This window comes from Tachyglossus aculeatus, chromosome 5 (assembly GCF_015852505.1).
Source record: "Tachyglossus aculeatus isolate mTacAcu1 chromosome 5, mTacAcu1.pri, whole genome shotgun sequence".
NCBI classification, from domain to species: domain Eukaryota; kingdom Metazoa; phylum Chordata; class Mammalia; order Monotremata; family Tachyglossidae; genus Tachyglossus; species Tachyglossus aculeatus.
This window is the reverse complement of record NC_052070.1, coordinates 14,592,007-14,664,095: the sequence shown is the minus strand read 5'-3', so window position 1 is coordinate 14,664,095 and position 72,089 is coordinate 14,592,007. Positions and strand designations below refer to the sequence as shown.

General features: G+C 44.9%; 1 protein-coding gene and 1 non-coding gene across 2 annotated transcripts; one reads left to right on the top strand and one right to left on the bottom strand.

Annotated features, from left to right (window-relative positions):
• The first annotated feature begins 20,733 nt into the window (after positions 1-20,733).
• AKAIN1 (A-kinase anchor inhibitor 1) lies at positions 20,734-56,994 on the top strand. The gene is made up of 2 exons (XM_038747201.1): positions 20,734-21,086; positions 56,222-56,994. The coding sequence occupies exons 1-2, from the start codon at positions 20,999-21,001 to the stop codon at positions 56,413-56,415; spliced, it is 282 nt and encodes a 93-aa protein (XP_038603129.1). The 5' UTR covers positions 20,734-20,998; the 3' UTR covers positions 56,416-56,994.
• On the bottom strand, positions 52,402-52,539 carry LOC119929178. Its single transcript, XR_005451315.1, has one exon. It is a non-coding gene; the product is annotated as a small nucleolar RNA SNORA7 (small nucleolar RNA).
• Positions 56,995-72,089: the final 15,095 nt, after the last annotated feature.

The following is a 72,089-nucleotide window of genomic DNA, read 5'->3' as shown; positions in this document are numbered from 1 at the left end:
TTCAGTTCTGTGGCCTTTCGCAGTCGGGAAGCATTTGGTTGGCTTAAGTCTTCAGCCAGGAACCTTTACTCAGGTTTAGATAAGACAAAAGACACTGAAGAGAGGAAATCCTAGGGCCACAGGATGGATAAGAGTTATTAGAGGCATTGTTTATTTTATTTATCCCTCTAAACTGAAAGTGGCTCTCTGGAGCCCGGGTAGCCGCTGCTTTAAGCTAGGTAATGGATTTATACGTGAAGTGGAGTAGCGAATACGGGGCCGAGTCCCTGGTGAATACTCAGTGAATGTTTGAGCGCGATAGATGTGGACAAGGTGGGTTGGGAGACATGGAGTTTCTTAAGCATGTGGAGTTGGGATCAGGAGGACTTTGTTCTCCGATCTCTTTCTGGCCCGAGTGGTGGAAATGAGCTGTATTCAAGATGTTTCTACTTCCGTGAGTTTTTCACACAGTACTGTGCAGGACAAATCTGAATTTGCAACAAGGGGATGGATACCACCCACCCTCCACTGCCACCTTCTAGCAGCATGGCGCAGTGGATAGAGCACGGACTTGGGGGTCAGAAGGTCGTGGGTTCTAATCCTGGCTCCACCACTCATCTGTTGTGTGCCCTTGGCAAGTCTCTTCACTTCTCTGGTCCTCATTTACCTCATCTGTAGAAAGGGGATTGCGACCGTGAGCCTCACGTGGGACAGGGACTGTGCCCAACCCGATTGACCGATTGACCTTGGGCAAGTCACTTCACTTCTCTGGGCCTCAGTTACCTCATCTGTAAAATGGGGATTAAGACTGTGAGCCCCCCCGTGGGACAACCTGATTACCCTGTATCCCTCCCAGCGCTTAGAACAGTGCTTTGCACATAGTAAGCGCTTAATAAATGCCATTATTATTATTATTTGCTTGTATAATAATAATAATAATAATAATAATGGCATTTATTAAGCACTTACTATGTGCAAAGCACTGTTCTAAGCGTGGGGGTGGTTACAAGGTGAGGATCAGGTTATCCCACTGGGGGCTCACAGTCTGATCAGGTTATCCCACCGGGGGCTCACAGTCTTAATCCCCATTTTACAGATGAGGTGACTGAGGCCCAGGGAAGTTAAGTGACTTGCCCAAAGTCACACAGTTGACAATTGGCAGAGCTGGGATTTGAACCCATGACCTCTGACTCCAAAGCCCGTGCTCTTTCCACTGAGCCATGCTGCCTCCCCTGTGCTGAGAACAGTGTCTGACACATAGAAAGTGCTTAGCAAATGTTATTATTATTATTACTATTATTACCGTCTTGCTTCATCTGCCATTGAAAAAAAGCTAGAGGATGGAATGAGTTGGGAGAGACTATTTTGTTTTAGGCAAGACTCAGAAAGACCACAAGAAAAAGAAAGTTGGCATTTTGTAAACAGGGAGTAGTCTTGGAAGCTTTGTGTCTCTCGTTTAGATAGGGTGGTTCTGCTATTAGGGCATTGCCCAAACTGGGGCAGAAAACAAAGGTGGTAATAAATGAGCCTTTATCTGATCTCTGGGTGCCATCCACAGCATAACTTAGTCTATCAATGTTATTTATTCATTAATAGTATTTATTGAGCACTTACTGTGTGCAAAGCACTGTAATAATAATAATGATGATGGTATTTGTTAAGCACTTACTAAGTGCTATGCACTGTTCTTAGCGCTGGGGTAGATACAAGGTAATCAGGGTGTCCCACATGGGGCTCAAAGTTCTTAATCCCCATTTTACAGATGAGGTGACTGAGGCCCAGAGAAGTGAAGTGACTTGCCCAAGGTCACACAGCAGACAAGTGGCGGAGCTAGGATTAGAATAATAATAATGATGGCATTTACTAAGTGCAAAGCACTGTTCCAAGTGCTGGGGAGGTTACAAGGTGATCAGGTTGCCCTACATGCAGCTCACAGCCTTAATCCCCATTTTACAGATGAGGTAACTGAGGTCCAGAGAAGTTAAGTCACTTGCCCAAAGTCACACAGCTGACAATCGGCGGAGCCGGGATTTGAATACGTGTACTCTGACTCCAAAGCCCGGGCTCTTTTCCACTGAGCCACGCTGCTTCTCTAAGAAGCCCTCGGCCTCCCAAATCTGGGCCCTTGCCACTAGTCCAGTTGCTTCTGAATTAAGCACTCGGGAGAGTACAATATAACAATAGACACATTCCCTGCTCACAACACGCTTTCAGTCTAGAGGGGGAGACAGACATTAATATGAATAAATGACAGATATGTACATAATGCAATTGATGCCTCTCTAATTGTTTTGTTTTGTTGTCTGTCTTCCCCCTTCTAGACTGTGAGCTCGTTGTTGGGTAGCGATTGTCTCTGTTGCCAAATTGTACTTTTCAAGCGCCTAATACAGTGCTCTGCACACAGTAAGCACTCAATAAATATGATTGAATGAATAATGGTATTTACTGAGCACTTACTGTGTGCAGAGCACTGCACTAAATGCTTGGGGAAGTAGAATGGAGTTGGTAGACATTTTTGCTGCCCACAACAAGCTTAAAGTTTAGAGGGGGAAGACAGACATTAATAAAAATAAATAAATAAATTAGAGATATGTACATAAATGGTATTTATTAAGCACTTACTGCGCTCAGAGCACTGTACTAAATACTTGGAAAAGTAGAATACGATGGAGTTGGTAGACAATTTTCCTGCCCACAGTGAGTTTACAGTCTTGAGGGGGAGACAGACATTACTAGAAATAAATAGTGGAGAGATCTGTGTATAAGTGCTTTGGGGCTGAGGGTGGGGTGAATACCAAATGCCCAGGGAGGATGAATGACATAGTTCTGTCACGATACAGACAGAGTCTGCAAGACCAGCTACTTCAGTCTCAGCGGTGAAGACCTCTCCCTGGAGGGACCACCAAGCCAGCTACTTTCCCCGGGATTTGTCAGGGAATTCTCTCCTCAAAACAGAAGACTTGATGGAATTTTCAGTGAGTTCCCAATTCTGATAAGTTGTTTTCTGCCAAGAAGCATAAGGCCTGGCACAAACAACTGTTCACTAAGCTCTCTTAGAAACAGGGCAGGGGTACATGTTGCTTCCCCTTTGTAGATGGAGAGACTTGAGTGGGAGATGAGTTAAATGATTAATCAGTAGTGAGCTGGGGAGAGATGTGGACTAGGGGAGCTGGAAGACACAGAGTTTCTTCAGCAAGTGGAGTTTGGATCAGGAGAACTTCAGTCAAAGATTTCTTTCTGAAGAGAGAGAGAGAGAGACATCTCCACTGTTAAAAAATTAATTTTTATGGTATTTATTAAGCACTCTGTGTCAAGCGCTGTTCTAAACACTGGGTAGATACAAGTTAATCACGTTGGAGGCAGCCCCTGTCCCAAATAGAACTCCCAGTCTAAGAAGGAGGGAGGACAGGTATAGTAATCATAATAATAATAATGATCAATCAATCAATCAATCGTATTTATTGAGCGCTTACTATGTGCAGAGCACTGTACTAAGCGCTTGGGAAGTACAAATTGGCAACATAATGATAATAATGACAAGAGTGACTGTGGTAGATGCTAAGCACTTCGTGCCACACACTATTCTAAGCACTGGGGTAGATAAAAGGTAATCAGATTAGTCACAGTCACTATTCCACATGGGGCTCAAAGTCTTAATCCCAGTTTTAAAGATGAATCCCCATTCTGCAGTTGAGGAAACTGAGGCACAGAGGAATTAATTGACTTGCCCAAGGTCACCCAGGCAAGTGGCAGAGCTGGGATTAGAATCTAGGACATCTGGTTCCCAGGCCCGCACTGTAACCACTAGGCCACTCTGCTTCTCTTTCAATCTGCTACATAATTTTGAGGGTACCTATGGTAAGGCTGCTATTTGGGTCTTGTCTTATGCCGTCGAGTCGTTTCCGACCCATAGCGACCCACAGACGCATCTCTCCCAGAACGCCCCGCTCTCCATCTGCAATCGTTCTGGTAGTGGATCCAGAGAGTTTTCTTGGTAAAAATATGGGAGTGGTTTAACATTGCCTCCTTCCACACAGTAAAGTTAAAACTCCACCCTTGACTCTCTCCCATGCTGCTGTTGCCCAGCATGGGTGAGTTTTGACTTGGAACCGATTGCCTGCCATTCACTAGCCACTGCCCAAGCCAGGAGTGGAATGGGTAGGTCTCTGTTTGACTCTCCCTCCCATAGCCGAGACTGGTAGAGTATTGGAAACTCTCCAGATGTGACCCTGAGACGGGGCTATTTGGGTACCAAATGCTTTTTTGAAACTTCTCTTTTCCTCATGTGCCCAATATTTACCAGGAGAGTATGAAACTCTCCCTCACCCTTTTTCCTTCTTATCGTCGACCGCCTGAGAAGGATTTCATTTTTCAAGTGGCTGATCTTCCAGAAAGTCGTTTAACATAATAAACATCTATATGTCTTACTGTTTTCATATAGTAATAATAATAATAATAAAAATAATAATAATAATAATAATGGCATATATTCAGCACTTACTATGTGCAAAGCACTGTTCTAAGCGCTGGGGAGGTTACAAGGCAATAAGGTTGTCCCATGGGGGGCTCACAGTCTTAATCCCCATTTTACAGATGGGGTAACTGAGGCCCAGAGAAGTTAAGTGACTTGCTCAAAGTCACACAACTGACAACTGGCGGAGCTGGGATTTGAACCCATGACCTCTGACTCCAAAGCCCGGGCTCTTTCCACTGAGCCTCGCTGCTTCCCCGTTATGCTTATGGACTACAGAACCGTTACCTGACCACAGAATGAAAGATACTATTCATTCCTGTTCAGGGCAAATCCCCTCCTCCTTGAAAATTTAAATGGGGTTTATTCTCCTGAACAGCTAAACAATGTTTTGTGACTTTTCGTGTGGCTATGGAATATGTGGAATATGTGGAATATGAATCACACAGAAGTCTCACTGAAGTCCCAGTGATTAGTGCTTAGTAATAATAATAATAATGATGGTATTTGTTAAGCTCTTACTATGTGCAAAGCACTGTTCTAAACACTGGGGAGGTTACAAGGTGATCAGTTGGTCCCACAGGGGGCTCACAGTTTTAATCCCCATTTTACAGATGAGGTAACTGAGGCACAGAGAAGTTAAGTGCCTTGCCCAAAGTCACACAGCTGACAATTGGCAGAGCCTGGATTTGAACCCATGCCCTCTGACTCCAAAGCCCGGGCTCTTTCCACTGAGCCACACTGCTTCTCTACAGTGCTCTGCACAAAGCAGGTGTTCAGTAAATGTCACTGATTGATGGACTGATTGCTGGGAGGTGTCCTCTATGTCTGCTGATCTGAACAAGGGGAAGAGGGGGAATTTTCTCTCCAGGCAGATTTTAATCAAGTGGCCCAAGAGATAGGCTGAACGGATACCAGCTCTCGACGGTCTGTGTCCAAGGGAGGTTGATGGAACTGTAAACTGTAAGATCCTTTGTAGACTGTATGCTCCTTGTGGACAGGAATCAAGTCTATCAGTTAATAATAATAAAAAAAAATGTGTATTAAGTGTTTACTATGTGTCAAGCACTATACTAAGTATTGGGGTAGATATAAGATAATCGGGTTCTATGTGGGGCTCACAGGCTAAGTAGGAGGGAGAACAGGCATGGAATCCCCATTTTGCTGGTGAGGGAAGGATCGTGAGTGGAAAAAGCATGGGCCTGGAGTCAAAAGGACCTGGGTTCTAATCTCGTCCCTGCCACTTCTCTGCTGTGTGACCTTGGGTAAATTGCTTTACTTCTCTGGCCTCAGTTACCTCATCTATAAATGAGGAGTTAAGATTGTGAGCTCCATGTGGACCATGGACTGTGGCCAACCAGATTAGCTTTTACTTAACCCAGCACTTAGCACAGTGCCTGGCACATAGTATGTGCTTAACAAACACCATAAAAAAAGGGAACTGAGACAAAGAGAAGTTAAGTGACTTGCAGAAGGTCAATTCTGTTGTACTGCACTTTCCAAAATGCTTGGTACAATGCTCTACACATAGTAAGTGCTCAATTATTATGACTGATTAATTGATCGATTGGAACAAAAGTCAACGAGAGGAGAGGTGTGTTTTAGGGAGAATCAGCTGCTCTCTTGCCATGCCGAGTCAATGGTTGGGCAGAAGGGATAGGTAGATAAGTGCTATCGAGGCAGTAGCAGGATGACGGAGGTTGGGTAGGGCAGTCTATCGCTTATCAAATTTACATTTTGAGTGTAAAATTGGGTGGGGCAAATGGGGTGAGGGTTGGGAGCGATGGGCAGGTTTGGAAGGATGGGGTCAGAAAGACCCCAACTGGGGTTGTGACCACCCAGTTTATGTCTAGTTGTCAACCGGTGGTAGATCAGGTGCGAGTCTAGCCCAAAGAGCCATGGGAGTGTAAACAACAGCTTTATTCCCTCTCCCCATGTCTGAAAATCCATGGGGACTAGAGTCCCAATTGCTCCCTGGTGCTGGCATAAATGATTGAGGAGGAAGATGGCCCCATGGAGGCCTTCCCTGACTAAGCCCTCTTTTCTTTTCCTTCAGCTCCCTTTTGAGTCACTCTGACTTGCTCCCTTTATTCATCCCCCCAATCCCCACCCCACAGCACTTATCCATAATTTATTTATACCCATTCATGACTGTCTCCCCAACTAGGAAATATGCTGTGGGCAGGGAATATGTCTGTTCTATTGTTATATTGTACTGTCCCAAGTGCTGAGTACAGTGCTCTGCACAGTGTAAGCACTCAATAAATACAATTGATTGAGTAGAGGAGGGGCTGAAATCAGAGAGCCCAATCATCTGCCTTTGAGTGCTGAGGCACTTTCCCACATTTCTGTCACTTTGTTCTGAGGTTGCTACTTTTGGCCATGATGGTGTGCGGAGACTCGTAACTTTTTCTGCTCCCGGTTTGCTGCTGGAGTTTGGGTCAGTTGGATCCCTGCTTTCCTGGAGATTCTTTTTTTTTTTTTTATGGTACTTGTTAAGCGCTTACTATATGCCAAGCACTGTTCTAAGCATTGAGGTAAGATACAAGACAGTCAAGTTGGATACAGTCCCTGTCCCACATGGGGCACACAGTTTAAGTAGGAGGGAGTAGGATTTAATCCCCATTTTATAGATGAGGCAATCGAGGCAGGGAGAAGTTAATCAATCATATTTATTGAGTGTTTATGGTGTGCAGATTAATGTGCTAGGCGCTCTGGGGTGGATCTGGAGTCTGGGGTCAGAGTCAGGGCCTGGACAGGGAGCGGGTTGGGTTGGGGCAGGGAGAGCAGGATCCGGGCCGGGGTCTGGGTCTGAGATGTGGGGTCTTGGGGTCTGGAGTCGGGAGCCTGGATTCTGAGGTCTGGGGTCCAAGCTCACAGACTTAATCCCTTAATCCCCATTTTACAGATGAGGGAACTGAGGAATGGAGACTTCATTCATTCATTCATTCAATTGTATTTATTGAGCGCTTACTGTGTGCAGAGCACTGTACTAAGCACTTGGGAAGTACAAGTTGGCAACAGATAGAGATGGTCCCTACCCAACAACGGGCTCACAGTCTAGAACGGGGAGACAGACAACAAAACAAATCATGTGGACAGGTGTCAAGTCATCAGAATAAATGGAAGTAAAGCCAGATGCACATCATTACCAAAATAAATAGAATGGTAAATATGTACAAGTAAACTAAATAGAGTAATAAATCTGTACAAACGTACATACAGATGCTGTGGGGAGGGGAAGGAGGTAGGGCGGGGGGGGACGGGGAGGGGAGAGGAAAGAGGGGGTCAGTCTGGGAAGGCCTCCTGGAGGAGGTGAGCTCTCAGTAGGGCTTTGAAGGGAGGAAGAGAGCTAGCTTGGCGGATGTTGGGAGGGAAGGCATTCCAGGCCAGGGGGAGGATGTGGGCCTGGGGTCGATGGAGGGACAGGCGAGAACGAGGCACGGTGAGGAGATTAGTAGCAGAAGAGTGGAGGGTGCAGGCTGGGCTGTAGAAGGAGAGAAGGGGGCTGAGGTAGGAGGGGGCGAAGGGATGGACAGCCTTGAAGCCGAGAGTGAGGCGAGTGAGACTTACCCAAGGTCACACAGCAGACCGGAATTAGAACCCAGGTCCTTCCAGTTTCTGGGGAGGAGGGAAAGGGCAGAGGAACATCAGTTGTGCAGCGAGAGGCTAGGGAGGAAAATCCAAAGCTAAGCAGTGTATTCCCCTTGGGCTGGATTGTATTTTTACTTTCTGCTTCCAAGAGCCTCTTGTGTTTTGGCCTTGCCCAACACCTTGAATGTGGGAAAGTGGAATAAGCAGTAGTGTGGTCTGGGATTCTGGGAATTTTCAAGTTGAAAATTCCTCTTGTGTGTGAAGCCCAAAAGGGCCAGATCTGGTCTTTGACCAGCCAGGGAGAGAAGGCTGTGCAGAGGGGTCACTTTGGTAGGTGGAAGGAACCTGCCTAGGGAATCCTAACTCTGCCCGTTCTATTTATTTTATATCTATTCTATTTATTTTATTTTGTTAGTATGTTTGTTTCTGTTCTCTGTCTCCCCCTTTTAGACTGTGAGCCCACTGTTGGGTAGGGACTGTCTCTATATGTTGCCAACTTGTACTTCCCAAGCGCTTAGTACAGTGCTCTGCACACAGTAAGCGCTCAATAAATACGATTGATGATGATGATGATGATGCCTGTGGTGTACTGTAGTCATCAGGCAGCATGGCCTTAGCACGCTTGGCAGTCAGAGGGTGTGGGTTCTAATCCCCGCTCTGCCACTTGTCTGCTGTGTGACCTTGGGTGAGTCACTTCATTTCCCTGTGCCTCAGTTATCTCATCTGTAAAATGGGGATTAAGATTGTGAGCCACCTGATTACCTTGTATCTGCCCCAGCACTTACAACGGTGCTTGGCATATAATAAGCACTTAACAAATACCATCATTATTATTATCAAAGCTTTTCCCACCCCTGACCTCTGGGCTCCATTCCCTTGCCATACCAGGGTGGAGAGGAGGGTGGGTGGAGGGTGAAGAGAGGGTGAGGAGGGAGGTTCTCGGGCAGTACGGAGTCCTGGTTGATGAGTAAAGAAGCAGCGTGACTCAGTGGCAAAAGCCCGGGCTTGGGAGTCCGAGGTCATGGGTTCTAATTCTGGCTCTGCCACCTGTCAGCTGTGTGACTTTGGGCAAGTCACTTAACTTCTCTGTGCCTCAGTTCCCTCATCTGTAAAGTAGGGATTAAGACTGTGAGCCCCACGGGGGACAACTTTGATTATCTTGTATTCACCCCCAGCGCTTAGAACAGTGCTTGGCACATAGTAAGCGCTTAGCAAATATCAACATCATTATTATTATTATGATCTGGTTGGGGATGGGGGGCAAGGGGAGCAGGACAGCAAGCCGACCTACCTGGAGGTTGCCACTGGCCTGCTGTGTGACCTTGGGCAAGTCAATGAACTTCTCTGTGCCTCAGTTCCCCCAGCTGTAAAATGGGGATTCAATACCTGTTCTCCCGCCTACCTAGACTGCGAGCCCCATGTGGGAACTTAGCATAGTGCTTGGCATATAGTAAGTGTCAACGAATCCCATAATTATTGTTATGTGTCTCTGAGTGGCTTGTTTAGTACTGCATCCCTAGACGTGAGTGTCTGTCCCTGCATCGGAGCTAAGAACACGCCTTCCTTGATCTGGATTGGAGAAAGTACTTCTTGTCTCATCCCTCCTCTTAGGTTTAGGCTCATCACAGAAAAAAGAAACTACAGGCTTTGGAGTCAGAGGTCATGGGTTCAAATCCTGGCTCTGCCAATTGTCAGCTGTGTGACTTTGGGCAAGTCACTTCACTTCTCTCTGTCTCAGTTACCTCATCTGTAAAATGGGGATTAAGACTGTGAGCCCCCCGTGGGACAACTTGATCACCTTGTAACCTCCCCAGCGCTTAGAACAGTGCTTTGCACATAGTAAGTGCTTAATAAATACCATTATTCTTATTCTTATTATTATTATCATACCAGTTCCCTAGACAGAACCGAAGTGCTGCCACTGTTTGAAAAATGACCAAAGAAATCCTGAGAGGGAATGGCTGACTGCAGGATAATCAATTCAATTCCATTCAATTGTATTTATTCAGCATTTATTGTGTGCAGAGCACTGTACAAAGCGCTTGGGAGAGTACAGTATAACAATCAACAGACACATTCAATCCATCAGTTTTATTTATCGAGCACTTAAGATGTGCTGAACACTGTACTGATTGCTTGGGAGGGTACAATATAACAGAGTTGGTAGACACATTCCTGTGCTCAGCAAGCTGAGCAACTCAGTCTTGGAGGCTCCTGAAACAATCAATCAGTCAAGCAATCAGTCACGTTCATTATAAACTTATTGCGTGCAGAGCACTCTATTAAGTGCTTGACTCTGCTCTGCCCCTAACTGTACCTCTTCTGGGGATTTATGCCAGTGGCAATGGGAGGTAGAAAAACGCTTCCTAGCATCTCCTCATTCCCACAGAATGTGAGTTTATAGATTTTTCTGCCCATCCCTCTTTGGGCTAAAAATACTTGTCAGACTGACTGACAGGTTAATTGACTGGCTATTTCATGGTGTTTGGATTGCATTTGAATTGGCGCTTGCAGAGAGGATGAATTTTTCACTGTAGTGGTGGAGAGGACAATTTATATCATCTGAATTCCCAAGTTAGGCAAGGCAGAGGGGTGTTGTACTTTCCCAGGGAATCAAAGTGGCATAATTATTAGCAATTAGACAGCTATTCCCTGGGGTTGTAGGTCTACTCTGCTGAACATCGTCATCATCATCAATCGTATTTATTGAGCGCTTACTGTGTGCAGAGCACTGTACTAAGCGCTTGGGAAGTACAAATTGGCAACATAACATTTCTATCCATAGTGCCAGAGTGCCAGAGAAAACTGTCAAAAATATTTAACACGATATCTCATTTATCTCAAGGAAGTGAGAGCTGTATTTTATTTATATGCAAGATCTATCAACTCTTGAGTGATCAGTGGCTAAATAAATAACTGCAGGAGACTGGTTTAATCGTAAACTTACGAAACTGTCAAACCAAATAAAGTCTTAAGCGTTAGCACAGATTTAAAGATGCATCAACTGTCTTCTGATTGCTTCATTGCTTCATCAGAAGACTGATTCATTTCTCCCTCGCTGACTGCCTTTTCTAAATCTCCAGCCCCGCTTCAAGCCCAGCTACTTTCCCCCTTGAGAATAAGTGGCAAGAGTGGTTTCCGGCTGAATAACGAAGCCGGGAATTGGCAGAAATATCCATATTAGTGGATTACCCCAATAAGGAAGCAGTACCACCAGTTAATAAACTTCGAGGAAGCAAATGAATCCAAGCATCAGATAAAATGTTGTTAATCCTCTGGGAACCAGTCAAGGGTCAAGAGTGTGAGGATGTTGATGCCCTAGAAAATTGATTGATTGGTGTATTCCATATTGAGCTCTAATCCCAGTTTCTGGGTCCAAGCCAGGTCCGGCCGAGAATCAGGGACTGGGATGGAGTTTATAAGGGGCCATTTACTCACCTGCGGCACATATATGAAGCAGGATGGCCTAGTGGCTAGAGCACGGGCCTGAGAGCCAGAAGGTCATGAGTTCTAATCCCTTAGAGCTCCAGCACAGAGAAGTCAAGTGATGTGATTTGCCCAAGGTCAGAAAGCAGACAAGTAGCGGAGCCGGGATGAGAACCCACGACCTCTGTCTCCCAGGCCCGAGCACCTTCCACTGAGCCGGGCACTGCACTAAGCGCTGAGGCGGATACAAGCAAATGACGTTGAACACAGTCGCTATCCCACATTCATTCAATCATATTTATTGAGTGCTTACTGTGTGCAGAGCACTGTACTAAGCGCGTGAAAAGTACAACTCGGCAACAGATAGAGACAGTCCCTTCCCAACAACGGGTTCACATGGGGCTCACAGTCTCAGTCCCCATTGAGAGAACTGAGGCACAGAGAAGTGAAGTGATTTGCCCAAGGTCACACAGCAGACAAGTAGCAGAGCCGGGATTAGAACCCACAATCTTCCTATGCGTATACAGAAGAGGAACACACTTTGCAGGGAGAGGAGGGTTGAATCATCCAGGTTGGCTGAATGTATAACTCGACTTCATTGCTTGCAGAAAATGTCATATTATTGAGCACTTACTGTGTACTGAGCACTGTCATAAGCTCTCGGGGCAGTACCATACAACAGAGTTAGTAGACTTACTCCTGGTCTCTCAGGGTTGTCCAGCACTTAGAACAGTGCTTTGCACATAGTAAGTGCTTAACAAATACTATCATTATTATTATTATTAGCAATGAGTGACACTTTAGCATTTATAGCTAAATGCTATAGCATTTTAGCATTTATCTACCGTGTGACCTTGGGTAAGACACTTACTTTTTCTGTGTCTCAGTTCCTTCATCTGCAAAATAAGGATCCAATATCTGTTCTCCCTCCTATTTAGATTGGGAGCTCCATTCATTCATTCATTCAATCATATTTATTGAGCACTTACTGTGTACTGAGCACTGTCATGAGCTCTTGGGGGAGTACCATACAACAGAGTTAGTAGACTTGCTCCTGGTCTCTCAGGGTTGTCCCTTGATTAGAAATGAGTGACACTTGAGCATTTATAGCTAAATGCTATAGCATTTTAGCATTTATCTACCGTGTGACCTTGGGTAAGACACTTACCTTTTCTGTGTCTCAGTTCCTTCATCTGCAAAATAAGGATCCAATATCTGTTCTCCCTCCTATGTAGACTGGGAGACCCATTCATTCATTCATTCAATCATATTTATTGAGCACTTACTGTGTACTGAGCACTGTCATAAGCTCTTGGGGGAGTACAATGCACCAGAGTTAGTAGACTTACTCCTGGTCTCTCAGGGTTGTCCCTTGATTAGCAATGAGTGACACTTTAACATTTATAGCTAAATGCTATAGCATTTTAGCATTTATCTACCGTGTGACCTTGGGTAAGACACTTACCTTTTCTGTGTCTCAGTTCCTTCATCTGCAAAATAAGGATCCAATATCTGTTCTCCCTCCTATTTAGACTGGGAGACCCATTCATTCATTCATTCAATCATATTTATTGAGCACTTACTGTGTACTGAGCACTGTCATAAGCTCTTGGGGGAGTACAATGCACCAGAGTTAGTAGACTTACTCCTGGTCTCTCAGGGTTGTCCCTTGATTAGCAATGAGTGACACTTTAACATTTATAGCTAAATGCTATAGCATTTTAGCATTTATCTACCGTGTGACCTTGGGTAAGACACTTACCTTTTCTGTGTCTCAGTTCCTTCATCTGCAAAATAAGGATCCAATATCTGTTCTCCCTCCTATTTAGATTGGGAGACCCATTCATTCATTCATTCAATCATATTTATTGAGAGCTTACCGTGTGCAGAGCACTGTACTAAGCGCTTGGAAGTGCAAGTTGGCAACATACAGAGACGGTTCCTACCCCTCAGTGGGCTCACAGTCTAGAAGGGGGAGACCGAGAACAAAACAAAACATATTAGCAAAATAAAATAATAAACATGTACAAATAAAATAAATAAATAAATAGAGTAATAAATGCATACAAACATATATACATATATACAGGTGCTGTGGGGAGGGGAAGGAGGGGGAGAGGAAGGACGGGGCTCAGTCTGGAAAGGCCTCCTGGAGGAGGTGAGCTCTCAGTAGGTGGGATCTGATTATTTTATATCTACCCAGTATTTAGTACAAGGCTTGGTATATACTAAGCAGTTTACAAATTCCACAATTATCATTATTATTCATTCAAATTATCCTTCAAGTAAACACAATATGGAGCATCCTGACCTCAAAGAGCATAACCAGAGACACTTTCGTCAGTGCAGAGAAAAAAAAAAAAATGTCTGGCAGCTAAATTACTTATGCATTAAATTAGGTAAGCAACAGATGCCATATGCAAAGCTTTTGATTGAATGGGATTGAGAGGAGAGTTTTTTTTAAAGGGTGTCGGTTAACATTGAATTGTTTAAATTCATACTTGTTTATTATCGTTATATAGTTACATTGTTATTTAATCCTATTCTTTCATCCTGATAGCTAGATTGAGTTTTTATACTTTACAATATATTTGTATCATTTTGGGTGATCTTTGGGATCTTGGGAATGTGCTTAGTACAGTGCTCTGCACATAGTGAGCCCTCAAGAAATACCACTGAATGGTTGACTGATTTTTGTGTAAAATGCTTTATGCCTCATTGCAGTGAGAAAATGAAACAGCCAGAAGTAGGGGAATTGCACTTAGTATAATGCTCTCCATTATAATACTCTCCTTCAAAGCAGCATGGCTTAATGGCTAGAGCCTGGGCCTGAGAGGTCATGGGTTCTAGTCCCAGCTCTGCCACATGTCTGCTGTGTGACCTTGGGCAAGTCATTTAACTTCTCTGGGCCTCAGTTACCTTAACTGTAAAATGGAGATTAAGAGTGTGAGGCGTAAGCCCTATGTGGGACAGGGACTGTGTCCAACCTGACTAAACTATCTACCCCAGTGCTTAGAACAGTACTTGGCACATAGTACGTGCTTAACATGTACAATAAGTACCAGTACATATAGTGGTCCTTCATATTCTAAGAACACATAAGCGATGGTGGAATTCAGTGAGTACATTTGTGGCTGAAAAGATCCATGCATACAAAAGATCCTTATCATCATCAGTGATATTTATTGAGTGCTTAATGTGTGCAGAGCACTACACTATGCACTTGGGAAAGTACAACAGAGTTGGTAGGCACATTCACTGCCCACAAAGAGGTTACAGTCTAGCGGGGGGGACAGACATTAATTTAAATAAATAATTCATTATCTATAATTCATAGATAAGTACATACCAGTGATTGATTGCTCGATTAATTGATTTAGAGATTTCTCCACAAATGATTAGTGGGTAAGTGATTTGTCTGGAAACTCTTCCTCAAATAATGGCTTTAATTTGCTTACCTAACTGCTGCGGGGTTGAGGGAGGAGCGAATACCCCCTCGTCCCCCTCATCCCCCTCTCCATCCCTCCCATCTTACCTCCTTCCCTTCCCCACAGCACCTGTATATATGTATATATGTTTGTACATATTTATTACTCTATTTATTTATTTATTTATCTTGTACATATCTATTCTGTTTATTTTATTTTGTTAGTATGTTTGGTTTTGTTCTCTGTCTCCCCCTTCTAGACTGTGAGCCCGCTGTTGGGTAGGGACTGTCTCTATGTGTTGCCGACTTGTACTTCCCAAGGGCTTAGTACAGTGCTCCGCACACAGTAAGCGCTCAATAAATCAATCAATCAATCAATCAATCGTATTTATTGAGCACTTACTATGTGCAGAGCACTGTACTAAGCGCTTGGGAAGTACAAATTGGCATCACATAGAGACAGTCCCTACCCGATAGTGGGCTCACAGTCTAAAAGGGGGAGACAGAGAACAGAACCAAACATAGCAACAAAATAAAATAAGTAGGATAGAAATGTACAAGTAAAATAAATAAATAAATAAATAAACAGAGTAATAAATATGTACAACCATATATACATATATACAGGTGCTGTGGGGAGGGGAAGGCGGTAAGGCGGGGGGATGGAGAGGGGGACGAGGGGGAGAGGAAAGAAGGGGAAAGAAGGAATTGTATAAATACAATTGATTGATTGATTAATTGATTGATTGAATACCAATTCCCAAAAGGTCACCCCGATCCAAATCCATAGAAGATGCAGAAAGGAGAGGGAGCCTGGGAAAAGAGGGCTAATCCAGGAAAGCCTAATGCAGGAGATGTGACCTTTATAAAACTTTAAGGTGTGGAGAGTTGAACTGCGGTATAAATAGAGAGGCGGGGGTGGGGGTGGGTTCCAGGCCAGGGGGAAGCTGTGGGAGTTAAGTGTAGGAGATCAGCGAGGTGAGGTAGGAGCGGGCAAGCTGATTCAGTACTTTAAAGCCAATGGCGAGGAGTTTCTGTTTGATGCGGAGGTGGATGGAAGCTACTGGAGCTTCTTGGGGGCCTGGAGATATGGACTGAACAGTTTTGTCGAAAAATGATCCGGTCAGCAGAGTGAAGTACGGACCGGAGTCGAGGGAGGCAGGAGGCAGATGCAGTAGTCAAGATTGAAAATGATAAGTGGCTCAGTGGAAAAAGCACGGGCTTGGGAATCAGAGGTCATAGGTTCAAATCCCGGCTCTGCCAATTGTCAGCTGTGTGACTTTGGACACGTCACGCAACTTCTCTGTGCCTCAGTTACCTCATCTGTAAAATGGGGGTTAAGACCGTGAGCCCCACTTGGGACAACCTGATCACTTTGTATCCTCCCCAGCGCTTAGAACAGTGGCTTTGCACATATAACAAATGCTATCATTATTCTTATTATTATTATAAGTGCTTGACTCAGCATAATAACAGCTAGAATGGAGAGGATAGGGCAGATTTTAGCAGTGTTGTGAAGGTAGAACTGACAGGATTTGATGACATATTGAATATGATAATAATAAGAATAATGATGGTGTTTGTTAAGCGCTTACTACGTGCAAAACACTGTTCTAAGCGCCGGGGGAGGTACAAGGTGATCAGGTTGCCTCATGTGGGGCTCATAATCTTAATCCCCATTTTACAGATGAGGGAACTGAGGCCCAGAGAAGTGAAGTGACTTGTCCAAAGTCACACAGCTAAGTGGCAGACCCAGGATTCGAACCCATGATCTCTGACTCCCACACCCGGGCTCTTCCCACTGAGCCACGCTGCTTCTCTAGAGGTGAGGCAAGGACAATACCATGGTTACAGGTTTGTGAGATAGGGAGGACAGTGGTATTGTCTACACTGATGGAAAAGACAGATAGAGGACAGGGTTTGGGTGGGAAGATAAAGAGGTCTGTTTCTGTTTAGTCTGAGGTGTCGGCGGGAGATCCAGGTAGACATATCCTAAAGGAAGGATGAAATGAGAGACTGATCATCATCATCATCATCAATCATATTTATTGAGCGCTTACTATGTGCAGAGCACTGTACTAAGCGCTTGGTCAGAGGTTATCCACATACATAAAGATAGTAGGTGAGGCCATGGGAGTGAATGAGTTCTCCAAGGGAGCGGGCAGAGGTGGAGAATAGAAGGGGACTGAGAACTGAACCGTGAGGGACCCCCATTGTCAAAGGATGGGGCCTCGAGGGCCTGCTTCACTGCTCTTTTGGGGCCTGCAGAAGAGACTGAGAAGAAGTGGTCAGAGAGATAGGAGGAGAACCAATAGTGTCAGTGAAGCCAAAGTTGGATAAAGTTTCAAAGAGAATGGGTGGCCCAAAGTGTCAAAGGCAGCTGAGCAGTCCAGGAGGATTAGGATGGAGAACAAGTACGAGAAGCAGTGTGGCTAAGTGGAAAGAGCATGGGCTTGAGAGTCGGAGGTCATATGTTCTAATCCCAGCTCCGCTGTTTGTCAGCTGTGTGACTTTGGGCAAGCCACTTAACTTCTCTGTGCCTTAATTACCTCATCTGTAAAATGGGGATTAAGACTGTGAGCCCCACGTGGGACAGTCTGATCACCTTAATCCACCCCATCACTTAGAACAGTGCTTTGCACATAGCAAGTGCTTAACAAATGCCACCATTATTATTATTATTACAAGGCCTTTGGATTTGGCAAAAGGAAGGGCATTGGTTATGTTTGAAAGGTCTGTTTCCATGGATTGAAGGGAGCAGAATTGGAACAGTGGAGGAGAATTAGAGGAGAAGAAGTAGAGATAGCAGGTATAGACAACTCTGTCAAGGAGTTTGGATAGGAATGGTAGGAGGGAAATGGGGCGATAACTGGAGAGAGCTCTGGGGTCAAGGGAGGGTTTTTTTTAGGATAGGAGATACATCAGCAAGTTTGAAAGCAGTGGGGAAGGAGCCATTGGAAAGCAAACAGTTATGATGGCAGTTAAGGAGGGAAGAGAGGAAGAAGTTAGTGTTTTATTATTATTATTAATATTAATCAATAATTGATTAATTAATATTAATTAATATTATTAATGATAATAATAATGGTAATTGTGAAGCATTTACTATGTGCCAAGCACTGTTCTAAGCACTGGGGGAGATAGAAGGTCATCAGATTGTCCCACGTGGGGCTCACAATCTTAATCCCCATTTTGCAGATGAGGAAACTGAGGCACAGAGAAGTCAAGTGACTTGCCCAAAGTCACACAGCTGACAAGTGGTGGAGCTGGGATTAGAACCCATGACCTCTGACTCTCCAGCCCGGGCTCTTTCAACTGAGCCACGCTGCTTCTGTTTTAATAAGGTATGAAGGGATGGAGTCCAAAGCACAGGTGGAGGGGGTGGATTTTGAAAGGAAGTGATAGATCTCTTTTTGAGATACTGCTGGAAATATTTGGAGCGTCAAAGAGGGTGGAAGAGAAGGGGGAGGACTGGAGAGGAGCAAGAGAGATTTCAATGAGATCACGCCCGATGATTTCAATTTTGTCAATAAAGTATATGTCCGGATCATTAGGGGAAATCAATCAATCAATTAATCATATTTATGGAGCGCTTACTGTGTGCAGAGCACTGTACTAAGCGCTTGGGAAGTACAAGTCGGCAACACATAGAGACAGTCCCTACCCAACAGTGGGCTCACAGTCTAAAAGGGGGAGACAGAGAACAAAACCAAACATACTAACAAAATAAAATAAATAGAATAGATATGTACAAGTTAAATAAATAAATAGAGTAATAAATATATAAAAACATATATACATATATACAGGTGCTGTGGGGAAGGGAAGGAGGTAAGATGTGGGGGATGGAGAGGGGGACAAGGGGGAGAGGAAGGAAGGAGCTCAGTCTGAGAAGGCCTCCCTGGAAAGAGATGGTGGGGGCCGAGGGAGAGGTGGATTGAGGAGGGAGTTAAAAATCTGGAAGAACTTGTGAGGGCAGTGGGTATGGGAATCAATTAGAAAGGAGAAACATTGTTGTCAGGTGGAGGAGAAGGCAGAATTGAAGCAGGTGAGAATGAATTTAAGGTGGATGACGTGAGATGGGTGTCTGGATTTCTGCCACGCTGGAGCCCAGGAGCGTGGAGGTAATCCAAGGTTTCCGGGTAGCGGTATGAGATCGGTGGAGGGACAGGAGAGAGAGTTCAGTGGAGAGGGTGGTGCTGTGGGGGTCAATTTGTGTGTCAAGAGAAGGTTGGGTTTGGAGACCGAATGGGGCATGATGGCTTTAGAATATTGGAGGAGGTTGAGAAGTCGGAGGTCTCTGTGGGGAACAGGACAGATTAGTTGGGGGTGGGTGTATGGGAAAGAGAGCAAGTGAGGAGGTTGTGGTCTGATAGAAGAATTTCAGGATTGTTGAGGGTAGAGATTGTAGTGACTAGAGCAGATGAGTGCTTAGTACAGTGCTCTGCACACAGTAAGTGCTTAATAAATACAATTGAATGAAAGTGTATGAGGTTGGGTGGAGCAGGATGACATTGGAGTTGAGAAGTGAGAGGAAGTGGACAATGGAAGTATCCGACCTGATGACTTGTATCAATCCCAGCTCTTAACAATCACCACTATAATTATCTAGATTGGAAACTCCTTGTGGTCAGAGAAAGTTTGTAGTGACTCTATTGTGCTTAGTATAGTGCTCTGTGCAGTTAGCATTCAATAAACACCAGTGATTGATATATAGAGAGATATAGACTCTTTTTAGCTTAAATGACCATTTAGTGCCTATCTAATTATACTTCTCAGCTTCACATAGTGTAACCTGAATTATTTTTGCAAAGGTTGAATAAAATGGATGCTCTATCTACTTATTGCAGATGCTTTACACAAGAGATTCGACTCCTCCCCTGGGTCCAAATCACTTCTGGGAATTTCTCTGGGGCCTCTAATTCCCACCTGGCAGTGCCTTAGAGGGATGAAACAGTTAATCTTCCTCACCATACTCTGTTACCTCCTGTTGAATTTCTGTATCGGTCCCTGCCCTTTAATCATTTTAGCTTCGTTATTTTTTATTTTTTGTCACTTTTTTAATGGTATCTATTAAACACTTACTATGTGCCAGACACCGTACTAATCTCTGGGGTAGATACAAGTTAATCAGGCTGGACACAGTCCCCATCCCACGTGGGCCTCACAGTCTTAATCCGTGTTTTACAGATGAGATAACTGGGGCCCAGAGAAGTGAAGTGACTTGCCCAAGGTCACAAGCAGAGACGTGGCAGACCTGGGATTAGAACCCAGGCCCTGTGAGGGATTGGGTCTGTGTCTAATTCTCACCATGTATTCTCTCCCAGTGTTTAGGACGTGCTCAGCACACAGACTGAATTTAATAAATACTACTACCATCAGATGTAGATCCAACTAGAGAGGCTTATCAGTTGTTCAAATTGTAAATTATTTGGTATTTCCTGTTTTAGTGTTTTCTTTCCTCCATCTTTTGCAAACCACTTAAGATGCACAATATATAATTCATAGCTGGGAATAGCTAAATGGGGGCACTGGATTGATAGCATCAATTTTGAACTGCACCTGGTTCTTTTCCTGTAAGGGGAAAAAAAAGGGAGCTTTCTTACCTTTTCATTAATGCATCACCTGTGCTTGGTTTATAAAACTTTAAAGTTAATGGCATAACCAACTCCAGCGATGATGAAGCAGATCTGTGAGTGGATCCTGGGATGAATAAGTAATGAATCACGGAAAGTTGCAATTTGAAGGCTAGCAGCTGCATGCTTGGCAGCAGATGGTCACGTCGCCGATCTGAACAGACCCGATGCCTAATTTTAAAAGCGGAATTGGTCTACGTCTTGTCGGTATCTGTGTGAAGGCGGGGGATCACCGGCTCTTTGTTTCCAGGTGGAAAAGACCGTGGCCTGGTGTGCCAAGGGAGGATAAAGTTTCATTCTGAGCTAGTTTTTTGTGGTCTTGTTGTCCTTCTGCTGTGGCCTTGTGACAGAGCTCTACAGACTTAAACTACTTCGTCACACCTCCATCCATAGAAAGCGCACTGCTATTGTTGACAAGGGCTACTGACCCAAAGGCTTTTGAAGAGGGTCGGGTCGTGGGGTAGCATGTTTTGTTGGAGAGAGCCCTGGCCTGAGACTCAGGAAATGTGGGGTGTTTTCTTCAAACTGCTCCTGGCTTGCTGCATGACCTTGGGTAAGTCTCTTTGCTTTACTGTACCTTCCTCATCTGTAAAAGTCTGTCTCCCCCCTTCTGGACTGTGAGCCCATTGTGGGCAGGGATTGTCTTTATTTGTTGTCAAATTGTACTTCCCAAACGCTTAGTACAGTGCTCAGCACACAGTAAACACTCAATAAATGTGACAATGAATGAAAGTCACCTTTGGAGGCTGGGGAAAGGGGTGATTTCATGTTGGTAAAGACTTGTGCTTCTCAGGGGACAATATGTAGAAAAAAGAAAGAAAGGAGTTTCCTATTGGGTGTGACTGGATGTAATTGCAGTTCTCTGCTTGGGTTCTCTTTCTAAGATGGGAAAAAGAGAGTAACTTTTTCAATTTCATCTTCGGCTCTTGCATCAAAAATGTTGATGTAAGCATTGTTTAAACCGGCAGGACTGTATTCACATGCTGAGCCTGCCAGGCAAGTGTGAAATGGGGGCTCCTTTTTAATGAGAAGTAAACTGGATTTTGGCTTTTTGCAAAGGCTCAGAAGAAGCACTAATTCCTCTTTAAAAAATGACCCAAGATTGAGAATGTGGCAGATTGTACTACAATAGTCTGTGTGCCGGTTTGCTCATAAACTAAGATACGCCCGTCTGCTATTTGGACAGAGGGTGTCAGTGGAATACCCATCTTCTGTTACCAGACATCAGCAATTCATTTTGTTCCTCTGGAATTTATGTCTTGGCCTCGGAATCTGTGTCTGCCTTTCCATTTTAATTTGATTCTTTGAGGGCTTCTTTAAGGAGGAAATAGCGTATTTATTGCCATGCTAAAGATGGCATTTTAATCAGTCAGATCAGGAAATCTGGGAGTTAAGTTTCCATAGCCTTAATTACAATCTGACTCTTGTGTGATAGAGAGGTTACTTCTTTACTTTATAATAATGATGGCATTTGTTAAGCGCTTACTATGTGCAAAGCACTGTTCTAAGCTCTGGGGAGGATACAATGTGATCAAGTTGTCCCACGTGGGGCTCACAGTCTTAATCCTCATTTTTACAGATGAGGGAACTGAGGCTCAGAGAAGTTAAGTGACTTGCCCAAGGTCACACAGCAGACTTGTGGTGGAGCCGGGATTCGAACCCATGACCTCTGACTCCAAAGCCCGTGCTCTTTCCACTGAGACAAGCTGCTTCTCTACTTTATCAAGCTGCAATATACAAGTCAATCCATAATTGATAGCTTGTTCATAAAATCATCTTTCTATAAGAAGGATTTGCATTTTTAGCTAGTGCTGGCCATCCACCCTGTGTACATTACACATATGCCTATTCATTATGTAAACCTGTAATTTGCAAGGATTGTCACTGTATCTTGTAGCATTCTTTCCCAAGCGCTTAGTACAGTGCTCTGCACAAAGTAAGTGCTTGGGAAAGAAAACTACAAGAAAACTACTATCAAATGCTTAGTACAGTGCTCTGCACAAAGTAAGTGCTTAATATGAATGAATATTAATGTCTGTCTCCCCCTCCTAGACTGTAAGCTCGTCGTGGGCAGGGAATCTGTCTGTTACATTGTATTCTCCCAAGTGCCTAGTACAGTGCTCTCTCTGCACATAGTAAGAGCTCAATAAATACAACTGACTGACTATATCCTATTCACTAATGGAGCTAAGAAGAAACTTAGGTAATACAAAACCACCAATGATAAAAAAGAGGGACTCTCGTGGACCTGTGGGCTGGGAACATGTCTACCAACTGTGTTGTATTGGACTCTCCCAAGTGCTTAGTACAGTACTGTGCACACTGTAGACTCAATTAATACCATTGATTGGCTGAGCAAGGTGATGGGTGGCCAGAGCAGATAGGAAGTGGCAGTGAGGACCAGGGGGTGTCTTCCACCTTTCAGAGCCATTGTCGCCGTGCGCTGTGTTGGTGTTGTTTTTGTTTGCCCTGATCATATGCTGCGCGGGGTTGTCCAGTGTCACGGAGGAGCCGGTACCCTTGCAGTGACACTGTGCCTTGGCCCAGGCTGCTGGGGGAATCCCTCCCCGTGGTAACGGTGGGGAAGCTCCTTGCAGTCAGGTATCACAATAAAAATAATAATAATGGTATTTGTTAAGTGCCTACTCTGTGCCAGGCACTCTACTAAGTGCTGGGGTGGATACAAGCCAATGGGGTTGGACAGTCCCTGTCCCCACATGGGACTCACAGTCTTAATCCCCATTTTACAGATAACTGGGGCTCAGCGAAGTGACTTGCCCAAGGTCACACAGCAGATAAGCGGCAGAGCTGGAATTAGAACCCAGGACCTTCTGACTCCCAGGCTCAGTTTCTAATCCACTACGTTATGCTCCATCTAGCAACTCTATTGCATTTTCCCGAGCCTTCAATAATAATAATAATAATAATAATAATGATGGCATTTGTTAAGCACTTACTATGTGCAAAGCACTGTTCTAAGCGCTGGGGGGGGATACAGTGTGATCAAGTTGTCCCACGTGGGGCTCACAGTCTTAATCCCCATTTTTACAGATGAGGTAACTGAGGCTCAGAGAAGTTAAGTGACTTGCCCAAGGTCACACAGCAGACATGTGGTGGAGCCGGGATTTGAACCCATGACCTCTGACTCCAAAGCCCGTGCTCTTTCCACTGAGCCATGCTGCTTCTCAGTTCTCTGCATACTAAAAGCACTCAATAAATACAGTCAGTCTACTGATTGATTGAGGAAGGCTCAGTTACTCTCCACCACTCCTCCGGAATCCAGGGAGGGAATTAGACAAGATAAGATGGATGTATCATTATTACTATTATTATTGTATTAAGCACTTACTGTGGGCCATGCACTGTTCTAAGCGCTGGAGTAGAAACAAGTTAGGTGGGACACGGTCCCTGTCCCCCATGAGGCTCATGCTTTAAGTAGGAGGGAGTAGGATTTTATACCCATTTTACAGATGAGATAACTGAAGCACAGAGAAGGGAAATGACTTGCCCAAGGCCATAGAGCAGGCACTCACTCCTGACTTCAAGGCTGTCCATCACCACGTCCCCTCCTACCTCATCTCCCTTCTCTCCTTCTCCAGCCCAGCCCACACCCTCTGCTCCTATGCCGCTGCCCCTCTGCTGCTCCCCCTTCCAGACTGTGAGCCCGCTGTTGGGTAGGGACCGTCTCTATTTGTTGCCGACTTGTACTTCCAAAGTGGTTAGTACAGTGCTCTGCACACAGTAAGCGCTCAATAAATACGATTGAATGAATGAATGAATGAATGTGGCAGAGCCGGGATTAGAACCCAGGTTCTCTGACTCCCAAACCTGTGGTTTTTCCACTAGGACATGCTGCTTCTCTTTTATGGTATTTGTTAAGCTCTGCGTATGTGTCATGCACTGCTCTAGGCCCTGGGGTAAATACAAGGTCATCAGGTTGGACACAGTCCCTGTCTCACATGGGGCTCACAGTCTAAAGTGGAGGGAGGTGATTTAATCCCTATTTTACAGATTAAGTAGCTGAGGCTCAGAGCAGTGAAGCAGAGAAGTGGCATGGCTCAGTTGGAAGAGCCCGGGCTTGGGAGTCAGAGGTCATGGGTTCAAATCCCGGCTCCGCCACTTGTCAGCTGTGTGACTTTGGGCAAGTCACTTCACTTCTCTGGGCCTCAGTTACCTCATCTGTAAAATGGGGATTAAGACTGTGAGCCCCTTGTGGGATAACCTGATCACTTTGTATCCTCCCCAGTGCTTAGAACAGAGCTTTGCACATAGTAAGCGCTTAACAAATGCCATCATTTTAAGCGACTTTCCCAAGGTCAAATAGATGAGGTACCTAAGAGTCTTCCCCTTGGTCCCTCTGAGGATTCCTGAATCCCACCTTTGCCGCCAGCCTTGCTTTGGTGTTTTTAGCCAAATCACAACCACGAGAAGCAGTGAGGCCTAATGGAAAGAACACAGGCCTGGGAATCACAGGGCCTTCATTCATTCATTCAATTGTATTTATTGAGCACTTACTGTGTGCAGAGCACTGTACTAAGCACTTGGGAAGTACAAGTTGGCAACATATAGAGACGGTCCTTACCCAACAGTGGGCTCACGGTCTAGAAGGGGGAGACAGACAACAAAACATATTAACAGAATATGGTTCCAGTGGTTCTATGGGCCTTGGTTCTAATCCCGGCTCTGCCACTTGTCTTCCGGGTGACCTTGGGCAACTCACTTTTCTTTGCCTCAGTTACCTCATTTGTAAAACTGGGATTAAGATTGTGACTCTTATCTTGGACGGGGACTGTGTCCAACCTGATTATCTTGCATCTACCCCATCGATTAGTACAGTACCTGGCAAAGAGTAAGCCCTTAACAAATACCATGATTATTATGGTTCTGAGAGTCAGAGGATCTGAATTCTAATCCTGTCTCCACCATTTGCCTGCCGTGTGACCACGGGCAAGTCACTTAACTTCTCTGTGCTTCAATTTCCTCATATGTAACAATATCTGTTCTCCCTCTCTCTTACACTGTGAGCCCTATGGTAAGACAGGGACTTTGTATATTGTATCCACCCAACACTTAGTACAGTGCTGGTTACACAGTAAGTGCTTGCCAAAGACCACAATTGGTATTATTAACAATAATAATTGTGGTATTTATTAAGTGCTTACTTTGTGCCAGGCACTGTACTAAGCACTGGAGTGGATACAGCAAATTGGGTTGGATACAGTGCCTGTCCTACATGGGGATCACAGTCTAAATCCCTGTTTTTACAGATAACTAAGAACCTGAGAAGTGAAGTGACATGTCCAAGGTCAAAGCAGACAAATGGCAGAGCAAGGATTAGAACCCATGACCTTCTGACTCCCAGGACAGTAGTCTGTCCACGATGCCATGCTGCTTCTCTTATTATTGCTTCTCACATTATTGATCGTATTAACCGTACCATCAGGGACTGGATTGGCAGCTGGGTAAAGCCCTTGTGCTTAAATTCAAGGAGACACATTCTGACCTCCTATGGAAAGCTGCGGAGATTTATTTGCTATTTCTCTCAGCTTTTTGTTGCTGATCCCCTACTCTGTCACCTTCTGGGGAGAGGAGGAAAATGGGGTCACGCTAAATGTTAGAGAGCTACACATCTCCCCTAACCTTCTATACCTGCTTGACATTTTCACTGGAGCCAAAACAATAACGCGAAGAAATGAAAACTCCTGCATCCAGACGTAATTGAAATGTACTGTTCTCTGTAGACATAACAGGACAGCCAAATTCATGTTTAGGATGATTTAACACAGATATGCCCAATTCCAGTTTGGGGAAAAAAAAACACTGCCCTTGGGTTGAGCTGTCTGGATTCTGATAAATGTTGATATTCAGTCTTCGAGGTAGGAAAGAGAAAAACCTTTTTTTTTAGTTTGTTTTGGTGGGGTGGGCAAGGAGGGGGTTTAACTCCAAAGATTTGTTCTTTTCCATAAAGCCAGGGCCTTCTAAAAGGTTTCAAGTGCCTTGAATCCAGCTCAGGTCACAGATAATTTATCTTGCCAATTTACTTCACATTTTCCTGACATGCAGTAAGAACTTCCGTCATGATTAGAGGGAAATAGAGGGTGGTGAGTCATTCTCTTCTGTTCTGTGGGCAAAGTCCTTGATTTTTTTTTTTTTACCAGTTTGTTCTTTCTGGACTGATCCCAAAGAACTCCCAGCACTCCATCCTGGTCCCCCACAGTTTGACTAATTCTGGTTCTTGGCCTTAGAAATGGAATGGTCAAGTCCACCGGTCGCCAACATCTCCTCCATCTATCTTGGGGAGGCTGTGAGGAAGAATCAGGCAGCATAAGATAAGTCTCCTGAGGTCTTTGAGAAAAGCATTGCAAGATTGTAAGCTCATTGTCGGTGGGCAATGTGTCTGTTTTTTGCTACATTGTACTCTCCCAAGCGCTTAGTACAGTGCTCTGCACACAGTCAGCATTCAATGAATACTACTGACTGACTGACTGACAAGAACCCCAGGGGAGGGTGAGAATCTCTGTCCATTTACCTTTAATGGAAAAGTTTCCTGAAACCTCAAACTAGTTTTCAAATGCTCTTTATTCATTTTTTCTTTTTGGGTATTTGTCAAGCACTTTGGGCCAGGCATTGGACTGAGTGCTTGGTAAAGGCAGTAGAATCAGATTAGACACAGTTCATGTCCCTCACAGACTTAATATCCATTTTACAGATGAGATAATTGAGACACAGTGAAATGAAATGACTTGCCCAAGGTCACACAACAGACAAGTGGTGGAGCCGGGATTAGATAATAATAATAACGATGGCATTTGTTAAGCACTTACTATGTTCCGAGCACTGTTCTAAGCTCTGGGAGAATACAAGGTAATCAGCTTGTCCCACATGGGGCTCGCAGTCTTAATCTCCATTTTACAGATGAGGTAACTGAGGCACAGAGAAGTCAAGTGACTTGCCCAAAGTCACACAGCTGACAATTGGAGGAGATGGGATTTGAACCCATGACCTCTGACTCCCAAGCCCGGGCTCTTTCCACCGCGCCACACAGGCCCAGGCTCTTTATTCTAGGCCATGATCCTTTCATTCATTCATTCACTGTTATATTTACTGAGCACTTACTGTTTGCAAAGCACTGTACTAAGCACTTGGGAGAGTACAGTACAGCCAGAAACAGACATATGCTTCTCACTAGGCCATATTGGTTCAGACGGTCTGAAGGTTTTGCAAATCAATCAATCAATCAATCAATCAATCAATCGTATTTATTGAGCGCTTACTGTGTGCAGAGCACTGTACTAAGCGCTTGGGATGTACAAGCTGGCAACATATAGAGATAGTCCCTACCCAACAGTGGGCTCACAGTCTAGAAGGGGGAGACAGAGAACAAAACCAAACATACTAACAAAATAAATAGAATAAATAGGTACAAGTAAAATAAATAGAGTAATAAATATGTACAAACAAATATACATATAATAGTAGGAGCAAGAGTTATAGAGTGCCATCTTGGCCTGGGGCAATGTACTAGGTTCTATACTGTAAGCTCACCTCTAGACCCTAAACTCATTGCGGGCAGGGAATGTGTCTGTTTTTTGTTATATTATACTCTCCCAAATACTTACTACCCCATTCTGCACATGGTAAGCGCTCAGTAAATATGATCAAGTGAATTGGGAAGTACAGTATAAAGAAGTGACCTATTCCCTGCCCACAAGGAACTTACACCTAACGAGGGAGATCAACAAAAAAATTTCCCGCAGAAGTCAACTGTGTTATTGACACACACGCAAAAGTGCAGAAGATAGGGGGGAGTAAGAGCACCAGCAAACTGGATGATCACAACACTGAACCAATGAACAACATTGAGTTTCAGTGAATACAGTCTAGGACTACCATCCCGGCGAAGCAGCGTGGTCTAGTGGCTAGATCCCGGACCTGGGTTCTAATCCAGCTCTGCCGCTTGTCTGCTGTGTGACCTTGGAAAAGTCACTTCACTTCTTTGGGCCTCAGTTCCCTCATCTGGAAAATGGGAATTAAGACTGTGAGCTCTATGTGGGACAGGGACTGTGTCCAACCTGATTAACCTGTATCTACCCCGGTGCTTAGCACAGTGTCTAACAAATAGTAAGCATTTAACAAATACCGTCATCATCATCATTTCTGTCTTGTGACCTAGAATTGGTGAAGGAACTTTCAGCGGAAAAACCCCCTTGCAGATAGGGGCAGGGCTTGAACAGAGACATTGCTTACACATATGTAGCCTGGCCCACTTCAGACAATTAGCTCCAGTGGAGAACTAATAATAATAATCATAATTTTGGTATTTCATTCATTCAATCGTATTTATTGAGTGATTACTGTGTGCAGAGCACTGTACTAAGCACTTGGGGAGTACAAGTCGGCAACATATACAGATGGTCCCTACCCAACAACGGGCTCACAGTCTAGAAGGGGGAGACAGATAATAAAACAGAACATGTAGACAGGTGTCAAAATCGTCAGAATAAATGGAATTATAGCTATATGCACATCATTAACAAAATAAATAGAATAGTAAATATGTACAAGTAAAATAGAGTAATAAATCTGTACAAATATATATACAAGTGCTGTGGGGAGGGGAATGGATCCTCTCCTCTGAGCGCCACCATAGACGCCCGGGACTCCGTTCCCGAGAGGCCCGCCATCACACCGCGAGACGCCCGGGACTCCGTTCCCGAGAGGCCCGCCCGCCATCACACCGCGCGGCCTTGCTGCTCCCGGAAGGTTCCTCTCCTCAAAGCGCGCCTCCATAGACGCCCGGGACTCCGTTCCCGAGAGGCCCGCCCGCCCGCCATCACACCGCGCGGCCTTGCCGCTCCCGGAAGGCTCCTCTCCTCAGAGCGCCGCCATTGACGCCCGGGACTCTGTTCCCGAGAGGCCCGGCCGCCCGCCCTCCCGCCATCTCAGCGCCCCCACGGACGCCCACCCTGCATCCACCCCCCCCCCACTTCGGAGGCCTTCCGTAAAGTGCCCCTCATCCCCCCCCCCCTTCCCGGTCCGGTCCTGACTGACTCTCCCCCGCCCCCAGGTAAAAAGCCCTTGTTAGCACCTTGTTAGCACCATGTTAGCACCATGTTACATGTTACATTAACGACAACCTCATTCCCACCTCCTCAGCCCTCCCATGCTAGTTGACTGTTCGTTCCCCTCCCCAGGTATCTCTGCTCCCTGACCCCCCTTAACTGGCCCACCCTACTCCAGCTCTTAATAGTTTGTATCTGCTCTCTGTGGCATCATTGTCTGCCAATTCTATTATTGCCATAGCATATTGATTGCTCAACTACACCCTGTGACGCCATCGCCTACTTTTATCATTGCTACTGTTTTATTGCTTCTGCATCTCAATTGTTAACCCCCCGCGGTACTGTCACTCGCCCTGCTGACCTCACCATGAACTTTCAGTTCCCTTGCTCCCAACTGCCATTCCCATTCCTCACCTTCCCCTTCCCCTCTCCCACCCAGCTGTTTCCCTCCCTCTCACCCACCAAGACCGCTCCCCCTCAACCCCTACCAAGGATTCCTCTGTACCAGCGCAGGTCCTCCGCTTCTCCCTCCCGGCCCCCCCTCCTCCCCTTCTCCCCGCCCCCACCCCATCCCAGTTCTCCTTTCCCATCGCCACGCCCCTTCCCACTCTCCCCGCCCAGGCCCCCGCCAACTCATCCCAATCCAAACCCTCCCCACCCCTCGCACCCTTCCCCCTCCCTCCCCTCCCTCGACAGCTGATGCCAAGTGTGGCCTCTGGAACCCCCGCTCCGTTTTAAGTAAGATCCCTTTCATCCTGGACCTTTTCCTTCCCAGTTCTCTACTCCTCCTCGCCCTAACTGAAACATGGCTGTCTCCGGACGACACGGTCTCTTCTGCTGCTCTCTGCAGTGCAGGCCTCTTCTTCTCCCACTCCCCCAGACTCACCGGAAAAGGAGGAGGTGTCGGTTTCCTTCTCGCCCCACAATGTCGCTTTCGCACTATCCCTCCTCCCCCTTCCCTTTCCTTCCCTTCCTTTGAAGCCCACATTATTCGCCTCTCCCACCCCCTCCAGATTCTTGTAGCCGTCATCTACCGCCCTCCGGGCCCCACTTCCAACTTCTTTAACGACTTTGACCCCTTCCTCACATTCCTTCTCTCCTTCTCCATGCCCACTCTGATCCTCGGAGACTTCAATATCCACATGGATATCCCTAACGACTCCTCTGCCTCCCGCCTTCTATCTCTACTTGACGCTGCCAACCTCTTCCTCCACCCCACCTCACCCACTCACCAACTTGGTCATACCCTCGACCTCATCATCTCCTACCGCTGCACTGTGTCCACCCTCACCAACTCTGTGATCCCTCTCTCTGATCATAATCTTCTCACCTGCCTCCTCACTCACACACCTTTCCCCCGTAAATCCGTATTACTCCCTCACAGAGATCTCCGCTCTCTGGACCCCACCCATCTTTCGGAGCGCCTCACACCCCACCTCGCCGCCCTCTCCTCTCTACCCAGTCTTGATGATCAGATTACTGCTCTCAACTCTACCCTTTCTACTCAGCTAGACTCGCTCGCTCCCCTTTCCCTTCGCCGCTCTCGCACCACTAACCCACAGCCCTGGATCACTGCAACTGTCCGCCTCCTTCGCTCTTATGCTCGAGCTGCCGAACGCTGCTGGCGAAAGTCTAAACACCATGCCAACCTCGTTCACTTCAAGTTTATCCTTTCCTGCCTTAACTCAGCCCTCTCTTCTGCCAGACAAAACTATTTCTCCTCCCTTATTGACACCCATGCCCATCACCCCCGCCAGCTCTTCCGTACATTCAACTCCCTTCTCAGGCCCCCGGTTCCTCCCCCTCCTCCTTCCCTCACCCCCAACGATCTGGCCTCCTACTTCATCAACAAAATTAAATCCATCAGATCCGACCTCCCCAAAGTCTCTTCCCCCCTTTCTCCAACCCCCCGGCTCTCAACACTCTCTGCTACTCTCCCATCCTTCCCAGCGGTATCCTCAGAGGAACTCTCCTCTCTCCTCTCAAGTGCTACTCCGGCCACCTGTGCTTCTGACCCCATTCCCTCTCATCTTATGAAATCTCTCGCTCCATCCCTTCTCCCCTCCTTAACTTCCATCTTCAACCGCTCACTCTCCACTGGTTCCTTCCCCTCTGCCTTCAAACATGCCCATGTCTCTCCCATCCTAAAAAAACCCTCTCTTGACCCCACCTCACCTTCTAGTTATCGTCCCATATCCCTCCTACCATTCCTTTCCAAACTCCTTGAACGAGTTGTCTACACGCGCTGCCTAGAATTCCTCAACAACAACTCTCTCCTCGACCCCCTCCAGTCTGGCTTCCGTCCCCTTCATTCCACGGAAACTGCGCTCTCAAAGGTCACCAATGACCTCCTGCTTGCCAAATCCAACGGCTCATACTCTGTCCTAATCCTCCTCGACCTCTCAGCTGCCTTTGACACTGTGGACCACCCCCTTCTCCTCCACACGTTATCTGACCTTGGCTTCACAGACTCCGTCCTCTCCTGGTTCTCCTCTTATCTCTCCGGTCGTTCTTTCTCAGTCTCTTTTGCAGGCTCCTCCTCCCCCTCCCATCCTCTTACGGTGGGGGTTCCCCAAGGTTCAGTGCTTGGTCCCCTTCTGTTCTCAATATACACTCACTCCCTTGGTGACCTCATTCGCTCCCACGGCTTCAACTATCATCTCTACGCTGATGACACCCAGATCTCCATCTCTGCCCCTGCTCTCTCCCCCTCCCTCCGGGCTCGCATCTCCTCCTGCCTTCAGGACATCTCCATCTGGATGTCCGCCCGCCACCTAAAGCTCAACATGTCGAAGACTGAGCTCCTTGTCTTCCCTCCCAAACCTTGTCCTCTCCCTGACTTTCCCATCTCTGTTGACGGCACTACCATCCTTCCCGTCTCACAAGCCCGCAACCTTGGTGTCATCCTCGACTCTGCTCTCTCATTCACCCCTCACATCCAAGCCGTCACCAAAACCTGCCGGTCTCAGCTCCGCAACATTGCCAAGATCCGCCCTTTCCTCTCCATCCAAACTGCTACCCTGCTTATTCAAGCTCTCATCCTATCCCGTCTGGACTACTGCACTAGCCTTCTCTCTGATCTCCCATCCTCGTGTCTCTCTCCACTTCAATCCATACTTCATGCTGCTGCCCGGATTATCTTTGTCCAGAAACGCTCTGGACATATTACTCCCCTCCTTAAAAACCTCCAATGGCTACCGATCAATCTGCGCATCAGGCAGAAACTCCTCACCCTGGGCTTCAAGGCTGTCCCATCACCTCGCCCCCTCCTACCTCACCTCCCTTCTCTCCTTCTACTGCCCAGCCCGCACCCTCCGCTCCTCCACCACTAATCTCCTCACTGTACCTCGCTCTCGCCTGTCCCGCCATCGACCCCCGGCCCACGTCATCCCCCGGGCCTGGAATGCCCTCCCTCTGCCCATCCGCCAAGCTAGCTCTCTTCCTCCCTTCAAGGCCCTGCTGAGAGCTCACCTCCTCCAGGAGGCCTTCCCAGACTGAGCCCCTTCTTTCCTCTCCCCCTCGTCCCCCTCTCCATCCCCCCGTCTTACCTCCTTCCCTTCCCCACAGCACCTGTATATATGTATATATGGTTGTACATATTTATTACTCTATTTATTTATTTATTTATTTATTTATTTATTTTACTTGTACATTTCTATCCTACTTATTTTATTTTATTGGTATGTTTGGTTCTGTTGTCTGTCTCCCCCCTTTTAGACTGTGAGCCCACTGTTGGGTAGGGACTGTCTCTATGTGATGCCAATTTGTACTTCCCAAGCGCTTAGTACAGTGCTCTGCACATAGTAAGCGCTCAATAAATACGATTGATTGATTGATTGATTGAATGAGGTAGGGTGGGACGGATGGGGAGGAAAAGGGAGGCTCAGTCTTGGAAGGCCTCCTGGAGGAGGTGAGCTCTCAGTAGGACTTTGAAGGGAGGAAGAGAGCTAGCTTGGCGGATGTTGGGAGGGAAGGCATTCCAGGCCCGGGGGATGACATGGGCCTGGGGTCGATGGCGGGACAGGCGAGAACGAGGTACGGTGAGGAGATTAGCGGCAGAGGAGCGGAGGGTGCGGGCTGGGCTGGAGAAGGAGAGAAGGGAGGTGAGGTAGGAGGGGGCGAGGTGATGGACAGCCTTGAAGCCCAGGGTGAGGAGTTTTTGCTTGATACGTAGGTTGACAGGCAGCCACTGGAGATTTTGTTTTAGTTAAGTGCTTACTATGTGCCAGACACTGTCCAAAGCACTGGGGTAGTTACGAGGTAATCAGGTTGGACCCAGTCCCTGTCCCACATAGGGCTCACAGTGTTAATCCCCACTTTACAGATGAGGGAACTGAGGCACAGAGAAGTGAAGTTACTTGCCTGAGGTTACACAGCAGAAAAGTGGAGGAGCTGGGATTAGAACTCATGACCTTCTAACTTTCAGGCCTCTGCTCTATCCACCAGGCCATGCTGCTTCTCTAGCTGAGTCTTGCACCCTTATACTACTTGTTATTGTGACTTGATTAATTCCCGGCTAGGAAAAAAACAGTTACTGCAACAACCGAGAGCTTATATCAAAGGAAAATCAAAGAGATCCATTATCATGAATTGTGACAAGTGACATAGGGGATGAACCACAGGACCTCAATCAATCAATCAATCAATCATTGGTATTTATTGAGTGCTTATTATGTGCACTATACTAAGCACCTGGGAAAGTGCAACACAACAGAGTTGATAGATGGGATTTCTGCCCACAAGGAATTTAAGTCTATTGGGGGAGATAGACAATCAAATTGATGATTAGAAGTTCATTTCATTCATTGTCACAATTATGAGTGCTTACTGTATGCAAAGCACTATACTAAGCTTGTGGAAGAGTACAATATAACAATAAACAGACACATTCCTTGCCCACAGTGAGCTTACAGTCCAGAGGGGAGACAGACATTAATATAAATAAATTCATTCATTCAATCAATAGTATTTATTGAGCGCTTACTGTGTGCAGAGCACTGTACTAAGGGCTTGGGAAGTACAAGTCGGCAACATGTAGAGACGGTCCCTACCCAACAACAGGCTCACAGTCTAGAAGGGAGAGATGGACAACAATACAAAACATGTATGAATAACAACAATAAAAAACATGAATGCATAAATAGAAGCGGGAGCTTTGGGGAAAGGTCAGCAGGAAATGCAGTTGTTCAACTTAGAAATATCTGTTTACTGGCCTACTTGAAATCTTTTGATGAATCAATTGTATTGAGTGCTGAGCACTGCACTAAGCACTTGGGAGAGTACAATATAAGAGTTGATAGATATGTTCCCTGGCAACAACGAGCTTACAGTTTAGAGGTGGAGACAGACATAGATATAAATAAAAATAAATTACAGATATGTACATAGGTGCTGTGGCTCTGAGGGACCGACGAATAAAGGGAAAAAATCCAAGTGCAAGGGTGATGCAAATGGAGGTGGGGCAAATATCAAATACTCAAAGGTTTCAGATCCGAGTGCGAAGGAAGTGCATCAAGGGGTTTGCTTTCTGAATCGGGCAACAACTCAACCAGACTTGGGCTGAATGGCCTTGATGTTCACTGTTACTCTTCCTCTGCAAGTCTGGTTCTACCTCTGCCTCCACTCCCTAGCTATCAATTAATCCATCAACCAATCATTGGTATTTATTGTGCTTACTCTGTGCAGAGCACTGTACTAAGTACTTGGGAGAATCCAGTCGGGTTAATAGATGCAATCTCTGCCCTAGTGGGAAAGACTGACAGGCAAATAAATAACTGGTCTTGTCTTATGTCATCAAGCTGTTTCCTACCCAAAGCGACACCACGAACACATCTCTCCCAGAACATACTGCTCTCTATCTGCAATCATTTTATTTTATTTTATTTTATTTTATTTTATTTTATTTTATTTTATTTTGTTAGTATGTTTGGTTTTGTTCTCTGTCTCCCCCTTTTAGACTGTGAGCCCACTGTTGGGTAGGGACTGTCTCTATGTGTTGCCAATTTGTATTTCCCAAGTGCTTAGTACAGTGCTCTGCACACAGTAAGTGCTCAATAAATACGATTGGTGATGATGATGATGATTCTGGTACTGGATCCAGAGAGTTTTCTTGGTAAAAATCTGGAAGTGGTTTACCGTTGCTGTTAGAGAAGCGGCGTGACTCAGTGGAAAGAGCCCGGGCTTTGGAGTCAGAGGTCATGTGTTCTAATCCCAGCTCCACCACATGTCTGCTGTGTGACCTTGGGCAAGTCACTTCACTTCTCTGGGCCTCAGTTCCCTCATCTGTAAAATGGGGATTAAGACTGTGAGCCTCACGTGGGACAACTTGACCACCTTGTATCCCCCCCAGCGCTTAGAACAGTGCTTTGCATATAGGAAGCGCTTAACAAATGCCATCATTATCATTATTATTATTAAATGCAAGTCTCCGCCCTCGACTCGTTCCCGTGCCGCTGCTGCCCGGCACACGGGAGTTTTGACTTGTGGCAGATTGCCTGCCACTAGCTAGTCACTGCCCAAGCTAGGAATGGAATGGACAGGCCTCTGCTTGACTCTCCCTCCTGTAGCTGAGACTAGTAGGGTACTGGAAACTCTTCATCATCATCATCAATCGTATTTATTGAGCGCTTACTAATCTTCAATTGCGACACTGAGTGGGGAAATAACTGGTAGGGGGAAGCAAAAGTAATAATATAACACAGCATAAGTGTTACCAGAGCCAGGACCCAAGGACTCAGGGGTGAGTAGCTAAGTGTGTAAGTGATGTGAAAGTGTCCCTGAAAACTCTCTCTTGGATTCCCCCCGCCCGCCCGCCCGCCGCCTCTTTTTTCAGTTTATACTCGCTCTCATGGGAAGCTTGTCACATGGTGTTGGCGAAAATGTTTGCTTCTCTCTCTTTCCTTCAATAAACTAGAGAGAAGCAGTGTGACCTAGTGGATAGAGCATGGACCCGGGAGTTAGAAGGATCCGGGTTCTAATTCTGGTTCTGCCACTTGTCTGCTGTCTGACCTTGGGCAAGTCATTTAACTTCTCTGGGCCCCAGTTACCTTACCTGTAAAATGGGAATTAAGACTTTGAGTCCCACATGGGACACACAGACAAAAATCTCTGCCCTAGTGGGAAAGACTGACAAGAAAATAAATTACTGGTCTTTTCCAGTTATTACCTTGTATCTACCGCTACCTTGTATCATCAATCATCATCAATCATTTATTGAGCGCTTACTATGTGCAGAGCACTGTACTAAGCGCTTGGGAAGTACAAATTGGCAACATATAGAGACAGTCCCTACCCAACAGTGGGCTCACAGTCTAAAAGGGGGAGACAGAGAACAAAACCAAACATACTAACAAAATAAAATAAATAGAATAGATATGTACAAATAAAATAAATAAATAGAGTAATAAATATGTACAAACATATATACATATATACAGGTGCTGTGGGGAAGGGAAGGAGGTAAGATGGGGGGATGGAGAGGGGGATGAGGGGGAGAGGAAAGAAGGGGCTCAGTCTGGGAAGGCTTGTATCTACCGTGGTTCAGTGGAAAGAGCATGGGCTTTGGAGTCAGAGGTCATGGGTTCAAATCCCAGCTCCGCCAACTGTCAGCTGTGTGACTTTGGGCAAGTCACTTAGCTTCTCTGGGCCTCAGTTACCTCATCTGTAAAATGGGGACTAAAACTGTGAGCCCCCCGTGGGACAACCTGATTACCTTGTAACCTCCCCAGTGCTTAGAACAGTGCTTTGCACATAGTAAGCGCTTAACAAATACTATTATTATTTATTATCATTATTATTTACCTCAGGGCTTAGAACAGTGCCTAGCACATAGTAAGTGCTTAACAAATACCATTTAAAAAAAAAAAGAGGCAGTAGAATTCCCAGAACTCCCTTTTCTCTCATCTGTGCTTCTCTACATCTCTGGGACTTCAAGGAGTTCTCTTCCTTGTCTGAGGACTATATCAGTGAACTTTCATTCATTCATTCACTCGTATTTATTGAGCATTTACTGTGTGCAAAGCACTGTACTAAGCTAGGGAGAGTACAAAATAATAGTGTGGCTCAGTGGAAAGAGCATGGGCTTTGGAGTCAGAGGTCAGGGGTTCAAATCCCGGGTCTGCCAATTGTCGGCTGTGTGACTTTGGGCAAGTCATTTAATTTCTCTGTGCCTCAGTTACCTCATCTGTAAAATGGGGATTAAAACTGTGAGCCCCCGTGGGACAACCTGATCACCTTGTAACCTCCCCAGCGCTTAGAATAGTGCTTTGCACATAGTAAGCACTTAATAAATGCCATTATTATTATTATTATTATCAACAGACATAATCCCTGCCCACAATGAGCTCACAGTCTAGAGGGGAGACAGAAATTAATATACATAAATATATAAATTACAGATATACACATATGTGCATTGGGGATGTGAGGAAGGATGAATGAAGTGAGCAAGTCAAGGCTATACAGAAGGGAATGGGAGAAGAGGAGAGGAGGGAAGGCTTCTTGGAGGAGATGTGCCTTCAATAAGGCTTTGAAATGGTGGAGAGCAATTATCTGCCGGGTATGAAGAGGGAGGACATTCTGAGCCAGAGGTATGGTGTGGGGGAGAGGTTGGGGGTGAGATAGACGAAATCGAGGTAGAGTGAGAAGGTTAACATTAGAGGAACAAAGTGTGTCATCTGGGTAATAGGAGAGTAGCAAGGTGACATAGGAGGGGATGAGGGGATTGAGTGCTTTAAAGTCAAGGGTGAGGAGTTTTTGTTTGATGCAGAGGTGGATGGGCAATCTCTGGAGTTTCTTGAGAAGTGGGGAAATACGGTCTGAATGTTTTTGAAGGAAAATGACTTGAGCAGAAGAGTGCAGTATGGACTGGAGTGGGAAAAGACAGTAGGCGGGGAGATCAGCAAGGAGGTTGATAAGGTAATCAAGTGCTTGCATTAATGTCATAGCAGTTTGGATGGAGAGGAAGGGAAAGATTTTATCAATGCTGTGAATGTAGATGGCTTGAATATGTGGGTTGAATGAGAGAGAGGAGTCTAGGATAATGCCAAGGTTCCGGGCTTGGGAGACAAGGAAGGATGGTGGTGCTGTCTACAGTGATTCATTCAATCATATTTACTGAGTGCTTACCGTGTGCAGAGCACTGTACTAAGCGCTTGGGAAGTACAAGTTTGCAACATACAGAGACGGTCCCTACCCAACAGCGGACTCACAGTCTAGAAGGGGGAAAGTGAGCAGCAGGACAGGGTTGGGTGGGAAGATAAGTACAATTTTAGCCATTTTAAGTTTGAGGTGACGGGAGGATAGCCATGTAGAGAAGACAGGAGGAAATACGCCACTGCAGAGAGGGAGAGGGATGAGGACTGGAGATGTAGATTTGAGTGTCAGATGTAGATCTGGGTGACCATCAGATGATGATAATAATAATAATAATAATAATAATAGTAATAATAATAATAATAATGGCATTTATTAAGCACTTACTGTGAGCAAAGCAATCATAAGCACTACCAGTCCTGGATCAGATCAGTGGTGTGACCAGTAACAGGGAGTGACAACAGGGGCTTGGAAGAGGAGTCTGATGACTGCTCTCTCTGATATTGAGCCTTCCCAGGAGGTTTTTTTTTAAATTTAGTGGCAATTTTTAATAATAATAATAATGATGGCATTTATTAAGCGCTTACTATGTGCAAAGCACTGCTCTAAGCACAGGGGAGGTTACAAGGTGATCAGGTTGTCCCACAGGGGGCTCACAGTCTTAATCCCCATTTTACAGATGAGGTAACTGAGGCACAGAGAAGTTAAGTGACTTGCCCAAAGTCACACAGCTGACAATTGGCAGAGCTAGGATTCGAACCCATGACCTCTGACTCCAAAGCCCGGGCTCTTTCCACTGATTCACGCTGCCTAAGTGCTTACTGTGTGCAGCGCACTGTTCTAAATACTGGGGCAGGAACAAGATGATCAGTTTGGACACAGTCCATGTCCCATATGGGGTATATAGTCTTAATCCCCATTTTATAGATGAGGTAACTGAAGCCCAGAGAAGTTAAGTGACTTGCCCAAGGTCACACAGCAGACAAGTAGTGGATCCAGGATTAGAACCCAGGTCCTTCTGACTTCCAGGACTGTGATCAATCCACCAAGCCACGCTGCTTCCTCAACTGCGTTCACCACCCATTTCCCCTGTGGTTGTTTATGGATACATCACGTACATTTTCTGGGCTCTTTGTTTCAATCAATCAACCAATGGTATTTATTAAATACTTACTAAATGGTATTTATTAAATACTTACAGTGCTCTGCACATAGTAAGCTCTCAATAAATACGATTGATTGATTGATTAAATACTTACTGTGTACAGAGCACTATACTAAGTGCCTGGGAGAGAAAAATATAACAGAGTTCATACTCACACTCCTTGCCCTCAACAAGCTTATTCCAGAGGCTGAGCTTACAGTCTAGAGATTTGAGTGCTTACTACAGTACTCTGTACACAGTAAGAATTCTATAAATACCATCGATTAACTGGATTACATCTGATAATAGATTCTAAACTTCTTGTGGACAGGGATTATTTATAGCAATAATAATAATGACAACATTTATTATAAATAAATAATAAAATTTATTATTTAGAGAAGTGGCATGGCTCAGTGCAATGAGCCTGGGCTTTGGAGTCAGAGGTCATGGGTTCGAATCCCGGCTCCACTAATTGTCAACTGTGTGACCTTGGGCAAGTCACTTAACTTCTCTGTGCCTCAGTTACCTCATGTGTAAAATGGGGATTGACCGTGAGCCCCACGGGGGACAACCTGATCACCTTGTAACCTCACCAGCACTTAGAACAGTGCTTTGCACATAGAAAGTGCTTAATAAATGCCATCATTATTATTTATTAAGCGCTTACAATGTGCAAAGCACTGTTCTAAGAACTGGGGAGGTTACAAGGTGATAATATAATATGATGGCATTTATTGAGCACTTACTATGTGCAAAGCACTGTTCTAAGGGCTGGGGAGGATACAAGGTGATCAGGTTGTCCCTCGGGGTGCTCACAGTCTTAATCCCCATTTTAAAGATGAGGTAACTGAGGCACAAAGAAGTGAAGTGACTTGCCCAAAGTCACACAGCTGACAGTGGGCGGAGTCCAGATTTGAACACATGACCTCTGACTCCAAAGCCCGGGCTCTTTCCATTGAGCCATGCTGCTTCTCACTCTGCATTGTGCTTTCCCAAGCACTCAGTAGAGTGCTCTGCACACAGTCAGTCAATCGATTGACTGATTGATTGACAATGGGCCCTTCATTTAGAGGTACAGAACACTGCAAATCTCTTGTTTTGTTGATTTGAAATGTCTGTTTTCCTCTTCTGACTGTGAGCTGCTTGTTGTCAGGGAATATGTCTAACCCTGTTGTATTCTCCCAAGCACTCGGTACAGTTCTCTGCACACAATAAGTACTCAGTACAAACCACTGATTGATTGATCGGGAAACTCCGGCTGCCTCAGCATTTGCACTGGTTGTAACATTCCCAGAAAGCCTTAGGGATTCATATTCCTTTTTCGTCCACTCGATTCTGCAGAGTGGAGCTAGTGATTGCTGAGTCAAGGAAAAACTGGATAAATTCCCATGTATCTCTCCTAAGAACTTTGTGTTCAATGAAACTTAAAATGCTGACTTCAAATTTGAACTTTTGTTATATGGTTTTGAATAACTGGATGAAGAAAATTATCAGTCACATTCATTGAATCAATCAGTCAATCGCATTTATTGAGTGCTTACTGTGTGCAGAGCACTGTACTAAGCGCTTGGGAAGTACAAGTTGGCAACATATGTGCAGAGCACTGTACTAAGCACTTGGGAGAGTACAGTTTAACAGTATAACTGACGTATTGCCTGCCCACAATGAGCTTACAGTCTAGAGCACTTCCCAGCTTCAAAGAGTTTTTAGGGGAACAGTGTGGCCTAGTGTCCGGGACTCAGAGCACCTGGGTTCAAATCCTGGCTCTGTCACCTGCTCAGGGAATTTGGTCCAGTCACTTCACTTCTCTGTACCTCAGTTTCCTCCTTTGTAAAATGGGAATTCAATCGCTGTTCTCCCTCATACTTAGAATGTGAGCCCCTTGTGAGACAGGGACTGTATCCAACCTTGCAACTACCCCAGCATTTAGTGCTCAGCACACAGTAGGCATCATCATCATTGTGCTATTTAAGTGCTTACTGTGTGCCAGGAACTGTACTAAGCGCTGAGGTGGATACAAGCAAATAGGGTTGGATACAGTCCTTGTCCCATATGGGGCTCACAGTCTCAATCCCCATTTTACAGATGAGGGAACTGAGACACAGAGAAATGAAGTGACTTGCCCAAGGTCACATAACAGACAAGTGGCTGAGGTAAGATTAGAACCCATGCCTTTGGCTCCCAAGCCCATGTTCTATCTACCACACCGTAAAAAATCTGGAACCTTTAAAAACACTTGCGTCTCATCTGCAGAGAATTCCTCTATGAGTCAGTCCAACTTGGATCTGGTTTTTTTCCATTTCTTTCATCTCAGTTCCCAAAACCTAATTACATTTCAGACCTCAAAACCAGAATATCTAGTTAGGGTGTGATGGATCTGGGGTAACCTGATTGGGAAATAGCCTGATTTTGACTCTCTGTTCTTCATCTGTGTTCTCTAAACAGAGCTCAGATGATCCTGTTTTATTTATTTGCTGTGTGCATAGGAATGTGTCCATGACCATTATATTGGGGAAATAATTGCAACAGTGTATTGTAATCCTGTTCTCAGCATTTAGGCACATTTTATATTTTTATTTATTTCAATAAGTGGTATTTTTTAAACACTATATGCCAGTGGCCTTTACTCTTCTAAGCATTGGGTTAGATACAAGATAATGAGGTCAAATATAGTCCCTGTCCCACATGGGGCTCACAGGCTAAATTGGAGGGAGACAGGCATTTAATCCCCATTTTACAGTCGAGGAAACTGATCCACTAGGCCATGCTTCTTCCCATTGATTGGACTGAAATCAGCCTGCAGAACAAGCTCAGATTCTCCTTCTGCCTTTCCAAACTGTCAGGCAGCTTTTGTGTTTTAGACAATTGTGACTCCTTGAAGAATTGCTACCTATAGAGGAAGTGTGGTTTTCCAACAGGAGATTATAATCATAATAATTGTAGCATTTGTTAAGCACACACTATCAGTCAATATTGACTGAGTGCTTATTGTTTGCAGAGCACTGTACTAAGCGCTTGGGAGAGTACAATCTAGAAGAGTAGGCAGACATGGTCCCTGACCGCAAGCAGTTTACAGTCTACTCATTCAATCATATTTACTGAGCACTTACTGTGTGCAAAGCACTGTCCTACGTATTTGGGAGAGAACAATATGATACAATATTATAGTAAATAGACACATTCCCTACCCACAGTGAGTCTATGTGCCAAGCATGGTATTAAATCAGTCTGTCAGTAAATTGTATTTATTGAGCGCTGACTGTGCGCAGGCCACTGTACTGAGTGCTTGGGAGAGGACAATATAACAATAAACAGACACATTCCCTTCCCATAATGAGCGTACCATCAAGGGGGGTCTAAATGTAGGATTTGAAGCAAAATCAGCAGGTCAGGCACGGTCTCTGATTCATATGACTCTAACAGTCTAAAGGGGAGTAGAACAAGTACTTTATTCCCATTTTACAGACATAGTAACTGAGGCATAAAGAAGTTAAATGACTCATCCAACAAAGCAGTCAAGTGGCAGAGGCAGGATTAGAACCCAGAGTTAGAATCCTCTGACTCCAGGCTCAGGTTCTTTCCACTAGGCCACGCTGCTTTTCCTACCTAGACAATATTTTGAAATGTCTAACGATCTCTTCTTTTCATCTATAATCCAGACAGAATTTTAACAAGTATATATAAATACTCAATTCTTATGCCATCATTTTTACTAGAAATATCATACAGCGCAAAAAGCTGTATCATCATAAAGCTGTTGAGTCATTTTGTTCAACCTTCCAAACACAGTGTTACGTCAGTATCTGTTAGCCATCTTTATATCATTAGCAAATGTTCCCTTCAATTCACTTGTTCAGGTCTCCTTCATGAAGTAGGTTATACTTACACTCATTTTCTTCCTTCCCACCAACAGTTTTAATTTGCTCTTATTAGTTTGTCAAGTATTCTTAATTGTTACCAGGGGGTCCCCTGAAACAACAACATGATGGTCATTTTGAATACGGAGAGGACGAAACTCTAGAACTTCGTGGAAAAAGAAACTCTCAATCTGCAGAGTTCTGCTGTTTGTAGCGATGCATTCCCCCATGCTGGGAAAACGTTTTCCACCTGATTCACTTTCTCTTTTAAATGACCCAAAGCGTGTAGTTTAAGTCGTTCTTACTCCCCCTACACCAAGCGTCAGCCTGGCAAACTCTGATCTCATCTGTCTTAGAAATTAAGCTGTGATAAGAATCCAATCCATAATTCACTCTCCTGCATGAATCATTTATCAACAAAAGGGTTCAGTTCATGTCTCCCTATTCCTCAAGAACTTCCAGTGGCTGTCCATCCACTTTTGCATCAAACAGAAACTCCTTACCATCGACTTTAAGGGACTCAATCAGCTCTCCCCCTCCTACCTCACTTTACTAATCTCCTATTCCAACCCAGCCCACACACTCGCTACTCCAGTGCCAGCTTCTTCACTGTGCCCTATCTCGCCACTGACCTCCCAACCCCTTTCCCACATCCTTCCCTTAGGCTGGAACTCCCTCCCCCTCCATATATGCCGGACCACCACTCTTTCCACCTTCAAAGCATTACTGAGGTCACATCTGCTCCAAGAGGCCTTCCCCAATTAAGACCTTGCTCTCCCATTTACGCTGTCTACACGCTTCAATCTGTGACCTCTGGACATTTGCTATTCACCCCACACCCAACCTCCCAACACTTATGTATATATCTTTAAATTATATATTATGAATTGCTTATTCATATCAATGCCTGTCTCTCTCGTTAGACTCTGAGGTTGTTATGGGTAGGGAATGTGTCTGCTATTTATGTTGTGCTGTACTTGACCAAGTGCTTAGTACAGTGCTCTGCATATAGCACTCAGTAAATACAATTGATTGATATGATGATTGTTTTCCTCATCATGACAAAATTTTGTGGTTGTGGGGAAAGAACATGGAACTGAGCACCAGGAGACTTAGGTTCTAGTCCCAGATCCTCCCTGTCTGCTGTTTGACCTTCAGAAAATTACTCAGCTCCTAGTACAGTGCCTGGAAAAGGTAAGTGCCTAACAAATGACATCATCATCACAACTTATCTGAGCCTTGATTTCCTCATCTAGCAACTAATAATAATAATAATGATGGTGATATTTGTTTTAATCATCTCAACTTCTCTGAGCCTTAATTTCCTCATCTGACAACTAATAATAGTAATAATAATAATAATAATAATAATGATGATGATGATGGTATTTGTTAAGTGCCAAGCAGTATTCTAAGTGCTGGGGTAGTTACAGGGTAATTGGATTGTCCCACGTGGGGCTTACAGACCTAATCCCCATTTTCCAGATGAGATAACTGAGGCACAGAGAAGTTAAGTGGCTTGCCCAAGGTGACACAGAAGACAAGTGGAGGATCGAGGATTAGAACACACGTCCTCTGACTCTCAAGCCCGTGCTCTTTCCACTAAGCTACATTACTACATGCTAAACATGTAGGCCCTACTGAGAGCTCACCTCCTCCAGGAGGCCTTCCCAGACTGATCCCCTTCCTTCCTCTCCCCCTCGTCCCCCTCTCCATCCCCCCCATCTTACCTCCTTCCCTTCCCCACAGCACCTGTATATATGTATATATGTTTGTATATATTTATTACTCTATTTTACTTGTACATATCTATTCTATTTATTTTTTTTTGTTAGTATGTTTTGGTTTTGTTCTCTGTCTCCCCCTTTTAGACTGTGAGCCCACTGTTGGGTAGGGACTGTCTCTATATGTTGCCAACTTGTACTTCCCAAGCACTTAGTACAGTGCTCTGCACACAGTAAGCGCTCAATAAATACGATTGATTGATTGATTAAACATGGGAGTGGATTCAAGGTTATGACTGGACCAGTCCCTTTCCCATCTTGGGTTCACAGTGTATCTTATCCACATTTTACAAATGAGGAAACTGAGGCCAAAGAGATTAAATGACTTGCCCAAGATCACAAAGTAGAGCCATTGGTATTGCTGGGCTTTGAACCCAAATCTCCTGATTCTCAGTTCCACACTCTTTCCTTCAGGTCATCCTCCATCTTTGGCTCTGAGCCCTGTGGAAGACAGGGACTGTATCCATTCTGATTATCTTGATCAACCCCAGAGCTTAGCACAATGCTTGCTAACTAACCCACAGGCTCGGATCACTCCCACAGTCCGCTTCCTTTACTCCCATGCACAAGCCGTGGAGTGCCCCTGGCAGAATAATAATGATGGTATTTGTTAAGCACTTACTATGTGCCAAGCACTGTTCTAAGTGCTGGTAGATACAAGCTTATTATGTTGTCCCACGTGGGGCTCACAGTCTTAACCCTAATTTACAGATGAGGTAACTGAGGCATCGAGAAGTTAAGTGACTTGCCCAAAGTCACACAGCTGACAAGTGGCAGAACTGGGATTAGAACCCATGACCTCTGACTCACAAGCCCATGCTCTTTCCACTAAGCCACGCTCCTTCAAATCCAGATATCAGGCTGACTTCATCCACCTCAAGTTCATCTGTGCCTACTTTAATTCTGCCTTCTTCTCTGCCCGGCAACATTACTTTTCCATCCTTATTGACTCCCATGCCCATTGCCCTCAGCAGCTGTTTAACTCCCTCCTCAAATCCCCTGCCTCCTTCCTCCCCAGTCTCTTGCCCCTAATGACCTGGCCATATAGCTTACTGTGAAAATTGACACTATCAGGCATGAGCTCCCAAAAATCTCCCCTGCCCCTCCAGAGTCCCTCCCTCCTCCTGCCCCTTCAACTCTCCTGTCTTTCTCAGCAGTATCTCCGAAGGGTATATTTCCACCTCCTCTCAAAATCCACCTGCTCCACCTGTGCCCCTAAACCCATCGCTTTGCACCTTATCAAAACATTTGCCCCCCCCCCTTATTCTCTCCCTGACTGCCATCTTCAATTGTTCACTCTCCAATGGCTTCTTGTCCACTGCTTTCATTCATTCATTCATTCAATTGTATTTATTGAGAACTTACTGTGTGCAGAGCACTGTACTAAGCACTTGGGAAGTACAAGTTGGCAACATATAGAGACGGTCCCTACCCAACAGTGGGCTCACAGTCTAGAAGGGGGAGACAGAGAACAAAACAAAACATATTAACAAAGTAAAATAAATAGAATAAATATGTACAAATAAAATGAATAGAGTAATAAATATGTACAAACATATATACATATATACAGGTGCTGTGGGGAGGGGAAGGGGGTAAGGCTGGGGGATGGGGAGGGGGAGGAGGGGGAGAGGAAGGAGGGGGCTCAGTCTGGGAAGGCCTCCTGGAGGAGGTGAGCTCTCAGTAGGGACTTGAAGGGAAGAAGAGAGCTAGCTTGGCGGATGTGCGGAGGGAGGGCATTCCAGGCCAGGGGGATGCTTTCAAACATACACATGTCTCCCCTATCCTTAAAACACAAAACAACAAAAAAAACCCTCCCTTAACTCCACAGCTGTCTCCAGTTATGGATCCATTTCCCTCCTACCATTTCTCTCCAAATTCCTTGAGTGAGTTGTCTACATCTGCTGCCTCCACTTTCTCTCTTCTTATTCTCTCCTTGGCCCCCTCCATTCTGGCTCCCTCCCCCTTCATTCCACTGAAACTGCCCCCTCAAAGTTCACCAGTGATCTCCTTCTTGCAAAATCCAGTGGCCTCTCTCCATCCCAATCCTCTTCAACTTCTCAGCTACCTTTGACACTGTGGATCACCCCTTCTCCTGGAAACATTACCCAACTTGATTTCAGTGACATTGTCTTCTCCTGATTCTCTTCTTATCTCTTTGGCCATTCATTCACAGTCTCTTTCGCAGGCTCCTACTCTGACCTCCAATACCTAACTGTGGAAGTCCAAGGTTCAGTTCTGGGTCCCCTTCAATTCTCCATCTACACCCACTTTCTTGGAAAACTCGTTAACTCCCATGGCTATAACTACCATTTCTGTGTGGATGATTCCCCCTCGTCCCCCTCTCCATCCCCCCCGTCTTACCTCCTTCCCTTCCCCACAGCACCTGCATATATGTATATATGTTTGTACATATTTATTACTCTATTTTTTTATTTATTTTACTTGTACATATCTATTCTATTTATTTTATTTTGTTGATATGTTTGGTTTTGTTCTCTGTCTCCCCCTTCTAGACTGTGAGTCCACTGTTGGGTAGGGACTGTCTTTATATGTTGCCAAGTTGTACTTCCCAAGTGCTTAGTACAGTGCTCTGCACACAGTAAGCGCTCAATAAATACGATTGATTGATCTCCAGCCTTGATTTCTTTCCTTCTCTGCAGTCCTGTATTTCCTTCTGCCTTCAATATATCTCTACTTGGATGTCTCTCGGGCACCCCAAACTTAACATGTCCAAAACAGAGCTACTCATATTCCTACCCAAACCCTTTCCTCCCCCTGATTTTCCCATCACTGTGGAAAGCACCGCTATCCTCCCTGTCTCATAAGACTTGGTGGTATCCTCTACTCATCTCTCTCATTCAACCCACATATTCAATCTGTCACCAAATCCTGTCAGTACAGCCTTCACAACATTGCTAAAATCTGCCCTTTCCTCTCCATCCAAATTGTTACCGTGTTAATCCACTTATCCTATCCCACCTTGATTACTGCTTCAGCACTATGCTGACCTCCCTGCCTCCTGTCTCTCTCCACTCCAATCCCTACTTCAACCTGCTGCCCAGATCATTTTTCTACAAACCCATTTTGTCCATGTTTTCCCACTCCCCAAGAGTCTTCAATGGTTACTCATTCGCCTCTGCATCCATCAGAAATTCCTTACCATAGGCTTCAAAGCCCTCACTCACTTTACCCCCTCCTACCTTATCTCCCTGATTTCCTAGTTCAACTTAGATCACACACTTCAATCTTCTGCCAAACTGCTCACTATACCTTGACTTTTTGTCTATCTCACAGCTGACCCCTTTCCCACATCCTGCCTCTAGCGTGGAATGACTTCCCTCTTCATAGCCGACAAACGATCACTCTCCCCACTTTCAAAGACTTATTAAAAGCATAACTCCTCCAAGAGGCCTTCCCTGACTAGGCCCATATTTCCTCTTCTCCCATTCCCTTCTGTGTCACCCTTGCAGTTGGATTTTTACCCTTTATTCATGCCTCCCTCAGCCCCATAGCACTTAGAGACATATCTGTAATCTGTTTCCCCCTCTATTCTGTAAACTCATTGTGGATGGGGAGATGCCCACTAACAAAATCTGTTATACTGTACTCTCCCAAGCACTAAGCGCAGTGCTCTGCACACAGTAAGAGCTGAATTCATTCATTCAATCATATTTATTGAATGCCTACTGCCTGCAAAGCACTGTACTAAGTGCTTGGGAGAGTACAATACAAATAAATATGAACTACTGATTAGCAAATGTTGTTATCCTCATCTACATTAATAGTTTTTATATCACATCTATTTTTCTAAACAATTTAACATGATCCACTTCATTTTGTCCTCACAACACCCCAGTGAGGAAAGAAGGGGCAGGTATAATCATCCCCATTATACATAGCAGGAAACTGAGGCCCAGAGTCACCAGAGTCAGATGAGTCACCTGAAGTGCACCCAATAGATCAGAGGCAGATCTGGGACTAGGTCCTTGGTCATTCATTCATTCATTCATTCATTCAATCGTATTTGTTGAGCGCTTACTGTGTGCAGAGCACTGTACTAAGCGCTTGGGAGGTACAAGTTGGCAACATATAGAGACGGTCCCTACCCAACGGTGGGCTCACAGTTTAGAAGGGGGAGACAGAGAACAAAACAAAACTATTAACAGAATAGAATAAATATGTACAAGTAAAATAAATAGAGTAATAAATATGTACAAACATATATACGTACATACAGGTGCTGTGGGGAAGGGAAGGAGTTAAGGTGGGTGGGATGGAGAGGCAGTGGAGGGGGAGACGAAGGAGGGGGCTCACTGTGGGAAGGCCTCCTGGAGGAGGTGAGCTCTCAGTAGGGCCTTGAAGGGAGGAAGAGAGCTAGCTCGGTCCCCGGTCCTCGGAGTCCATGGCTGGTTTCAGACCTGGCCCAGCGTTAGAATACTGGCCCCTAAAACTGTGAACTCCTTGTGGGCAGAGAGAATGCCTACCCCCTCTGTTATATCATATTCTCCCAAGCGCTTAGTACAGTGCTTCACACACAGTAAGCAATCAACAAATATGACTGATTGTTGGATTGCCCTCTCCCACACACTGAGGCCCCGAAGACTTCCCCCAGGGCTGCTGACCATGTCCGATCCTGAGGGGAGTTTGCTGTGACTGTGAGCCCACTGTTGGGTAGGGACTGTCTCTATATGTCGCCAACTTGTACTTCCCAAGCGCTTAGTACAGTGCTCTGCACACAGTAAGCGCTCAATAAATCCGATTGATTGATTGATTGTGACAAATCCTCTCAGCGCAAAAAGCAAGGGCCAAGAAACAGGAGAGATTAACTAGCCACATTGGACTTCTTCCAGTGCAGCATGGCCTAGTGGATACAGCAGGAGCCTAGGAGTCAGAAAGACTTAGGTGCTAATTCCAGCTCCATCATTTGTCTACTGCATGACCTTGGGCAAGTCACTGAACTTCTTTGTGCCTCAGTTACCTCATCTGTAAAATGCAGATTGCCTGTAAGCCCTATGCGGGACATGGACTGTGTCCAACCTGGTTACTTTGTACCTACCCTAGCGCTTAGAACAGTGCCTGGCATGTAGTAAGTGCTTAACAAAAATATGAAAAACAAGGATATCGTTTTCAGATCATTAGTAATCCTTCCGCCACTTCTGCAGCATTTAAAACGCCAGGGTGACTGGAGGATCGTTTGATCTCCTCTGTTGTCAACGCTGTCCATGATGGGGGCAGTTAACTTCCATAGGGAAGGAGACCAAGGAACAGGAAAAACATGGAGCTGGGCAGGAAAGAGAATGGTAGAGGAGAAGAAAGATTGCTGTTGGTTATTGAAAAGAGTGTGAAGAGAGGAATGGAGAAAAGAGGACAAATGGGAAGGGACTCTTCTGGACTATAAGCTCCTTGTAGGCAGGGAATGTTTCTACTGTCTCTGTTATATTGCACTCTCCCAAGCACTCAGTCAGGTGTATTTACTGAGCACTTCCTTTCATTCATTCAATCGTATTTATTGAGCGCTTACTGTGTGCAGAGCACTGTACTAAGTGCTTGGGAAGTACAAGTTAGCAACATATAGAGGCGGTCCCTACCCAACAGCGGGCTTACAGTCTAGAAGGGGGAGACAGACAACAAAACGAAACATATTAACAAAAAATAAATAGAATACGTACCAATAAAATAGAGTAATAAATACATACAAACATATATACATATATACAGGTGCTGTGGGGAGGGGAAGGAGGTAACGCGGGGGGGATGGGGGAAGTACACTTCCTGTGTGCAGAGTACTATACTAAGCACTTGGGAGAGTACAATATAATAATAAAAAGACATATTCCCTGCCTACAACAAGCTTACATTCTAGAGGGGGATATTGTCAATAATAGAAATAAATAAATGACAGATATGTACATAAGTGCTGTGGGGCTGGGAGGGGGGATGAGTAATAGTACAGTGCTCCGTGCACAGTAAGTGCTCAATATATACCATTGATCGAATGATTGAAGAGAATGAGGTGCTTTTGTGCACAGGCAACCTTATTTTCCAAGCATTTTCTCATCTTTTCAATTCACAGTTTAAAGAAAAGGGTATCTGGACCAAAACCTAGTCCGCACACCTTACATCTCTAACACCAATGCACTTAATAGTGCTTTGATCTTGTCTCTCTCTCCATCTACTCTTTGTATACACCTTCCTTTTTCCCCATAGCTCCCTCCAGCTTCATAATGGATAGACCACCTCTCTCCCCATCCTTGGAACCTTACTAAAATATTATCTCCTTGAAGAAGTCATCTCTGAGCAACCTCTCACCTCCCACCCTATTGCCTCTTTCTTCTGCAGCATTTAGACACTTAAGTCCATGACCCTTAAGCACTTTGATATGGAACCCACCCCACAGCACTTATGTACATATCTTAATTCTTTTTCGCTTCCTGTGTAATGAATTTCAATGTCTTTCTCCCTGATTGTAAGTTTAAGGACCAGGGTCACATCTACTCACTCTATATGAAGTGCTGTTGAGGCCAGGGTTACTTTTGTCTTCCAGCTGGGGCAAGTCTTTGAATCTTTAGAAAAATATTTGCATGCTTATGTATAAAACTGTATTCCAGGGCAGGTGCATATAATATACTTGGTGAGATCGATCCTGATCATTACAGAGAGGACCCCATCCTCTCCCCATTTCAGTCTGTGCCTTATTTCTTCTCTTATGCTGTCGAGTCATTTCTGACTCAAAGTGACTCCATGGACACATCTCTCCCAGAACGACCCACCTCCACTTGCTACCATTCTGGCAGTGGATCCATAGAGTTTTCTGGGGAAAAACACGGAAGTGGTTTACCATTTCCTTCTTCCATGCAGTCAACTTGAGTCTCCACCCTCTACTTTCTCTCATGCTGCTGCTGCCCAGCACAGGAGGGTTTTAACTTGCAGCAGATTGCCTTCCACTCGCTAGCCACTGGCCAAGCTAGGAATGGAATGGTTAGGCCTCTGCTTGACTCTCCCTACCATAGCCAAAACTAGAAGAGTACTGAAAACTCTCCAGGTGCCACCCTGAGAGGGACTGTGCTTTATACTGCTGGCCAAAATACATTTCTCCACTCACTGAAAACTTCTAGTGGCCACCTACTTCCCCCTGCATCAAGCCAAAAACCCATACCATTGACCTCAAGGCTATCCACCATCTTATATCTATCAGCTCTCTCCTCCTGCTTCCATACCCACTGACACGTCTCATTCCTCTCAAGCACATTTGCTAGCCATATCACTCTTGACTCTTCTATCTTCATTCCCTATTACACTGGCCTCCCCTCAACACGCACACCTGCATATATACCTAGAATTCCCCTCCAAAGCCCCATCATTCAAACCCACCAGATAACATTTCTCCGCACCTTTAAAGTGCTCCTAAAATCCCACCTTCTCCAATGATCTGATGCCTTCAAGCCATATTAACCCAGCAACCATCTAGCCTCCACATTTACTTGTGTATGTTCCATCATTTATATATTAAATTTATCTGTCTTCCTGCCTCTAGACTGTAAGCTTGTAATGGGCAAGGAATGTGTCTGTTTATTGTTGTATTGTACTCTCCCAAGAGCTTAATACAGTGCTCTGCAAACAGTAAGTGCTCAATAAATGTGACTGAATAAATTAATGAAATGAATGAATACTCCCCCTCAAGTGATTAGTACAGTGCTCTGCACCCAATAAGTGCTCAAAAAATACCATTGATAGATTGCTTATCAAAGGAGAAGAAAAACCTTTTTGTCATGAATGGATTCATCTATGGCCAAATAGGGGCTCATGAGAAATATAGGATCTTCCCCATCATGGCTGCTTGCAATAAGAGAGAGACAGGCCTGGATTTTGACTTTCTCCCAGTCCTGTGACTTTTTGGAATTCTTCCTCATCACAGAAGCTTCTATCGCACCATTTATTTTTCCTCCACACTTTTGTCTTCCCCATTTCCCACTTGCAGGTTAGACAAGATTTGCATTTCCACATTCCTCTCTCCCCCATGTCTGCCCCCCCGCCCCAACATCCTCACTTCTGAGCCAGATGGAAGGATTATACAGAGTTTAACATCATTCTCAGAGTAAGAAAGATTAGACAGGAACCACCTATGAACTATACCTCTGGTGTTGCTGTCATAAATATTAAGAATGTACGCTCAACTAGTGATAATGCTTCGCACACAGTAAGCACTCAATAAATACGATTAATAATAATGTCAACCCTTTTCTTACAGTGATTATGAAATGAGGAAAGGACTGCCTAAATATTAACCTTAAACCAAAATGCAGGGAATCGGACACATCATTTCTTTCAAATGGGGTTGAGTTAGAGACGAGAGCCTGAGTACAAAATTTTTCCTTTCTAAAACATCTGATTTCAGAGCAACATAATACATACATTCAAAATATGCAAGGCAATTTCACCTACACACTAAACTCTAGCCATGGAATGGAATAAAATGATGATTATGGTATTTATTAAGTTCTTTCCAAGTCCCGAGCACTGTGCTTTCAGTCTCACAAAGCCTAAGAGACGTTCCTCTTTCTCCCCAATATATTTCCAGCTGAGTGTAGACTTTCTAAATGGATAATCAAAATGACCACCTCGGTAGACTGTTGTCTCCTCATTTCTTCTCTTCACACATACACAGCTAAGTGGGCTGTTTGGTTTTGAGGATGTCATTGCTGACAGTGGAATTCCTTTCCTAGGTGTGAATTCTGGATGAATTCTACAAATGTTAATAATAACAATAATAATAATGACAGTATATGTTAAGTGCTTATGATGTGCCAGTCACTGTACTAAGCACTGGGGTGGATACAAGCAAATCAACTTGGATTCAGTCTCTGTCCCAAGTGGGGTTTACAGCCTCAATCCCCATTTTACGATGAGGTAACTGAGGCACAGAGAAGTGAAGTGACCTGCCCAGGGTCACACAGCAGACAAGTGGTGGAGCCGGAATTAGAACCCGTGACCTTCTGATTCTGAGGTCTGTGCTCTATACACTACACCACACTACCAACTCTGTTGTACTCACCCAAGAACTTAGTGTAAGCTCGCTGGGGGAAGGGAATGTCCATTTGGCTCAGTGGAAAAGAGCATGGGCTTCGGAGTCAGAGGTCATGGGTTCAAATCCCCGCTCCGCCACTTGTCAGCTGTGTGACTTTGGGCAAGTCACTTCACTCCTCTGGGCCTCAGTTCCCTCATCTGTAAAATGGGGATGAAGACTGTGAGCCCCACGTGGGACAACCTCATGACCTTGTATCCCTCCAGCGCTTAGAACAGTGCTTTGCACATAGTAAGCACTTAATAAATGCCATTATTATTATTATTATTTATTGTTATATTGTACTTTCCCAAGTGCTTATTACAGTGCTGTGCACACGGTAAGCACTTAATAAATGCCATTGAATGAACAAATGAGTAAATAATAATTAATTACAGGCGCTCTGTATTCACACGGTAAAGACATCAGCTGTACTAAATACTTGAGGGGAAGTATTAATTCATTTCATTCATTTATTCAATTGTATTTCTTGAGCACTTACCGCATGCAGAGCACATCCAAAACATTACCTTGTTAGTAAAATCACTCGTCATGTCGCGACTGGATTACTGCATCAGCATTCTTTCTGCTCTTCCAGCCTCCTGTCTCTCTCCACTTCAGTCTGTACTTCACTCTGCTGCCCGGATTATCTTTCTACAGAAATACACTGGGCACGTCACCCCTCTCAAATATCTCCAGTGGTTGGGAGAGTACAACGCAACAGAATTAGCAGACGTGTTATCTGCCCATGCCATGGATTAATTGATTGATTGACTGATGACTGGGGTGGTGACTGGGGAACTCTGTAAGGGGAAAAAAGTCAAACAGGCAGGGAATATTGTATTCTCCCAGACACTGATTACAGTGCTCTGCACACAGTAAACACTCACTAAATACAATTGGCGGGCTGACAAACAAGTTCAGATGATAATAATAATAATAATACTGATGGTATTTGTTAAGTGCATACTCTGTGCCAAGCACTGTTCTAAGTACTGGTAGCTTGGCTCAGTGGAAAGAGCCCGAGCTTTGGAGTCAGGGGTCATGGGTTCAATTCCCAGCTCCACCAATTGTCAGCTGTGTGACTTTGGGCAAGTCGCTTAACTTCTCTGTGCCTCCGTTACCTCATCTGTAAAATGGGGATTGACTGTGAGCCCCTGAGACAGAGACTGTATCCAAGTTGATTTGCTTGGATCCACCCCAGTGCTTAGTACAGTAGCTGGTACATCATAAGCACATAACATATACTGTCATTATTACTATTATTATTAACATTTGTAGAATTCATCCAAAATTCACACCTAGGAAAGGAATTCCGTGCAACCTCCCCAGCACTTAGAACAGTGCTTTGCACACAGTAGGTGCTTAATAAATGTCATTATTATTATTATTACTGGTAGATACAAGGTTATCAGGTTGTCTCACGTGGGGCTCACAGTCTTAACCCCATTTTACAGATGAGGTAACTGAGGCACTGAGATGTTAAGTTACTTGCTCATAGTCACATAGCTGACAAGCGGATCCAGGATTAGAACCCACGACCTCTGACTCCCAAGCCAATGCTCTTTCCGCTGAGCCACGCTGCTTCTCCAAGATCCCCTCTGGATTGTGTATTTGATTTAAGGGTGAGCAGAACCGGGCTTTGCGTGTTGAAATTTGTTCCTTCTCCAACCCTCGCTAGGTGAGAAGCCCGGAAATGAACCGGAGGAAGTGAAGTTGCAGAACGCCAGCAAAAGGATCGTTCAGCAGGCCATCCTGCGAGCAGTGCGCCAAGTCTCCCAGGAGAGTCAGCGGTCAGAGACGAGGACCGGCCACTGCACAACCAGCCTGCAGCCTGGAGCTGGGGAAGTGACCCAGAAACCCGACAAGAAGTAACGGGAGCAGTCTTCTCTACTCTATTTCCAGCTTTCTTAGTATCCAATGTGTCACACACCCAGTAAAGCAAACCAAAGCGTCATCAGCACCTAGAAGTAGAATCGAAGCTGCAGTAGCCTGGCCCCGAAGCGTTATTTTCAAGTGCATTATTTAACTCGGTTTCTAGATTATACAGTGCCTCACGAACCTGTCGGAAGACAACTTCCACTGTAGTCGTAATTATCGTTTCAAGCACAACCTCTTAACGTTTTATAGTTTGAAAGCTTGTTTATCGCACTTCTCTCTTGTGCATTCGTTGTATAAATACGTTTAAGTGGCAGCTTTCTTCTTTAAATTGTTGGTCTCTGTGCCTTCCAAAGAGACCTGCTGAACCTCAGAGGGACTATCCTTGGAAGTGACTTTGGAAGATGGATTTGGGGGCTTTCGAGTGGTAGGGACTATAAAGGAAAGGCTACAATCATTTTAAAATAGAAAAAAAGATGTCAAGGGGCCCAGGTGGGGAATGTTCCCCCAGTGGATCTGTCATTCCGGAGTAAGCTCCCTTCCTCTTCATTCATTCATCCAATCATATTTATTGAGCACTACTGTGTGCGAAGCACTGTACTAAGCACTTGGGAAGTACAAGTTGGCAACATATAGAGACGGTCCCTACCCAACAGCAGAATCACAGCCTAGAGGGGGGAGACAGGCAACAAAGCATATTAACAAAATAAATGAATAGAATAGTAAATATGTACAAGCAAAATAAATAGAGTAATAAATATGTATAAACATATATACAGGTGCTGTGGGGAGGGAAAGGAGGTAAGGTGGGGGGGAGGGGGAGGAGGGTGAGAGGAAAGAGGGGGCTCAGTCTGGAAAGGCCTCCTGGAGGAGGTGAGCTCTCAGTAGGGCTTTGAAGGGAGGAAGAGAGCTAGCTTGGCGGATGTGGGGAGGGAGGGCATTCCAGGCCAGGGGGAGGATGTGGGCCGGGGGTCGACGGTGGGACAGGTGAGAACGAGGCACAGTGAGGAGGTTAGCAGCAGAGGAGCGGAGGGTGTGGGCTGGGCTGTAGAAGGAAAGAAGGGAGGAACAGAATATAGCCAGAGACCCAAGTAGAAGGGAGGTGAGGTAGGAGGGGGTGAGGTGATGGAGAACCTTGAAGCTGAGAGTGAGGAATTTTTGCCTGATGTGTAGGTTGATTGGTAGCCACTGGAGATTTTTGAGGAGGGAGTAATATGCCCAGAGAGTTTCTTCACAAAGGTGATTCAGACAGCAGCATGAAGTATAGATTGCAGTGGGGAGAGACAGGAGGATGGGAGATCAGAGAGGAGGCTGATGCAGTAATCCAGTCGGGATAGGATGAGAGCTTGAACGAGCAGGGTAGCGGTTTGGATGGAGAGGAAAGGGCAAATCTTTAGGGCCCCAAGAGGAAAAGGAACTGCATCCAATTTGCTTCTTTGGATCTATCCTAGTTCTTGGTACTGTGCTCTGCCCATAGTAAGCACTCAATCAATACCATTGATTGATTAAGCACTTAACAAATATCCCAGTTATTATCAGGACCAGAGAAGCAGCTAGACCTAGTGGAGAGAGCACAGGGCTGGGAGTTAGAAGTCCTGAGTTCTAATCCTGGCTCTGCATCTTGTCTGTTGTAAGAGCTCAGGCAAGTCACTTCTCTGTGCCTCAGTTTGCTCATATGTATAATTTGTAATAATCTGTAGAGAAGCAGCATGGCTCAGTGGAAAGAGCCCGGGCTTTGGAGTCAGAGGTCATGGGTTCAAATCCCGGCTCTGCTAATTGTCAGCTGGGTCACTTTGGGAAAGTCACTTAACTTCTCTGTGCCTCAGTTACCTCATCTGTAAAATGGGGATTAAGACTGTGAGCCCCACGAGGGACAACCTGATCACCTTGTAACCTCCCCAATACTTAGAACAGTGCTTTGCACATAGTAAGCACTTAATAAGTGCCATCATTATTATTATTATAAAGGGGATTCAATACCTGTTCTCCCTCCTACTTAGATGGTGAGCCCCATGTGTGGCAGGGACTGTGTCCAACGTGAAAAATGGTATCTACCCAAGTGCTTAGAACAGCGCTTGATACATAGTTAGTGCTTAACAAATGCCATCATTATTATTAGCTGTTTCCAGCAGTTTCAAGAGATCTTGGTCACACCTCAGAGCTGCCTCCCTTGTAGTTGCTTGCCATATCTACCTTTCAGTCAATCAAATTTATTAAGCTCTTACTGTGTGCAGAGTGTGAGGCATTCCTTAGGATGAAGTCTTTGTTGTCATTGTTGCTCAAGATGGAAGTAAGCCGGTCTTTCAGAGGCTGATTGACCAGTTGGAAAACAATCTTTCTTCAGGATACCATTGGGAGCTCCAGACTTTGGACTTTGGGTTTCATTCTACTTGGGTCTCTGGCTATATTCTGTTCCTCCCAAGTGACCCTCAGACTGACCAAAGCTAATGATGGGCGAGATTGAAAGAAACCAGGCTTATACATGTTCATTGTTATTTTCTTCTTCCTTTCAATTTTTTTTTTCCTCTCTCAAACCAGGTGTGCACTTTTAATAAGATAGAGCCTGCGATGAATAAACTCTCCTGGAGAAAATCATTTTCTCCCTTTCTGCATTTGAATGCAGCGTCTGAGAAATTGGGGTGACAGCGACGCAGATCATCATCATCATCAATCGTATTTATTGAGCGCTTACTGTGTGCAGAGCACTGTACTAAGTGTTCTAAGCACACACTAAGTGCTTAGATCAGTTACCTAAGTTAATAGACTGTGAGTGTGAGAGTGTTTTCTCTTCAGGGGAGCTGCTTTCTTCCTCCCCTCTACTAGCTGAGCTTTGGGTTTTCACGTTCTTTCTGCTGTCAGTTCTCAGTGCAAAGGAAGGATTGGTTTTTACAGAGCAGAGTAGAGGGACTTGATCGTTTTCCTACTTCTACCTTCTCATACCTCCAATTTTCTCTGTAGTCCCAGTGTCGCTTCCTTGGTTCTCTTGCTGAAGTGGCAGATCAGAGGCTGAACACAGAGAATATGCCAGATATTCAGGCCTTGTTTCCTAATGCCCAGAAGGCTACACTTTCTGGAATGACAAGGGTCAAGATCGCTCGGCTCTCAGAGTCCCTTGAGTTGCTTCCTTGTGCTCAAGTGCCACAGCCACTTATGTCCATATCTGTAATTTGTCTATATTAATGTCTGCCTCCCCCTCTAGACTGTAGGCTCACTGTGGGCAGGGAATGTATCTGTTATATTGTGATATCATACTCTTCCAAGTGCCAGTCCAGTGCTCTACACACAGTAAGTGCTCAATAAATACAACTGACTGACTGACGAAGTGCCCTAAAATCATAGAATGGAAACAGGGATTTATTTTCAGCCAGCTTAGCATCCTTTACGCTGACAGTTTCAGCAAAACTCTTGAAAATCAACCTGTTCAGTTTCAAATGTCTGAAGAAAGAAGTGCATTAATTTCTTCTGATAATTGAGGTTGAGAGAGAAGTAAGTTGGACTTCTGGGGCACTTGCAACGTCCTACATTCTTTCCTCACACACACACGAAGCATCAAATGTTTCTTTGTAGCTGATTGACAGTCTGTAAGTTGCCTGACAGTTTCTATTTCTCATAAATTGTCTCCACAACATTTGTTGTCAAATGCTTGGTTTCTGAGCAGCATTGGAAAGATTAGGCTGTTTATTTGATGTGATCTATGTTCTGGCTCCTATATTTCCAGACTGTTTGGAAGCAACTCTTTTGCTTAATATAACTTCTGTATCTGAATTATTTATTATTAAAATGATGTTATACCCAGACTTAAAGTGCTTTGTCTGTTTTTAAAAGTTGCATCCATTATACCATCCTGATAATAGCCTGAGTTAATTTTTATGCCTGTATCTTCTTTTAATATTTTAGAACAAAGTTTACCAATTCTTTGGATGGACTTCTCATCAGCCTGAAAAAAGAAATATGAATGAGTGCAAGGCCCATTGACTAATGAAATAACACTGTAAAAGAATGGATGGAATGTGTGGATATTGTGGTCAACTTCAGTAAAGGAGAATATTTCTGCCAAGAGGATAATGGCATGACACGTCTATCTGTAAAATTTATGTTTCAGGACTGAATATAATAATAATGTTGGTATTTGTTAAGCGCTTACTATGTGCAAAGCACTGTTCTAAGCACTGGGGGGATACAAGGTGATCAGGTTGTCCCACGGGGGGCTCACAGTCTTAATCCCCATTTTCAGATGAGGTAACTGAGGCCCAGAGAAGTTAAGTGACTTGCCCAAAGTCACACAGCTGACACTTGGCTGATTGGGATTTGAACCCATGACCTCTGACTCCAAAGCCTGTGCTCTTTTCACTGAGCCATGCTTCTTCTCTGAATCAGCTGGCATGGTCTTTTCAAGACGAGATATCTGAAGCAAGAGAAAATGGCTCATCAAGAGTTACTTGAAAGAATAAGAAAATTAAGAATTGCCGTATTCGGTGGGTTCGTACCAATTTGGCAGGGTGCCTGAAAGACTCCAGCTCTAAAAATGAACTCTAATTTTCTTTGGTTTCCGTACTGGTTGCCACCTTTTTCTAGAACTGAATCTTGGGGTTAGCAAAAGGCCCAGTCAATTAGTCTATCGATCTGTGGTGTATATTGAGGGCTTACTGTGGGCTGAGCACTGTACTGGGCACTTGCAAAGAGTCAACAGGGTTAAGACTGCCTTCAGAGAGCTTACAGTCTACTGTGTGCAGAGCACTCTTCTGAGCATTTGTGGGAGTGCCATGGAGTTAGTAGACTTGAACCCTGCCCTCAAGGAGTTTACAGCTACTGTGTGCAGAGCAGTTGGCTGACTACGATAGAGTTAGTAGACAAAAACCATGTCCTAGAGGAGCTTGAAGTCCACTCTGTGCAGAGCACTACACTATGCACTTGGGAGAGTACAATAGAGTTAGTAGACACAGTTCCTGCCTTTACAGTCCAGGGTATTGCTCTCTTCTAGACTGTGAGCCCGCTGTGGGCAGGGATCGTCTCCGTTGCTGAATTGTACTTCCCAAGCGCTTAGTACAGTGCTCTGCACACAGTAAGCAATCAATAAATATGATTGAACGAAAGGGTAGCCAGGTTTAGCCAAGTTAGAATTCCATTTCTGGCAGCCTCGATGCGGGAAACAACTCCCCTTGATTTGGGGAAAGGTTTTAGGAGTACTTCTTTGAGTGCCTCATCTCCTTTATTTACTCCATTCATTCATTCATTCATTCATTCATTCAATCGTATTTATTGAGCGCTTACTGTGTGCAGAGCACTGTACTAAGCACTTGGGAAGTACAAGTTGGCAACATATAGAGATGGTCCCTATGGGACTACGATCTTGGGGCTGGATGGAGCCGAGGGCCAGGTGAGAGAGGCCTTGTCCTCAGGAACACACCCGACCTTCCATTGACCTCTGACCCCTGCCCTCTGACCCCTGACCCTTAGAGGTCTGCCCTGCTCCTTAGGCGACCTGTCCTTTCTCCTTTCATTCATCCAATCGTATTTATTAACAATGACAATGGCATTTATTAAGCGCTTACTATGTGCCAAGCACTGTTCTAAGCGCTGGGGAGGTTGCAAGGTGATTAGAGAAGCAGCGTGGCTCAGTGGGAAGGAGCCCGGGCTTGGGAGTCGGAGGTCATGGGTTCAAATCCCGACCCCGCCCATTAGCTGTGCGACTTTGGGCAGGTCACTTCACTTCTCTGTGCCTCAGTTACCTCATCTGGAAATGGGGGTTAAGACTGTGAGCCCCACGAGGGCTCAAACATACAAACATATATATATGTTTGTACATATTTGTTACTCTATTTAATTTATTGTACTTGTACATATCTATTCTGTTTATTTTATTTTGTTAGTATGTTTGGTTTCGTTCTCTGTCTCCCCCTTTTAGACTGTGAGCCCACTGTTGGGTAGGGACCGTCTCTATATGTTGCCGACTTGGACTTCCCAAGAGCTTAGTACAGTGCTCTGCACACAGTAAGCGCTCAATAAATACGATTGATTGATTGATTGGTGGATTCCCTCTAGCCCGCAAGCTCGTTGTGGGCAGGGAATGTGTTTAGCAACTCTCTTACGTTGTGCTCTTCCAAGCACTTAGTACAGTGCTCTGGGGTCCAGGGCAGAGTGAGAGTTTATCTGTGTTTCTGCCGCCTCCTGCTCAGCTGCTCTGGGGTGCTGTGCTCGGAGCATTAGAGCAGAGCGGCACAGAAAGCACAGAGACTCGGAGAGCCATGGCACATGCAGTCACCCCAGAACTGGTGCCCGGGGGGAGTGGGTGGGAATGTGGGGAAAGGCTAGGGAAGATTTGTGGCTTACCAGCCTCTGCTCCGGGTGATGGAATCGCCCACGCTCTGTGCCTCACAGTTGCTCTCCCCAAGAATTTATCCAACATAAATCAAGTCACTTAACTTCTTTGTGCCTCAGTTACCCCATCTGTAAAATGGGGATTAAGACTGGGTGGCCCCCGTGGGACAACCTGATCATCATCATCATCATCATCATCAATCGTATTTATTGAGCACTTACTATGTGCAGAGCACTGTACTAAGCGCTTGGGAAGTACAAATTGGCAACATATAGAGACAGTCCCTACCCAACAGTGGGCTCACAGTCTAAAAGATCAACTTGTAACCTCCCCAGCGCTTAGAACATTCATTCATTCAATCTTATTTGACGGTCGTAAAGAACAGTGCTTTGCATATAGTAAGTGCTTAATAAATGCCATCATTATTAGTATTATTATTATTTTCCGCAAGCAGGGATAGGCCTGGTGGGGCTTTGCTGTCAGTCTTTGTACGTTTGTACGTATTTATTACTCTATTTATTTTATTTGTACATATTTGTTCTATTTATTTTACTTTGTTAATATGTTTGGTTTTGTTGTCTGTCTCCCCTTTCTAGACTGTGAGCCCGCTGTTGGGTAGGGACCATCTCTATATGTTACCAACTTGGACTTCCCAAGCTCTTAGTACAGTGCTCTGCACATAGTAAGCGCTCAATAAATACGATTGAATGAATGAATCCTTTAAATAGAATGGCGAGCCCGAGAATCTGGTGATCACAGAGGGATGTCACTGAAGTGCTGGCACCAGTTCGATGACCTGAAGCCTTGCAACACCAAGGACTGAGAGGAGATCGGGTTGATTGGAGGTTCATTCATTTATTCAGCATGGCTCAGTGGAAAGAGCACCGGCTTTGGAGTCAGTGGTCAGGGGTTCAAATCACGGCTGCGCCAATTGCCGGCTGTGTGACTTTGGGCAAGTCACTTCATTTCTCTGTGCCTCAGCTACCTCATCTGTAAAATGGGGATTAAGACTGTGAGCCCCCCGTGGGACAACCCGATCACCGTGTAACCTCTCCAGCACTTAGAACAGTGCTTTGCACATAGTAAGTGCTTAATAACATTATTATTATTCAGTCGGATTTATTGAGTGCTTACTGTGGGCAGAGCACTGTATTAAGTGCTTGGGAGGGTAAAGTACAACAGTAAACAGTCACATTCCCCACCCACAATGAGCTTAAACTCTAGAAGGGGCGGAGACAGATATTGATATAAATAAGTACATTACAGACATGTACATAGGTGCTGTAGGGTGGGAGGGGGGGAAGGAAAAAGGGAGCGAGTCAGGGTGACTCAGAAGGGAGCAGGAGAAGAGGAAAGGGGGGGCTTAGTCAGAGAAGGCCTCCTGGAGGAGATGTGCCTTCAATAAAGTTTTGAAAAGGGGGAGAGTAATTGTCTGTTGGATCTGAGAAGCAGCGTGGCTCAGTGGAAAGAGCCCGGGCTTTGGAGTCAGAAGTCATGGGTTCGAATCCCGGCTCCGCCACGTGTCTGCTGTGTGACCTTGGGCAAGCCACTTCACTTCCCTGAGCCTCAGTTACCTCATCTGTAAAATGGGGATTAAGGCTGTGAGCCCCCCGTGGGACAACCCGATCACCTTGTATCCCCCCAGTGCTTAGAACAGTGCTTTGCACATAGTAAGCACTTAACAAATGCCATTATTATTTGAGAAGAGAGGGCATTCCAGGCCAGGGGCAGGATGTGGGCGAGGGGTCGGAGAGATAGGAGACTTGGAGGCACAGTGAGAAGGTGGAGGGGAAACGTGCAAAGGGGAGGGGACATGGTAACAGGCCCCTGATGCTTAAATCAAAGCAAGCATCAAATAGTGGCTCTTCACCCTTGGCTTTTAGGCTCTCAATTAGCCTCCCCCTCCTACCTAACCTCAGTCTTCTCCCGCTGGAATCCAGCCTGCACACCAAGAAGTGTGGTTTGATGGTTAGAGCCCAGGCCTGGGGGTCAGATGGACCTGAGTTCTAATCCTGGATCCTCCACCTGTCTGCTGTGCAGCCTTGAAAAAGTTGCTTAATTTCCTCTGTGCCTCTGTTACCTCATTTGTAAAATGGGGATTAAGACTGCGAGCCCCATGAGGGGCAGAGACTGTGTTCAATCTGATTAGCTTGTTTCTACCCCAGTGCTTAGAACAGTGCTAGGCACACAGTAAATGCTTAACAAGTAAAATAGTGCTTTGCACATAGTAAGCTCTTAATAAATGCCATTATTATTATGATTATTATTAAATACCATTATTATTACATTATTACATTATTATTACAAGTTATTACAAGTTGCCAACTTGTACTTCCCAAGCGCTTAGTACAGTGCTCTGCACACAGTAAGCGCTCAATAAATACGATTGATGATTATGATGATGATGATGATTATTATCTTCTAACACCAACCCATTTAATGTGTCCCGATATTGTTTCTGTTGCCATCGACCTCTTGCTTACATCCTCCCTGTGGCGTGGAACTCCCTCCCTTTTCATATCTTGCAGAACACACTCCCCATCTTCAAAGCCCTACAAATATATCTCCTCCAAGAAGCTTTTCCTGTCTGTCCTCTCATCTCCCACCCTATTCACCCATGCTTCTTCATCACCTATACGCTATACTAGGAGTGAGAGAGTACAATCAATCAATCAATCAATCGTATTTATTGAGCGCTTACTGTGTGCAGAGCACCGTACTAAGCGTTGGGGAAGTACAAGTTGGCAACATATAGAGACAGTCCCTACCCAACAGTGGGCTCACAGTCTAGGAAGGGGAGACAGAGAACAAAACCAAACATATTAACAAAATAAAATAAGTAGAATAGATATGTACAAGTAAAATAAATAGAGTAATAAATATGTACAAACATATATACATATATACTAATTTATAGACATAAGCCCTGCTCTTAAAGGACTTACATTCTGCTGTGTGTATAGCACTGTACAGAGCATTTTTGGGAGTGCAATACAGTAGAAACAATCTCTCACCCTGAAGGAGCTTACAGTCTACAGTTTAAGCACTCGCTACTCACCCGACCCATACAACATTTATGTACAAATCCCTATCCTCTGTAGATTCGCCTATCTGTAATTTATTTTTATGTCTGTCTCCCCTAATTAGATTGTAAACTCCTTAGGAACATGGACTGCGCCTACTATGAGAAGCCGTGTGCCCTCTCCCCCTTTTAGACTGTAAGCCCACTGTTGGGTAGGGACTGTCTCTATATGTCGCCAATTTGTACTTCCCAAGTGCTTAGTACAGTGCTCTGCACATAGTAAGCGCTCAATAAATATGATTGATGATGATGATGATGATGATGATAGAGCACGGACCTGGAAAGTCAGAAGGACCTGCCTTCTAATCCTGACTCTGCCATTTGTTTTCTATGTGACCTTGGGCAAGTTACTTCACTTCTCTGTGCTTTGTTCCTTCATCTGTAAAATGGGGCTCAAGACTGTGAGCCCCATGGGGGACAGGGACCGTGTCCAACCTGATTAGTTTGTATCTACCCCAGGGCTTAGGACAGTGCCTGGCACTAAGCACTTAACAAATATAAACATACAAAAACTGTGATGTGTTTCAATGGACTAAAATTTTTCCAACCTCTCCTTTCCTCAGGGAGGGAGCCAGTTTACAAAAGCAATGAATTCACTCTTTCCTCCTCATTTTACAGAATCATTACTATCTTTGTGACAGTGCAGGGCTGATTACGTGTCACCGTGAACAGTACCCTAAAGGGCAACTTTCCATTTTCAACTGGCTTTGGCAGAGATGCTATTAAAATAATATAAAAGAATGTGCTCCTCCCAGGAGCCCCGGCAGGGTTTTAAATGACAAATGATGACTCTGAGTGGGTCCTGGGTAAACTACGTGTAATGGAAGGGATAGAGGTAAGTTAAGTGTAAATTCTCAGCCTAAGCCTAGAGCTGAGCCTGAAGTGTTGGCATAATGAAAGTGCCTGACCTCACATCAACTGCAGCCATTTGACATCTTCCTGAGCTCAAATAAGCCCCCGTAAACTAGGCCTGGGTCAGTTTTCAAATGGAACAAACATGTAATGCATCAGAAAGTGGTGTGAATGACTCATTTTGAGTCAAGGCCGACCTCTGCCTGTCGAGATATTGGCTAGCCCATAAAACCAAAGGGTCTGCCTTGGAGTTGCTGAAATATCCTGGGTCAGTGGAAATTTCTTCTGTGAATACACTCCAACTGGATATTTCTCTGAGTTAGAGGAATTGCCCTCTATCTCTGATTTGGCTCAAGGTCCTCTTCACTTTGGAAAGCTGTCGGTTGCCTGGGCATATACTGAAAGTAGGTGGTGACTCCCGGTAACAGAAACGGCTGTGATTCCTGTGCATTCAGAAGGTTGTTGTTGATGATGATGATGGCATTTATTAAGCGCTTACTATGTGCAAAGCACTGTTCTAAGTGCTGGGGAGGTTACAAGGTGATCAGGTTGACCCACGTGGGGCTCACAGTCTTAATCCCCATTTTACAGATGAGGTAACTGAGGCACAGAGAAGTGAAGTGACTTGCCGAAAGTCACACAGCTGACAATTGGCGGAGCCGAGATTTGAACCCATAATAATAATAATAATGGCATTTGTTAAGCGCTTACTATGTGCAAAGCACTGTTCTAAGCACTGGGGGGGAAATACAAGGTGATCAGGTTGTCCCACGCGGGGCTCCCAGTCTTAATCCCCATTTTACAGATGAGGTAACTGAGGCTCAGAGAAGTTAAGTGACTTGCCCAAGGTCACACAGCAGACATGTGGCGGAGCTGGGATTAGAACCCATGACCTCTGGCTCCAAAGCCCGCGTTCTTTCCACTGAGCAACGAGGTTCACAGACTGTATCTGGTCTGAGTGAGAGGAAGGACTCTGGTAACCTCGATTTTTAATTTTTCCTCTCAGAGACGTCTTTATTAGTATGCTGATAAGGTCCCTGGCTCAAAATGCAAAGTGTTCAGCAGTTTCTCCTAGATGCTAAAAAATAATTTTGACCAAGGTACAACTGTTTTCAAAGATAATAATAATGATAATGGTGTTTATTAAGCGCTTAATATGTACAAAGCACTTGGTGGTGGTGATGGTATTTCTTAAGTGCTTACTATGTGCGAAGCACTGTTCTAAGCGCTGAATAATGATGGCATTTGATCATTCATTCATTCATTCAATCGTATTTATTGAGTGCTTACTGTGTGCAGAGCACTATACTAAGTGCTTGGGAAGTACAAGTTGGCAACATATAGAGACGGTCCCTACCCAACAGTGGGCTCACAGTCTAGAAGGGGGAGACAGAGAACAAAACAAAACATATTAACAAAATAAAATAAATAGAATATTTATTAATAGTCTATAGAATAGAATAGAATAATAGAATTTGCTAAGTGCTTACTATGTGCCAAGCACTGTTCTAAGCACTGGGGGAATACAAGGTTATCAGGTTGTCTCACATGGGGCTCACAGTCTCAATCTCCCTTTTACAGATGAGGTAACTGAGGCACAGGTAAGTGAAGGGACTTGCCCAAAGTCACAAAGCTGACAAGTGGCGGAGCCGGAATTTGAACCGTTGACCTCTGACTCCAAAGCGCGTGCTCTTTCCTCTGAGCCACGCTGCTTCTCTATGAAGATCCTTCCTAACATCAAACTTAGTAGTCAGGCATAACACACACACAGACACACACATTCAGCTCCAATTCACATATGATTATGGTGGTGTCTCCCAACCTGGAAGTCATTTGAGTCTTGATCCTCAGACCTTGGGACTGACAAGGCGTGTGGAGGGATTGATTGTGGTGCTACTCGTGTTGTTTAATGCCAATGATTCTCTCTTATCCTTGCCAGTTCTGTACCCACAGGGGCACAGAGTGCAGTGAACAAGTAGGTAGGCAAGTGGGTTGCACATACTCTCCAGTTATTTATTGACTTGTTCATTCATCCAGCTATTCATTCATTCATTCATTTGCCCTTACTCTACAGATCTGTTTTTTCTCATACTCCCACCGTTCATCAATCAATCAATCAATCTTATTTATTGAGCACTTACTGTGTGCAGAGCACTGTACTAGGCGCTTGGGAAGTACAAGTTGGCAACATATAGAGACAGTCCCTACCCAACAGTGGGCTCACAGTCTAAAAGGGGGAGACAGAGAACAAAACCAAACGTACTAACAAAATAAAATAAATAGAATAGATATGTACAAGTAAAATAAATAGAGTAATAAATATGCACAAATATGTACAAATATGTTCATAAACAACTTACCTGTGTCTGCCTCTCCCATTAATCAGTTAATCAAAACAACTTACCTGTGTCTGCCTCTCCCATTAATCAGTCAATCAATAAATGGTGCTTACTGGGCATTTACTGTGCTCAAGCACTTGGGAAAGTGCAATGCAGAAGAAGGAGAGCATGGTCTTTATTGCTATATTGTATTCTCCCAGCACTTAGTATAGTGCTTTGCACACAGTAAGCACTCAGTAGATAATAATAATAATAATAATGATGGTATTAGTTAAGCACTTACTATGCGCCAAGCACCGTTCTAAACGCTGGGGGGGATGCAAGGTGATCAAGTTGTCCCACGTGGGGCTCACAGTCTTCATCCCCATTTTACAGATGAGGTAACTAAGGCTCAGAGAAGTTAAGTGACTTGCCCAAGCTCACAGAGCTGACAATTGGCAGAGCCGGGATTTGAACCCATGACCTCTGACTCCAAAGCCCATGCTCTTTCCACTGAGCCATGCTGCTTCTCCAAGTAGATATGATTGAATGGATGAATGAACAGGAAAAGCACAAGCCAGGAAGTCAGACTGTGAGCCCACTGTTGGGTAGGGACTGTCTCTATATGTTGCCAACTTGTGCTTCCCAAGCGCTTAGTACAGTGCTCTGCACACAGTAAGTGCTCAATAAATACGATTGATTGATTGATTGATTGACCTGGGTTCTAATTCCAGCTCTCCCACTTGTCTGCTGTTTGACCTTGGGCAAGGCACTTAATTTATCTGGGCCTCAGTTTACTCGACTGTAAAATGGGGAGTCAATACCTGTTCTTCCTACCTAGACTGAGAGCCCCTATGGGGATTTAGTGTCCGACCTGATGAACTTGTATTTACCACAGCACTTAGAACAGGCACATCTCCTCCAAGAGGCCCTCTCAGACTAAGTCCCACTTTTCTTCATCTCCCACTCCCTTCTGCATCTCCCTGACTTGCTCCATTTGCTCTTCACCCATCCCAGTCCCACAGCACTTGTGTACATATCTGTCATTTTATTTATTTGTATTGACATCTGTCTCCCCCCTGCTCTAGATTGTAAGCTCACTGTGGGCAGGGAATGTCACTGTTTATTGTTGTGTTGTACTTTCCCAAGCGCTTAGTGCAGTGCTCTACTGTAAGTGTTCAATAAATACGATAGAATGAACAGTGCTTGACCTATAACAAATACCATAAAAAAATGCAACAAAATTAAAAACTCTTCAAGGACGAGGGATGTGTCCTTTCAGACTGTGAGCCCACTGTTGGGTAGGGACTGTCTCTATATGTTGCCAATTTGTACTTCCCAAGCGCTTAGTACAGTGCTCTGCACACAGTAAGCGCTCAATAAATACGATTGATGATGAAGTGTCTTCTACTTTTATTTTGTGCCTCCAAGTTTATTGCTTCATGCACAATTGCTTGCTCAATCAATATGTTCTGAATGAAGGAATGCATAAATGAAGATGAAAGGAAACAAAGAATTTCAGAACCCTCGGAGGCCAGCGGCTTCGTTCTAAAGCAAGGAATCTAATGTCTTAACTTTTCTCTGAGAGTGCTGTAAGATGCTTGGGGGCCGGGATTTTGCTTACCTACCCTTTTGTATTGTACTCTCCCAAGTGCTTAGCACAGTGCTTTGCACACAGTGAACCCTCAATATTTATTAGTAATAATTATGATATTTGTTAAGCATTGACTATGTGCCAAGCACGGTTCTATGCACTGCTGCAGCTACACGGTAATCAGCTTGTCCCACGTGGGGCTCACAGTCTTCATCCCCACTATACAGTTGAGGTAACTGAGGCACAAAGAAGTTAAGTGACTTGCCCAAGGTCACACAGCCGACAAGTGGCAGCGCTGGGTTAGAACCCATGACCTTCTGACTCCCAGACTCTATCCAGTACTGATTGACAGTGCTGTCTAGAAATCATTCAATCATATTTATTGAGCGCTTGCTGTGTGCAGAGCACTGTACTAAGTGATTAATCACACCTAGACACCTAGAATAAAATAATAATAATAATAATGGCATTTTTTAAGTGCTTACTATGTGCAGAGCACTGTTCTAAGCACTGGGGGGGATACAAGGTGATCATATTGTCCCACGTGGGGCTCACAGTCTTCATCCCCATTTTACAGATGAGGTAACTGAGGCTCAGAGAAGTTAAGTGACTTGCCCAAGGTCACACAGCAGACATGTGGCAGAGTCGGGATTCAAACCCATGACCTCTGACTCCAAAGCCCGTGCTCTTTCCACTGAGCCACGCTGCTTCTCTTGTGTTAACACCACATAGACTTCCATACTGGATGCATTAGGCTCTGTGGTGAATGGAGAATTCTCTACAAAACATAGAAAAGGCAAATTGGACAGAAAAATGACAGAGTGAGGGAAAGTCCAGAGTCCAGAGAATCAGTTGAGCTCATGGTTCATTCGATCATTCATTCAGCCACATTTATTGAATGCTTAGTGTGTGCAGAGCACTGCTGATCGAGATTGCCAAATGAGATTGCATAAGGGCCAAGGCTTCAGTGCTTCCTAATAATAACAATGATAATAATTATGGTATTTGTTTAGTGCTTACTAAGTGCCAGGCACTGTACTAAGTGCTGGGGTAGATACAAACTAATTAGGTTGGATGCAGTTCTTGTACCAAATTCATTCATTCAATGGCATTTATTCAGTGCTTACTGTGTGCAGAGCACTGTACTAAGCGCTTGGGAAGTACAAGTGGGCAACATATAGAGGCGGTCCCTACCCAACAACAGGCTCACAGTCCAGAAGTCAGGCTCATATGCCTGATGGACCACCACTTCCTAATAATAACAGTGATAATAATTATGGTATTTGTTTAGTGCTTACTAAGTGCCAAGCACTGTACTAAGTGCTGGGGTAGATGCAAACTAATTAGGTTGGAAACAGTTCTTGTACCAAATTCATTCATTCAATCGCATTTATTGAGTGCTTACTGTGTGCAGAGCACTGTACTAAGCGCTTGGGAAGTACAAGTGGGCAACATATAGAGGCGGTCCCTACCCAACAACGGGCTCACAGTCCAGAAGACGGGCTC

Excerpts from the sequence above, each read along its gene's own strand:
- AKAIN1 (XM_038747201.1), top strand. The coding sequence starts at position 20,999 with ATGTTTTGTTGGAGAGAGCCCTGGCCTGAGACTCAGGAAATGTGGGGT. Across the intron at positions 21,087-56,221 it reads GGCTTGCTGCATGACCTTGG|GTGAGAAGCCCGGAAATGAA; the intron begins GTAAGTCTCTTT and ends AACCCTCGCTAG.